A 63,567-nucleotide genomic window follows, 5' to 3' on the forward strand; every position below is an offset into this window, starting at 1 on the left:
GCTCTATTGTTAGATGATAGTTGGAGCTGTATTGATAGATGATAGTTGGAGCTGTATTGATAGATGATAGTTGGAGCTGTATTTTTAGATGATAGTTGGAGCTGTATTGATAGATAATAGTTGGAGCTGTATTGTTAGAAGATAGTTGGAGCTGTATTGTTAGATGATAGTTGGAGCTGTATTGTTAGATGATAGTTGGAGCTGTATTTTTAGAAGATAGTTGGAGCTGTATTGATAGATGATAGTTAGAACTGTGTTGTTAGATGATAGTTAGAGCTGTATTTTTAGATGATAGTTGGAGCTGTACTTTTAGATGATAGTTGGAGCTGTATTGATAGATGATAGTTGGAGATGTATTGATAGATGACAGTTGGAGCTGTATAGATAGTTGATAGTTAGAGCTATATTGTTAGATGATAGTTGGAGCTGTATTGATAGATGATAGTTGGAGCTGTATTGATAGATGCTATTTGGAGCTGTATTGTTAGATGATAGTTGGAGCTGTATTTTTAGATGATAGATGGAGCTGTATTGAAAAATGATAGTTGGAGCTGTATTGATAGATGATATTTGGAGCTGTATTGTTAGATGATAGTTGGAGCTGTATTTTTAGATGATAGTTGGAGCTGTATTGATAGATGATAGTTGGAGCTGTATTGATAGATGATAGTTGGAGCTGTATTGATAGTTGGAGCTGTATAGATAGTTGATAGTTGGAGCTGTATTGTTAGATGATAGTTGGAGCTGTATTGATAGATGATAGTTGGAGCTGTATTTTTAGATGATAGTTGGAGCTGTGTTGATAGATGATAGTTGGAGCTGTATTGATAGATGATAGTTGGAGCTGTATTGATAGATGATATTTGGAGCTGTATTGATAGATTATATTTGGAGCTGTATTGTTAGATGATAGTTGGAGCTGTATTTTTAGATGATAGTTGGAGCTGTATTGAAAAATGATAGTTGGAGCTGTATTGATAGATGATAGTTGGAGCTGTATTGTTAGATGATAGTTGGAGCTGTATTTTTAGATGATTGTTGGAGCTGTATTGATAGATGATAGTTGGAGCTGTATTGTTAGATGATAGTTGGAGCTGTATTGATAGATGATAGTTGGAGCTGTATTTTTAGATGATAGTTGGAGCTGTATTGATAGATGATAGTTGGAGCTGTATTGTTAGATGATAGTTGAAGCTGTATTTTTAGATGATAGTTGGAGCTGTATTGAAAAATGATAGTTGGAGCCGTATTGTTAGATGATAGTTGGAGCTGTATTGTTAGATGATAGTTGGAGCTGTATTTTTAGATGATAGTTGGAGCTGTATTTTCAGATGATAGTTGGAGCTGTACTGTTAGATGATAGTTGGAGCTGTATTGATAGATGATAGTTGCAGCTGTATTTATAGATGATAGTTAGAGCTGTATTGTTAGATGATAGTTAGAGCTGTATTTTTAGATGATAGTTGGAGCTGTAATTTTAGATGATAGTTGGAGCTGCATTGATATATGATAGTCGTAGCTGTATTGATAGATGATAGTTGGAGCTGTATTGATAGATGACAGTTGGAGCTGTATAGATAGTTGATAGTTGGAGCTATATTGTTAGATGATAGTTGGAGCTGTATTGATAGATGATAGTTGGAGCTGTATTGATAGATGCTATTTGGAGCTGTATTGTTAGATGATAGTTGGAGCTGTATTTTTAGATGATAGTTGGAGCTGTATTGAAAAATTATAGTTGGAGCTGTATTGATAGATGATATTTGGAGCTGTATTGTTAGATGATAGTTGGAGCTGTATTTTTAGATGATAGTTGGAGCTGTATTGATAGATGATAGTTGGAGCTGTATTGATAGATGATAGTTGGAGCTGTATTGATAGTTGGAGCTGTATAGATAGTTGATAGTTGGAGCTGTAATATTAGATTATAGTTGGAGCTGTATTGATAGATGATAGTTGGAGCTGTATTTTTAGATGATAGTTGGAGCTGTATTGATAGATGATAGTTGGAGCTGTATTGATAGATGATAGTTGGAGCTGTATTGATAGATGATATTTGGAGCTGTATTGATAGATTATATTTGGAGCTGTATTGTTAGATGATAGTTGGAGCTGTATTTTTAGATGATAGTTGGAGCTGTATTGAAAAATGATAGTTGGAGCTGTATTGATAGATGATAGTTGGAGCTGTATTGTTAGATGATAGTTGGAGCTGTATTTTTAGATGATTGTTGGAGCTGTATTGATAGATGATAGTTGGAGCTGTATTGTTAGATGATAGTTGGAGCTGTATTGATAGATGATAGTTGGAGCTGTAATTTTAGATGATAGTTGGAGCTGCATTGATATATGATAGTCGTAGCTGTATTGATAGATGATAGTTGGAGCTGTATTGATAGATGACAGTTGGAGCTGTATAGATAGTTGATAGTTGGAGCTATATTGTTAGATGATAGTTGGAGCTGTATTGATAGATGATAGTTGGAGCTGTATTGATAGATGCTATTTGGAGCTGTATTGTTAGATGATAGTTGGAGCTGTATTTTTAGATGATAGTTGGAGCTGTATTGAAAAATTATAGTTGGAGCTGTATTGATAGATGATATTTGGAGCTGTATTGTTAGATGATAGTTGGAGCTGTATTTTTAGATGATAGTTGGAGCTGTATTGATAGATGATAGTTGGAGCTGTATTGATAGATGATAGTTGGAGCTGTATTGATAGTTGGAGCTGTATAGATAGTTGATAGTTGGAGCTGTAATATTAGATTATAGTTGGAGCTGTATTGATAGATGATAGTTGGAGCTGTATTTTTAGATGATAGTTGGAGCTGTATTGATAGATGATAGTTGGAGCTGTATTGATAGATGATAGTTGGAGCTGTATTGATAGATGATATTTGGAGCTGTATTGATAGATTATATTTGGAGCTGTATTGTTAGATGATAGTTGGAGCTGTATTTTTAGATGATAGTTGGAGCTGTATTGAAAAATGATAGTTGGAGCTGTATTGATAGATGATAGTTGGAGCTGTATTGTTAGATGATAGTTGGAGCTGTATTTTTAGATGATTGTTGGAGCTGTATTGATAGATGATAGTTGGAGCTGTATTGATAGATGATAGTTGGAGCTGTATTGATAGATGATAGTTGGAGCTGTATTTTTAGATGATAGTTGGAGCTGTATTGATAGATGATAGTTGGAGCTGTATTGTTAGATGATAGTTGAAGCTGTATTTTTAGATGATAGTTGGAGCTGTATTGAAAAATGATAGTTGGAGCCGTATTGTTAGATGATAGTTGGAGCTGTATTGTTAGATGATAGTTGGAGCTGTATTTTTAGATTATAGTTGGAGCTGTATTTTCAGATGATAGTTGGAGCTGTATTGTTAGATGATAGTTGGAGCTGTATTGTTAGATGATAGTTGGAGCTGTATTTTTAGATGATAGTTGGAGCTGTATTGTTAGATGATAGTTGAAGCTGTATTTTTAGATGATAGTTGGAGCTGTATTGAAAAATGATAGTTGGAGCCGTATTGTTAGATGATAGTTGGAGCTGTATTGTTAGATGATAGTTGGAGCTGTATTTTTAGATGATAGTTTGAGCTGTATTTTCAGATGATAGTTGGAGCTGTATTGTTAGATGATAGTTGGAGCTGTATTGATAGATGATAGTTGGAGCTGTATTTATAGATGATAGTTAGAGCTGTATTTTTAGATGATAGTTGGAGCTGTAATTTTAGATGATAGTTGGAGCTGCATTGATATATGATAGTCGTAGCTGTATTTATAGATGACAGTTGCAGCTGTATAGATAGTTGATAGTTGGAGCTATATTGTTAGATGATAGTTGGAGCTTTATTGTTAGATGATAGTTGGAGCTGTATTGATAGATGATTGTTGGAGCTCTGTTGTTAGATGATAGTTGAAGCTGTATTGATAGATGATAGTTGGAGCTGTATTGATAGATGATAGTTGGAGCTGTATTTTTAGATGATAGTTGGAGCTGTATTGATAGATGATAGTTGGAACTGTATTGTTAGAAGATAGTTGGAGCTGTATTTTTAGACGATAGTTGGAGCTGTATTGATAGATGCTAATTGGAGCTGTATTTTTAGATGATAGTTGGAGCTGTATTGTTATATGATAGTTGGAGCTGTATTTTTAGATGATAGTTGGAGCTGTATTGTTAGATGATAGTTGGAGCTGTATTTTTAGATGATAGTTGGAGCTGTATTGATAGATGATAGTTAGAGCTGTGTTGAAAGATGATAGTTAGAGCTGTATTTTTAGATGATAGTTGGAGCTGTATTGAAAAATGATAGTTGGAGATGTATTGATAGATGACAGTTGCAGCTGTATAGATAGTTGATAGTTGGAGCTATATTGTTAGATGATAGTTGGAGCTGTATTGTTAGATGATAGTTGGAGCTGTATTGATAGATGATTGTTGGAGCTCTGTTGTTAGAGAATAGTTGAAGCTGTATTGATAGATGATAGTTGGAGCTGTATTGATAGATGCTAGTTGGAGCTGTATTGATAGATGATAGTTGGAGCTGTATTGTTAGATGATAGTTGAAGCTGTATTTTTAGATCATAGTTGGAGCTGTATTGAAAAATGATAGTTGGAGCTGTATTTTCAGATGATAGTTGGAGCTGTATTATTAGACGATAGTTGGAGCTGTATTTTTAGATGATAGTTGGAGCTGTATTTTCAGATGATAGTTGGAGCTGTATTGTTAGATGATAGTTGGAGCTGTATTTTTAGATGATAGTTGGAGCTGTATTGATAGATGATTGTTGGAGCTCTGTTGTTAGATGATAGTTGAAGCTGTATTGATAGATGATAGTTGGAGCTGTATTGATAGATGATAGTTGGAGCTGTATTTTTAGATGATAGTTGGAGCTGTATTGATAGATAATAGTTGGAGCTGTATTGTTAGAAGATAGTTGGAGCTGTATTGTTAGATGATAGTTGGAGCTGTATTTTTAGATGATAGTTGGAGCTGTATTGTTAGATGATAGTTGGAGCTGTATTGATAGATGATTGTTGGAGCTCTGTTGTTAGATGATAGTTGAAGCTGTATTGATAGATGATAGTTGGAGCTGTATTGATAGATGATAGTTGGAGCTGTATTTTTAGATGATAGTTGGAGCTGTATTGTTAGATGATAGTTGGAGCTGTATTGTTAGGTGATAGTTGGAGCTGTATTGTTAGATGATAGTTGGAGCTGTATTTTTAGATGATAGTTGGAACTGTATATTTAGATGATAGTTGGAGCTGTATTGATAGATGATAGTCGTAGCTGTATTTTTAGATTTCAGTGCAGCCTTTGATGTCATTGATATAAATTGTTATTGAACAAACTCACTTGTTATGGCTTTACATTGCCTGTCATCAACTCAAATCACATTTTATTTGTCACATGCTTCGTGAACAACAGGTGTAGACTCACAGTGAAATAATTACTTACAGGCCCTTCCCAGCAATGCAGAGAGAAAAATAGAAACATAGTAACAGGAGGAATAAAACCACAATGAGTAAGGATAACTTGGCTATATACACGGGGTACCCAGTCCATGTAGAGGGGTACGAGGTAGTTGGGGTAGATAAGTCCATATAGATAGGGATAAAGTGACTGGGCAACAGGATAGATAATAAACAGTAGCAGCAGTGTATGTGAGTCAAAAGAGTTTGTGCAAAAAGGGTCACATTTTCAGCATCCTGAGGGGGAAGAGGATTTGTCATGCCTTCTTCATGACTGTGTTGGTGTGTGTGTGAACCATGTTAATTTCTTAGTGATGTGGACATCGAGGAACTTGAAGCTCTCGACTCACTCCACTAGAGCCCCGTCGATGTGAATGGGGGCGTGCTTGGCCCTCCGTTTCCTGTAGTCCACCATCAGCTCCTTTGTATTGCTGACATTGAGGGAGTGGTTGTTGTCCTGGAACCACACAGCCAGGTCTCTGACCTCCTCCCTATAGGCTGTCTCATCCCCGTCAGTGATCAGGCTGTTGTGACCACTGTTGGACCACTGGTTGCCGAGGTCCTCGGCAAACTTAATGATGGTGTTGGAGTCATACACTCGTGGGTGAACAGGGAGTGCAGGAGAGGACTAAGAGTTTAGTTGACTTTACTTCATATGTTCAGAAAAGCAATGATGGTAATATATTGATTAATATAGTGTTGTTGTTATTCCAGACCAGATGTGTAGCCGCCAGAAACAGTATTGCCATGACATAGACTGACAAGATGAATCCAGATGAAAGCTATGATCCCTTATTGATGTCATTTGTTAAATCCACTTCAATCAGTGTAGATCAGTGGTTTCCAAACTTTTTATAGTCTCGTACCCCGTCAAACATTCAACCTCCAGCTGCGCACCCCCTGTAGCACCAAGGTCAGCGCACTCTCAAATGTCTTTTGCCATCATTGTAAGCCTGCCACACACACTATACGATACTGTTGTGTCTTTACTATCATTAAACTGAAGACTTCGTTTTTATCAAAGATTCTCTGTAATTAGTTACTCGATTAAACTGAATAATCATGTAACTGTAATTAACTAGGAAGTTGGGGCACCAAGGAAAGTATTCAGATTACAAAGTTATCATTTCCTAATATAACCTTTCAGATTTTTTTCATATCTGATCAATAGTCTTCTGATTAATGATTTATTTATTTGACCATAGTCTCATTCCAAAAGTCGTAAATTGTTGGTTATCTGCACAAATCCAGTCTTCACTATGAGTCATCCATACATCAATTGTCTTAAATTATTTATTTATTACTAACTAAGTAATTCACAGAAATGCATAAACAAACAGTAAATATGGTTACATGAAATGATAGAATGTGCCCTAGTGGGCTGAACCGGCATGGCGGCTTGTTAGAAAAAGGGGCAATGGGGGGTCGACTGAGAAGTCACTACAGAGTTAATTATTACAATTAAAATGCTAATCCCTTACACATGAACGCTCACTCATTCGGGAACAATTGCAATAAATATATATATTTACGCTCAGTGTGTCATCTTGATCGTCGGTGAAAAGTATTTATTTTGTAGAATTGTCCGTCTCCCTCCCTCTCTCTTTCTGTCTTGGTTAGAGGGGATAGTTCAAAGTGACATTCGTTATAGAATGGGTGTTTCTGCGGTTGTCGTTCTTCGCGTTCAAAGATGCCAAATTCCTAGCTGCAGACTAGTAATTAGTATCAAAGACTTGTTCTCATTCTGTCGGTATCGATAGTCTAAGAGTTTAACGACGTCGTATGGTTAAAAGATTCAGCAATGGTCTACACCTTTAGCCCTCTCGAAATTGAGGTAAGCTTGGTCTGGTGATAATTTCTCAAAGTTGGGTTTTATTCAGAATGGCAGAAAAGGGGCTGTCCCAGGATGTCTGACCCTAACTGGGCTCAGGGGCAGTCCTCTGATTTAGTTCAAATCAAAAGGGAATTGTATTTTTCTTCATTAAACAGTCCACAATCATATTACACAATTATACAAACAGTATCGTCCTCACTCATTCATCTTATACAACAATTAGATGTAAACCTCATATCTGAGGCTATTATATAAACAGAGTTATGGTAATGCGGCCACACCATCTCTCTTGAGCTTCCCAAGTTGTAACAAACGCACCAGTTCGTAGCTGGATTCTTCACCGATCTTTTAAACTTTTTCTGGAACATGAAATTTGTTCGTACCTCAAGTTCTGTGAGGTGGAAGGATTTCCTGTCCTCTGAAAGTTTACCCTATCTCTAATGTGTGTGGCCATGTGTGGCCATGAGGCAGGGTCTTCTGAGGAATTTACGACCTCTGACCACAGCAGTCTGGTTGTAGAAGCAGAGAGCGGGGGATGGTGCTCGCTGTACTCAAAGAGGGCAACGTCATGACAATACATTTATTAAACATTAGAATGAGTGTGAATTTGTGTCACAACCCGGCTAATGGGAAGTGACAAAGCTCTTATAGGACCAGGGCACAAATAATAATAATCAATAATTTTGCTCTTTCTTTAACCGTCTTACATATAAAACCTTATTTATTCATAGAAAATTGTGAATAACTCGCCACAGGTCAATGAGAAGGGTGTGCTTGAAAGGATGCTCATAACTCTGCAGTGTTGGGTTGTATTGGAGAGAGTCTGTCTTAAATCATTTTCCACTCACAGTCTGTGTCTGTATTTAGTTTTCATGCTAGTGATGGCCGAGAATCCACTCTCACATAGGTACGTGGTTGCAAAGGGCATCTGTGTCTTAACCGTGCGATTTGCCAAGGCAGGATACTCTGAGCGCAGCCCAATCCAGAAATCTGGCAGTGGCTTCTGATTAAATTAAATTTTCACAGAATCGCTTGTTGCAATTTCAATGAGTGGACTGGAGGCAGGGCATGAAAGGGATAACGAATCCAGTTGTTTGTGTCCGTAAGCTTGAGTTCATTTGCACACAAAAAAAATCATACAATGATGGAAAGACCTGTGTGTTGTCCTTGTTAATGCAAGCAGTAAAGCGCTCCAACTTCTTAGTCATAGCCTTAATTTTGTCTTAAATCATTGAATATAGTTGCGAAGAGTCCCTGTAATCCTAGATTCAGATCATTCAGGCGAGAAAAAACATCACCCAGATAGGCCAGTCGTGTGAGAAACTCGTCAACATGCAAGCAGTCAGACACGTGAAAATTATAGTCAGTAAAGAAAACTTTAAGCTCGTCTCTGAATTTAAAAAAACGTGTCAATACTTTGCCCCTTGATAACCGCGCACTTCTGTATGTTGTGAAAGCGTTACATGGTCGCTGTCCATATCATTATAAAATGCAGAAAATACACAAGAGTTCAGGGGCCTTGCTTTAACAAAGTTAACCATTTTCACTATAGTGTCCAAAACGTCTTTCAAGCTGTCAGGCATTCCCTTGTCAGCAAGGGAGACATAGTGGATGCTGCAGTGTACCCAAGTGGCGTTGGGAGCAACCGCTTGCATGCCCGTTAGTCACCACTCCACTAGGTCTCCCTGTTATGGCTTTTGCGCCGTCAGTACAGATATCAACATGAGCAGCAGTTAAGTTTGGCTACAGCGGGACCGTTAGTGGAATTTCAGCGAGGGACGTTGTTATGAATACCTTTTTGCCCGGCAGTCTAGGGGGGGATGGCAACGAGACACGTAACATAACTCATGCAAAGTACAATAGTGAAAAAGTAACAGTGAGAACGAAAAACCACAGACAACTAAATTACCGTCAAACACTCATGGTTTATTTTTAAACACACAGTAAAGGGGGGCAGGAAAAGGGGCTGAGCTGGACCCAAGGAAAGAAACAAATATCCAAAAACACCCCTAAGCTAGACTAGCCTACTTCAGTACAGCTAACTAACTAACCAAAATTACAGCGGGTGGTCCACCCAGTTCTAACTAGTGTTCTTAGACAAAGTATTCCTACGGGTAATGTTTGCCCAAGGGTGACTTGACTTGGTACCCCCTTTTCCCACCAACAAACAAACAGTCATGAAGCACAACAATACAATACTCACATAATAACAGACAAAGTGAAATGTAGTTGCAAAAACCAAAAGAGAGATCTCTGCATACAAATAGAGATGGAGAGATAGACACAGAGAGATGGAAACAGAGAGATCGAGCTCCAGAGAAAACAACTGAATCGGTTTTTAAACCAAGGGAAAGGATGTGATTGGGTAAGAGAAAAGGAGCATGTCACACCCTGGTCAAAGTATTTTGTGTTTATCTTTATTTATTTGGTCAGGCCAGGGTGTGGCATGGGTTTTTGTAGGTGGTGTGTATGTATGGGGATTGTAGCTAGTGGGGTGTTCTAGCTAAGTCTATGGCTGTCTGAAGTGGTTCTCAATCAGAGGCAGGTGTTTATCGTTGTCTCTGATTGGGAACCATATTTAGGCAGCCATATTCTTTGAGTTTGTCGTGGGTGATTGTCCTTAGTGTCCTTAGTGTTAGTTTGCACCAGTTTAGGCTGTTTCGGTTTTCATTACGTTTATTATTTTGTAGTGTTTGTATTTTGATTCGTGTTTTACGTTTGTTTAATAAACATGGATCGCAATCTACACGCCGCATTTTGGTCCGACTCTCCTTCGCATCAAGAAAACCGTTACAGAATCACCCACCACAAAGGGACCAAGCAGCGTGTCAACAGGCAAGAACAGCCCAAAGTGGAGTACAGTATGGACTATACTTCTTGGGAGGAGATAGACAGGTGGGCGGTCGACCCAGGGAGAGTGCCGGAGCCCGCCTGGGATTCGATGGAGCAGTGCGCGGAAGGATATAGGAGAATGGAGTTTGCGAAGCAAGCAAGGCGGCGCGGACGGAGGCCCCATAGTCAGCCCCAAAAATTTCTTGGGGGGGGGCTCAGGGAGAGTGTGGCAGAGTCAGGAGCCAGACCTGAGCCAACTCTCCCTGTTTATCGTGAGGAGCCAAGGAGGAGACCAGAGCCGGTGTTGGAGGTGAGCGAAACAGAGACTGTGAAGGAGTTAATGGGGAAATTGGAGGTGAGCGAAACAGAGACTGTGAAGGAGTTAATGGGGAAATTGGAGGAGAGAGAAATGAGGGAGTTGCTGTGTTGGTGTTTTAAACATGGAATTCGCCCGACGGAGCGTGTCGGGGATTTGATGGCACCTGGGTCAGCGCTCCATACTCGTCCTGAGGTGCGTGTTAGTCGGCTGGTGAAGATGGTGCCAGTCTCACGTACCAGGCCTCCTGTGCACCTCCCTAGCCTTGCACGTCCTGTGCCAGCACCGCTCTCAAGATCTCCAGTACGCCTTCACGGTCTAACCCATCCTGTGCCACCTCCACACCCCAGCCCTCCGGTAGCAGCTCCCCGCACCAGGCTTCCTGTGCGTGTCCTCGGCCCAGTACCACCAGTGCCAGCACCACGCATCAGGCCTACAGTGCGCCTCGCCTGTCCAGCGCTGTCGGAGCCCTCCTCCTCTCCAGCGCTGTCGGAGTCTCCCGCCTGTTTAGCGCTGTTAGAGCCTTCCTTCTCTACAGCGCTGCCGGAGTCTCCCGCCTGTTCAGAGCTGCCAGTTAGCATAGAGCTGCCAGTTAGCATAGAGCTGCCAGTTAGCATAGAGCTGCCAGTTAGCATAGAGCTGCCAGTTAGCATAGAGCTGCCAGTTAGCATAGAGCTGCCAGTTAGCATGGAGCTGCCAGTCTGCAAGGAGCTGCCAGTCTGCAAGGAGCTGCCAGTCTGCAAGGAGCTGCCAGTCTGCAAGGAGCTGCCAGTCTGCAAGGAGCCGCCAGAGCTGCCTGTCTGCAGGATGCCGCCAAAGCTGCCAGTCTGCAAGGAGCCGCCAGAGCTGCCAGTCTGCAAGGAGCCGCCAGAGCCGCCAGTCAGCGTGGAGCAGCCAGGGCCGCCAGTCAGCGTGGAGCAGCCAGGGCCGCCAGTCAGCGTGGAGCAGCCAGGGCCGCCAGTCAGCGTGGAGCAGCCAGGGCCGCCAGTCAGCGTGGAGCAGCCAGGGCCGCCAGTCAGCGTGGAGCAGCCAGGGCCGCCAGTCAGCGTGGAGCAGCCAGGGCCGCCAGTCAGCATGGAGCAGCCAGGGCCGCCAGTCAGCATGGAGCAGCCAGTCAGCATGGAGCAGCCAGTCAGCATGGAGCAGCCAGAGCAGCCAGTCAGCATGGAGCAGCCAGAGCTGCCAGTCAGCATGGAGCAGCCAGTCAGCATGGAGCAGCCAGAGCTGCCAGTCAGCATGGAGCAGCCAGTCAGCATGGAGCAGCCAGAGCTGCCAGTCATCATGGAGCAACCAGTCAGCATGGAGCAGCCAGAGCTGCCAGTCGACCAGACTCTTCCAGATCTGCCAGTCGACCAGACTCTTCCAGATCTGCCAGTCGACCAGACTCTTCCAGATCTGCCAGTCGACCAGACTCTTCCAGATCTGCCAGTCGACCAGACTCTTCCAGATCTGCCAGTTGACCAGACTCTTCCAGATCTGCCAGTCGACCAGACTCTTCCAGATCTGCCAGTCGACCAGACTCTTCCAGATCTGCCAGTCGACCAGACTCTTCCAGATCTGCCAGTCGACCAGACTCTTCCAGATCTGCCAGTCGACCAGGATCTGCCGAAACCGCCAGCCAGCCAGGATCTGGTAGATTCATCAACCTGCCTGAGCTTCCTCTCACTCCTGAGCTTCCTCTCACTCCTGAGCTTCCCCTCAGTTCTGAGCTGCCTCAGTCCCGAGCTGCCCCTCAGTCCCGATCTGCTCCTCAGTCCAGTGGGGTTCTGGGTGAGGACTACTAGGCCATGGTCGGCGGCGAGGGTGGACTATCCAGGGACGCGAGGAGAAGGGACTAAGACATTGATTGAGTGGGGTCCACGTCCCGCGCCGGAGCCGCCACCATGGACAGACGCCCACCCGGACCCTCCCTATTGTTTTGAGGTGCGTTCGGGAGTCCGCACCTTAGGGGGGGGGTTCTGTCACACCCTGGTCAAAGTATTTTGTGTTTATCTTTATTTATTTGGTCAGGCCAGGGTGTGGCATGGGTTTTTGTAGGTGGTGTGTATGTATGGGGATTGTAGCTAGTGGGGTGTTCTAGCTAAGTCTATGGCTGTCTGAAGTGGTTCTCAATCAGAGGCAGGTGTTTATCGTTGTCTCTGATTGGGAACCATATTTAGGCAGCCATATTCTTTGAGTTTGTCGTGGGTGATTGTCCTTAGTGTCCTTAGTGTTAGTTTGCACCAGTTTAGGCTGTTTCGGTTTTCATTACGTTTATTATTTTGTAGTGTTTGTATTTTGATTCGTGTTTTACGTTTGTTTAATAAACATGGATCGCAATCTACACGCCGCATTTTGGTCCGACTCTCCTTCGCATCAAGAAAACCGTTACAGAGCAGGTGTCTTCTGATTAGCGACTGATTGGGGAATGAAGATTGCCACCTGTGAGGGAAGGAAGGAGAGAAAATAAATACACAGGATACTTGTATCCGTAACAGACGTAATGTGATTGGATGTTAATTATTTGACTGGGCTACCTGTATTTGACATTGTGTTGTTATTTCTCTGAACACCAGATGGTTTCATGGTTATTTTTGGCAGTGAAACGAGGCTAGTCAGGTGAGAAAAAAACCTCCCTCAAATGTATAGCCCCGTTGGAAAATTCAAATGGACTGTTTGAAACTGTTTGGACTGTCGTACCCCTGACGACATTGCCCCAGTTTGGGAATACCTGGTTTAGATGAAGGGGAAGAGACTGATTGTTTGAGACATTTGAGACATGGATTTTTGTGCCATTCAGAGGATGAATGGGCAAGACAAAAAATTTAAGTGCCTTTGAACGGGGTATGGTAGTAGTTGCCAGGCGCACTAGTTTGTGTCAAGAAGTGCAACTCTGCTGGGTATTTCACGCTCAACAGTTTCCCGTATGTATCGAGAATGGTCCACCATACAAAGGACATCCAGCCATCTTGACACAATTTTGGGAAGCATTGAAGTCAACATGGGCCAGCATCCCTATGGAATGCTTTGGACACCTTGTAGAGTCTACGCCCCAAAGGATTGAGGCTGTTCTGAGGGTGAAAGGGGAGGGGGTGCAACTCAATATTAGGAAGGTGTTCCTAATGTTTGGTATACTCAGTGTATATTGATTATAAAATATTGATTATTAATGTTGTTGTTGTTTATTCCAGACCAGCTGCGTAGCCGCCTGAGAGAGTATGGCCTCATCACCCCCATCAGCACCGACTCCCATGGTCACTTCCTGTCCCACCTGCTCTCTGCCAATCACAAGCAGCGAGTGAAGAGGGAGGTTGGGGCAGAGGGCTCGGAGCAGGCCAGTGATAGGCTGTTCTTCAACATCACGGTATTCGGCAGGGAGTTCCACCTGAGGCTCCGTCCCAACGACCGCCTGGTGTCTCCTGGGGCCATGGTGGAGTGGCACGACCAGGTTCCTGAACCAGGCAACGCCAGCAGCAGTAGTACAATCACTAGTAATAGTGGTAGCAGAGGTACTATCCGTGTTGGTGGAGAGAATGGGAGTGAGTCGACCAGCGGTGGAACAGAGAGGATTCTCAGGAGGAGGTTGCTGAAAACAGACTGCACCTTTATCGGTGACATCACTGACGTAAAGGGAGCCTCCGTCGCCATTAACAACTGTGATGGACTGGTAAATTCTCGTCAGCCTTTAACGCAAACACACACACACACACACTGCCCCCTCGACACTCTCAACGCTTTAGAGATGATTGGTGACCTAATCATGTGGTGGTCAGTGGTTTTAGATGGTTGGAATTCTGCTGTCTGCTCTATGGCTCTGGTCTATAGCTGAGGGGTTAGTCTTCTCTATATATGGTGGTTTACAGCACATTCTGCTCCAGATATTCCTCATTCTGACAGCTGGAAGAGGCTTTGTCCTGATGTTTGTCATGGATGAGTGGTCCTCCATTACTCTCTGCTAACTTGACGTCCATCTTTCCACACGTAAACTACAGTGCCTTAGGAAAGTATTGACCCCTTGACTTTTTCCAATTTTTAAAAAACATTTTCCTCATAAATCTACACGCAACACCCCATAATGACAAAGCAAAAACAGGTTTTTAGAAATGTTTGCTAATTTATTACAAATAAAAAACAGAAATACCATATTTACATAATTATTTCGACCCATTGCTATAAGATTCGAAATTGAGCTCAGGTGAATCCTTGATGTTTCTACAACTTGATTAGAGTCCACCTGTGGTAAGTTCAATTGATTGGACATGATTTGGAAAGGCACACGCCTGTCTATATAAGTTCCCACAGTTGGCAGTGCATGTCAGAGCAAAAACCAAGCCATGAGGTCGAAGGAATTGTGCCATAAAGCTCAGAGATTTTATTTTGTATAGGCACAGATCTGGGGGACGGTACCAAAACATTTCTGCAGCGTTGAACTTCCTCAAGAACACAGTGGCCTCCATCATTCTTAAATGGGAGAAGTTGGGAACCACCAAGACTCTTCTTAGAGCTGGCCTTCCGGAAAAACTGAGCAATCGGGGAAGAAGGGCCTTGGTCAGGGAGGTGACTAAGAACCCGATGGTCACTCTGACAGAGCTCTGGAGTTCCTCTGTGGAGATGGGAGAACCTTACAGAAGGACAACCATCTCTGCAGCACTCTACCAATTAGACCTTTATGGTAGTGGCCAGATGGAAGCCAATCCTCAGTAAAAGGCACATGACAGCCCGCTTTGAATTTGCCAAAATGCACCTAAAGGACTCTCACACCATGAGAAACAAGATTCTCTGGACTGATGAAACCAAGACTCTACTCTTTGGCCTGAATGCCAAGCATCATGTCTGTAGGAAACCTGGCACAATGTTTTACAGCCGCAGGGACTGGGAGACTAGTCAGTATCGAGGGAAAGATGAACAGAGCAAAGTACAGAGAGATCCTTGATGAAAACCCTCTCCAGAGTGCTCAGGACCTCAGACTGGGATGAAGGTTCACCTTCCAACAGGACAACAACCCTAAGCACACAGCCAAGACAACACAGGAGTGGCTTCGGGACAAGTATCCGAATGTCCTTGAGTGGCCCAGCCAGAGCCTGGACTTGAACCCGATCAAACTTCTCTGGAGAGACCTGAAAATAGCTGTGTAGCGACGCTCCCGATCCAACCTGACAGAGCTTGAGAGGACCTGCAGAGAAGAATGGGACAAACTTCCTAAATGCAGGTGTGCCAAGCTGGTAGCATCATACCCAAGAAGACTCAAGGCTGTAATTGCTGAGGTGGTTAAACAAAGTACTGAGTAGGGTCTGAATACTTATGTAAATATGATATTTAAGGGGTTTTTTTTACTTGCAAAAAAATCTAAACCTGTTTTTGCTTTGCCATTATAGGGCATTGTGTGTAGATTGATGAGGGGGAAAAACTATGTAATCATTTTTGGAATCAAGCTGTAACATAACAAAATGTGGAAAAAGTCAAGGGGACTGAATACTTTCCGATGCACTGTATGAGCAGGCTTTGTGTTCTAGAACTGCTCTTTCCTACACATCAGCTCTATAAAACACAGATTGGCTGGATGACTTCGGGCAGGAAGCTCTGATTGAATGAATGACTTTGGGCCAAGTAAAATCTTTTCCCTGGGTTATTTTCAGCAACCCATGGTACTATGTTTTCCCTGTGTTAGTTTCAGTAACCAATGGTAGTATATTTCCCCTTGTTAATTTCAGTAACCCATGGTACAATATTTTCGCTATTAGTTTTCAGTAACCCATTTTCAGTAACCCATTTTCAGTAACCCATGGTAGTATATTTTCTCTGGGTTAACTTCAGTAACCCATGGTACTTTATTTTCCATGTGTTCATTTCAGTAACACATGGTACAATATTTTCCCTGTTAGTTTTACATGCTGACCAGACCGGACACGTCGCATGTGCGAGCGTTGCAAAATACGTTTCGAAATCCATGTTATTCAATTATTGCACAGAAATAGAACTCCTTTCTATTTCTGACGCAGATCGCGCTGCAAGTCCTGCCTCTCCCATCTCATCATTGGTTTAAAGAAGCAGGTACCCACGTGCCATCTCCTCATTGGTTATACCACGTGGGTGATTGTCAGTAGTTATTACTAATCTCCATGTCAGTAGTTATTACTCATCTCCATGTCAGTAGTCTGTTAGTAGTTAGTACTCATCTCCATGTCAGTAGTCTGTTAGTAGTTATTACTCGTCCCCATGTCAGTTATTACTCATCTCCATGTCAGTAGTCTGTTAGTAGTTATTACTCATCTCCATGTCAGTAGTTATTACTCATCTCCATGTCAGTCGTTTTTTCTCATCTCCATGACAGTAGTCTGTTGGTAGTTATTTCTCATCTCCATGTCAGTAGTTATTACTCATCTCCATGACAGTAGTATGTTAGTAGTTATTTCTCATCTCCATGTCAGTAGTTATTACTCATCTCCATGACAGTAGTCTGTTGGTAGTTATTTCTCATCTCCATGTCAGTAGTTATTACTCATCTCCATGACAGTAGTCTGTTGGTAGTTATTTCTCATCTCCATGTCAGTAGTTATTACTCATCTCCATGTCAGTCTGTTAGTAGTTATTTCTCATCTCCATGTCAGTAGTTAGTAGTTATTACTCATCTCCATGTCAGTAGTCTGTTAGTAGTTATTACTCATCTCCATGTCAGTAGTTATTACTCATCTCCATGTCAGTCTGTTAGTAGTTATTTCTCATCTCCATGTCAGTAGTTAGTAGTTATTACTCATCTCCATGTCAGTAGTCTGTTAGTAGGTATTACTCATCTCCATGTCAGTAGTTATTACTCATCTCCATGTCAGTCTGTTAGTAGTTATTTCTCATATCCATGTCAGTAGTCTGTTAGTAGTTATTACTCATCTCCATGCAAGTAGTCTGTTAGTAGTTATTAGTCATCTCCACGTTAGTAGTTAGTAGTTATTTCTCATCTCCATGTCAATACTGTTAGTAGTTATTACTCATCTCCATGTCAGTAGTTAGTAGTTATTACTCATCCCCATGTCAGTAGTTATTTCTCACCTCCATGTCAGTAGTCTATTAGTAGTTATTACTCATCTCCATGTCAGTAGTTATTACTCATCTCCATGTCAGTAGTCTGTTAGTAGTTATTACTCATCTACATGTCGGTAGTCTGTTAGTAGTTATTACTCATCTCCATGTCAGTAGTCTGTTAGTAGTTATTACTCATCCCCATGTCAGTAGTTATTTCTCATCTCCATGTCAGTAGTCTGTTAGTAGTTATTAGTCATCTCCACGTTAGTAGTTAGTAGTTATTACTCATCTTCACGTTAGTAGTTAGTAGTTATTTCTCATCTCCATGTCAGTAGTATGTTAGTAGTTATTACTCATCTTCATGTCAGTAGTTATTACTCATCTGCATGTCAGTAGTATGTTAGTAGTTATTACTCATCTCCTTGTCAGTAGTCTGTTAGTAGTTATTATTCATCTCCATGTCAGTAGTCTGTTAGTAGTTATTACTCATCCCCATGTCAGTAGTTATTACTCATCTCCATGTCAGTACTCTGTTAGTAGTTATTACTCATCTTCATGTCAGTAGTTATTACTCATCTGCATGTCAGTAGTATGTTAGTAGTTATTACTCATCTCCATGTCAGCAGTCTGTTAGTAGTTATTTCTCATCTCCATGACAGTAGTCTGTTAGTAGTTATTATTCATCTCCATGTCAGTAGTCTGTTAGTAGTTATTACTCATCTCCATGTTAGTAGTTAGTAGTTATTACTCATCTCCATGTCAGTAGTCTGTTAGTAGTTATTACTCATCTCCATGTTAGTAGTTAGTAGTTATTACTCATCCCCATGTCAGTACTCTGTTAGTAGTTATTACTCATCTCCATGCAAGTAGTCTGTTAGTAGTTATTAGTCATCTCCACGTTAGTAGTTAGTAGTTATTACTCATCTCCACGTTAGTAGTTAGTAGTTATTAGTCATCTCCATGTCAGTAGTCTGTTAGTAGTTATTACTCATCCCCATGTCAGTAGTTATTTCTCATCCCCATGTCAGTAGTTATTTCTCATCTCCATGTCAGTAGTCTGTTAGTAGTTATTACTCATCTCCATGTCAGTAGTCTGTTAGTAGTTATTAGTCATCTCCATGTCAGTAGTCTATTAGTAGTTATTTCTCATCTCCATGTCAGTAGTCTGTCAGCAGTTATTACTCATATCCATGTCAGTAGTCTGTCAGTAGTTATTACTCATATCCATGTCAGTAGTCTGTCAGTAGTTATTACTCATCTCCATGTCAGTAGTTATTACTCATCTCCATGTCAGTAGTCTGTTAGTAGTTATTAGTCATCTCCACGTTAGTAGTTAGTAGTTATTACTCATCTCCACGTTAGTAGTTAGTAGTTATTAGTCATCTCCATGTCAGTAGTCTGTTAGTAGTTATTACTCATCTCCATGTCAGTAGTTAGTAGTTATTACTCATCCCCATGTCAGTAGTTATTTCTTATCCCCATGTCAGTAGTTATTTCTCATCTCCATGTCAGTAGTTATTTCTCATCTCCATGTCAGTAGTCTGTTAGTAGTTATTACTCATCTCCATGTCAGTAGTCTGTTAGTAGTTATTACTCATCTCCATGTCAGTAGTCTGTTAGTAGTTATTAGTCATCTCCATGTCAGTAGTTAGTAGTTATTTCTCATCTCCATGACAGTAGTATGTTAGTAGTTATTTCTCATCTCCATGTCAGTAGTCTGTTAGTAGTTATTACTCATCCCCATGTCCGTAGTTATTTCTCATCTCCATGTCAGTAGTCTGTTAGTAGTTATTAGTCATCTCCACGTTAGTAGTCAGTAGTTATTACTCATCTCCACGTTAGTAGTTATTTCTCATCTCCATGTCAGTAGTCTGTTAGTAGTTATTTCTCATCTCCATGTCAGTAGTCTGTTAGTAGACATTACTCATCCCCATGTCAGTAGTTATTACTCATCTCCATGTCAGTACTCTGTTAGTAGTTATTACTCATGTTCATGCCAGTAGTTATTACTCATCTCCATGTCAGTAGTATGTTAGTAGTTATTACTCATCTCCATGTCAGTAGTCTGTTGGTAGATAATTCTCATCTCCATGACAGTAGTTATTTCTCATCTCCATGTCAGTAGTCTGTTAGTAGTTATTTCTCATCTCCATGACAGTAATTATTTCTCATCTCCATGACAGTAGTATGTTAGTAATTATTTCTCATCTCCATGACAGTAGTATGTTAGTAGTTATTTCTCATCTCCATGCCAGTAGTTATTACTCATCTCCATGTCAGTAGTCTGTTAGTAGTTATTATTCATCTCCATGTCAGTAGTCTGTTAGTAGTTATTACTCATCTCCATGTCAGTAGTTAGTAGTTATTACTCATCCCCATGTCAGTAGTTATTTCTCATCTCAATGTCAGTAGTCTGTTAGTAGTTATTACTCATCTTCACGTTAGTAGTGAGTAGTTATTTCTCATCTCCATGTCAGTAGTTATTACTCATCTCCATGTCAGTAGTCTGTTGGTAGTTATTTCTCATCCCCATGTCTGTTGGTAGTTATTTCTCATCTCCATGTCAGTAGTCTGTTGGTAGTTATTTCTCTTCTCCATGTCAGTAGTTATTTCTCATCTCCATGTCAGTAGTTATTTCTCATCTCCATGTCAGTAGTTATTACTCATCTCCATGTCAGTAGTTATTACTCATCTCCATGTCAGTAGTTTTTTCTCATCTCCATGTCAGTAGTTATTACTCATCTCCATGTCAGTAGTCTGTTGGTAGTTATTTCTCATCTCCATGACAGTAGTTATTTCTCATCTCCATGTCAGTAGTCTGTTAGTAGTTATTTCTCATCTCCATGACAGTAGTTATTTCTCATCTCCATGTCAGTAGTCTGTTAGTAGTTATTTCTCATCTCCATGACAGTAGTATGTTAGTAGTTATTTCTCATCTCCATGTCAGTAGTTAGTAGTTATTACTCATCTCCATGTCAGTAGTCTGTTAGTAGTTATTACTCATCTCCATGTCAGTAGTTAGTAGTTATTAGTCATCCCCATGTCAGTAGTTATTTCTCATCTCCATGTCAGTAGTCTGTTAGTAGTTATTATTCATCTCCATGTCAGTAGTTAGTAGTTATTAGTCATCCCCATGTCAGTAGTTATTTCTCATCTCAATGTCAGTAGTCTGTTAGTAGTTATTACTCATCTCCATGTCAGTAGTCTGTTAGTAGTTATTACTCATCTCCATGTCAGTAGTTAGTAGTTATTAGTCATCCCCATGTAGGTAGTTATTTCTCATCTCAATGTCAGTAGTCTGTTAGTAGTTATTACTCATCTTCACGTTAGTAGTTAGTAGTTATTACTCATCTGCATGTCAGTAGTCTGTTAGTAGTTATTACTCATCTCCACGTCAGTAGTCTGTTAGTAGTTATTACTCATCCCCATGTCAGTAGTTATTTCTCATCTCCATGTCAGTAGTCTGTTAGTAGTTATTACTCATCTCCATGTCAGTAGTCTGTTGGTAGTTATTTCTCATCTCCATGTCAGTAGTCTGTTGGTAGTTATTTCTCATCTCCATGTCAGTAGTCTGTTAGTAGTTATTACTCATCTCCATGTCAGTAGTCTGTCAGTAGTTATTTCTCATCTCCATGTCAGTAGTTATTTCTCATCTCCATGTCAGTAGTTATTTCTCATCTCCATGTCAGTAGTTATTACTCATCTCCATGTCAGTAGTTATTACTCATCTCCATGTCAGTAGTTTTTTCTCATCTCCATGTCAGTAGTTATTACTCATCTCCATGTCAGTAGTTATTACTCATCTCCATGTCAGTAGTCTGTTAGTAGTTATTTCTCATCTCCATGACAGTAGTTATTTCTCATCTCCATGTCAGTAGTCTGTTAGTAGTTATTTCTCATCTCCATGACAGTAGTTATTTCTCATCTCCATGTCAGTAGTCTGTTAGTAGTTATTTCTCATCTCCATGACAGTAGTATGTTAGTAGTTATTTCTCATCTCCATGTCAGTAGTTATTACTCATCTCCATGTCAGTAGTCTGTTGGTAGTTATTTCTCATCTCCATGTCAGTAGTTAGTAGTTATTACTCATCTCCATGTCAGTAGTCTGTTAGTAGTTATTACTCATCTCCACGTTAGCAGTTAGTAGTTATTTCTCATCTCCATGTTGGTAGTTATTTCTCATCTCCATGTCTGTTGGTAGTTATTGCTCATCTCCATGTCAGTATTCTGTTGGTAGTTATTTCTCATCTCCATGTCAGTAGTTAGTAGTTATTACTCATCTCCATGTCAGTAGTCTGTTAGTAGTTATTACTCATCTCCACGTTAGCAGTTAGTAGTTATTTCTCATCTCCATGTTAGTAGTTATTACTCATCTCCATGTCAGTAGTCTGTCAGTAGTCATTTCTCACTTCCATGTCAGTAGTCATTTCTCACTTCCATGTCAGTAGTTATTTCTCATCTCCATGTCAGTAGTTATTACTCATCTCCATGTCAGTAGTCTGTTGGTAGTTATTTCTCATCTCCATGTCTGTTGGTAGTTATTTCTCATCTCCATGTCAGTAGTCTGTTGGTAGTTATTTCTCATCTCCATGTCAGTAGTTATTACTCATCTCCATGTCAGTAGTTATTACTCATCTCCATGTCAGTTGTTATTACTCATCTCCATGTCAGTAGTCTGTTGGTAGTTATTTCTCATCTCCATGTCTGTTGGTAGTTATTTCTCATCTCCATGTCAGTAGTCTGTTGGTAGTTATTTCTCATCTCCATGTCAGTAGCCTGTTGGTAGTTATTTCTCATCTCCATGTCAGTAGTCTGTTAGTAGTTATTACTCATCTCCATGTCAGTAGTCTGTCAGTAGTTATTTCTCATCTCCATGTCAGTAGTTATTTCTCATCTCCATGTCAGTAGTTATTTCTCATCTCCATGTCAGTAGTTATTACTCATCTCCATGTCAGTAGTTATTACTCATCTCCATGTCAGTAGTTTTTTCTCATCTCCATGTCAGTAGTTATTACTCATCTCCATGTCAGTAGTTATTACTCATCTCCATGTCAGTAGTCTGTTAGTAGTTATTTCTCATCTCCATGACAGTAGTTATTTCTCATCTCCATGTCAGTAGTCTGTTAGTAGTTATTTCTCATCTCCATGACAGTAGTTATTTCTCATCTCCATGTCAGTAGTCTGTTAGTAGTTATTTCTCATCTCCATGACAGTAGTATGTTAGTAGTTATTTCTCATCTCCATGTCAGTAGTTAGTAGTTATTACTCATCTCCATGTCAGTAGTCTGTTAGTAGTTATTATTCATCTCCATGTCAGTAGTCTGTTAGTAGTTATTACTCATCTCCATGTCAGTAGTTAGTAGTTATTACTCATCCCCATGTCAGTAGTTATTTCTCATCTCAATGTCAGTAGTCTTTAATTAGTTATTACTCATCTTCACGTTAGTAGTTAGTAGTTATTTCTCATCTCCATGTCAGTAGTCTGTTAGTAGTTATTACTCATCTCCACGTCAGTAGTCTGTTAGTAGTTATTACTCATCCCCATGTCAGTAGTTATTTCTCATCTCCATGTCAGTAGTCTGTTAGTAGTTATTACTCATCTCCATGTCAGTAGTTATTTCTCATCTCCATGTCAGTAGTCTGTTAGTAGTTATTTCTCATCTCAATGTCAGTAGTTATTTCTCATCTCCATGTCAGTAGTTATTTCTCATCTCCATGTCAGTAGTTATTTCTCATCTCCATGTCAGTAGTTATTACTCATCTCCATGTCAGTAGTTATTACTCATCTCCATGTCAGTAGTCTGTTGGTAGTTATTTCTCATCTCCATGTCAGTAGTTAGTAGTTATTACTCATCTCCATGTCAGTAGTCTGTTAGTAGTTATTACTCATCTCCACGTTAGCAGTTAGTAGTTATTTCTCATCTCCATGTTGGTAGTTATTTCTCATCTCCATGTCTGTTGGTAGTTATTTCTCATCTCCATGTCAGTAGTCTGTTGGTAGTTATTTCTCATCTCCATGTCAGTAGTTAGTAGTTATTACTCATCTCCATGTCAGTAGTCTGTCAGTAGTTATTTCTCATCTCCATGTCAGTAGTTATTTCTCATCTCCATGTCAGTAGTTATTTCTCATCTCCATGTCAGTAGTTATTACTCATCTCCATGTCAGTAGTTATTACTCATCTCCATGTCAGTAGTCTGTTGGTAGTTATTTCTCATCTCCATGTCAGTAGTTAGTAGTTATTACTCATCTCCATGTCAGTAGTCTGTTAGTAGTTATTACTCATCTCCACGTTAGCAGTTAGTAGTTATTTCTCATCTCCATGTTGGTAGTTATTTCTCATCTCCATGTCTGTTGGTAGTTATTTCTCATCTCCATGTCAGTAGTCTGTTGGTAGTTATTTCTCATCTCCATGTCAGTAGTTAGTAGTTATTACTCATCTCCATGTCAGTAGTCTGTTAGTAGTTATTACTCATCTCCATGTTAGCAGTTAGTAGTTATTTCTCATCTCCATGTTAGTAGTTATTACTCATCTCCATGTCAGTAGTCTGTCAGTAGTCATTTCTCACTTCCATGTCAGTAGTTATTTCTCACTTCCATGTCAGTAGTTATTTCTCATCTCCATGTCAGTAGTTATTACTCATCTCCATGTCAGTAGTCTGTTGGTAGTTATTTCTCATCTCCATGTCTGTTGGTAGTTATTTCTCATCTCCATGTCAGTAGTCTGTTGGTAGTTATTTCTCATCTCCATGTCAGTAGTTATTACTCATCTCCATGTCAGTAGTTATTACTCATCTCCATGTCAGTAGTTATTACTCATCTCCATGTCAGTAGTCTGTTGGTAGTTATTTCTCATCTCCATGTCTGTTGGTAGTTATTTCTCATCTCCATGTCAGTAGTCTGTTGGTAGTTATTTCTCATCTCCATGTCAGTAGTCTGTTAGTAGTTATTACTCATCTCCATGTCAGTAGTCTGTCAGTAGTTATTTCTCATCTCCATGTCAGTAGTTATTTCTCATCTCCATGTCAGTAGTTATTTCTCATCTCCATGTCAGTAGTTATTTCTCATCTCCATGTCAGTAGTTATTTCTCATCTCCATGTCAGTAGTTATTTCTCATCTCCATGTCAGTAGTTATTTCTCATCTCCATGTCAGTAGTTTTTTCTCATCTCCATGTCAGTAGTTATTACTCATCTCCATGTCAGTAGTTATTACTCATCTCCATGTCAGTAGTCTGTTGGTAGTTATTTCTCATCTCCATGACAGTAGTTATTTCTCATCTCCATGTCAGTAGTCTGTTAGTAGTTATTTCTCATCTCCATGACAGTAGTTATTTCTCATCTCCATGTCAGTAGTCTGTTAGTAGTTATTTCTCATCTCCATGACAGTAGTATGTTAGTAGTTATTTCTCACCTCCATGTCAGTAGTTAGTAGTTATTACTCATCTCCATGTCAGTAGTCTGTTAGTAGTTATTATTCATCTCCATGTCAGTAGTCTGTTAGTAGTTATTACTCATCTCCATGTCAGTAGTTAGTAGTTATTACTCATCCCCATGTCAGTAGTTATTTCTCATCTCAATGTCAGTAGTCTGTTAGTAGTTATTACTCATCTTCACGTTAGTAGTTAGTAGTTATTTCTCATCTCCATGTCAGTAGTTTTTTCTCATCTCCACGTTAGTAGTTAGTAGTTATTACTCATCTGCATGTCAGTAGTCTGTTAGTAGTTAATAGTCATCTCCATGTCAGTAGTCTGTTAGTAGTTATTACTCATCTCCACGTCAGTAGTCTGTTAGTAGTTATTACTCATCCCCATGTCAGTAGTTATTTCTCATCTCCATGTCAGTAGTCTGTTAGTAGTTATTACTCATCTCCATGTCAGTAGTTATTTCTCATCTCCATGTCAGTAGTCTGTTAGTAGTTATTTCTCATCTCCATGTCAGTAGTTATTTCTCATCTCCATGTCAGTAGTTATTTCTCATCTCCATGTCAGTAGTTATTTCTCATCTCCATGTCAGTAGTTATTACTCATCTCCATGTCAGTAGTTATTACTCATCTCCATGTCAGTAGTCTGTTGGTAGTTATTTCTCATCTCCATGTCAGTAGTTAGTAGTTATTACTCATCTCCATGTCAGTAGTCTGTTAGTAGTTATTACTCATCTCCACGTTAGCAGTTAGTAGTTATTTCTCATCTCCATGTTAGTAGTTATTACTCATCTCCATATCAGTAGTCTGTCAGTAGTTATTTCTCACTTCCATGTCAGTAGTCTGTTGGTAGTTATTTCTCATCTCCATGTCAGTAGTCTGTTGGTAGTTATTTCTCATCTCCATGTCAGTAGTCTGTTGGTAGTTATTTCTCAACTCCATGTCAGTAGTTAGTAGTTATTACTCATCTCCATGTCAGTAGTCTGTTAGTAGTTATTACTCATACCCATGTCAGTAGTTATTTCTCAACTCCATGTCAGTAGTTATTACTAATCTCATGTCAGTAGTCTGTTAGTAGTTATTTCTCATCTCCATGTCAGTAGTCTGTTGGTAGTTATTTCTCAACTCCATGTCAGTAGTTAGTAGTTATTACTCATCTACATGTCAGTAGTCTGTTAGTAGTTATTACTCATCTCCATGTCAGTAGTTAGTAGTTATTACTCATCTCCATGTCAGTAGTTATTTCTCATCTCCATGTCAGTAGTTATTTCTCATCTCCATGTCAGTAGTTATTTCTCATCTCCATGTCAGTAGTTATTTCTCATCTCCATGTCAGTAGTTATTTCTCATCTCCATGTCAGTAGTTATTTCTCATCTCCATGTCAGTAGTTTTTTCTCATCTCCATGTCAGTAGTTATTACTCATCTCCATGTCAGTAGTTATTACTCATCTCCATGTCAGTAGTCTGTTGGTAGTTATTTCTCATCTCCATGACAGTAGTTATTTCTCATCTCCATGTCAGTAGTCTGTTAGTAGTTATTTCTCATCTCCATGACAGTAGTTATTTCTCATCTCCATGTCAGTAGTCTGTTAGTAGTTATTTCTCATCTCCATGACAGTAGTATGTTAGTAGTTATTTCTCACCTCCATGTCAGTAGTTAGTAGTTATTACTCATCTCCATGTCAGTAGTCTGTTAGTAGTTATTATTCATCTCCATGTCAGTAGTCTGTTAGTAGTTATTACTCATCTCCATGTCAGTAGTTAGTAGTTATTACTCATCCCCATGTCAGTAGTTATTTCTCATCTCAATGTCAGTAGTCTGTTAGTAGTTATTACTCATCTTCACGTTAGTAGATAGTAGTTATTTCTCATCTCCATGTCAGTAGTTTTTTCTCATCTCCACGTTAGTAGTTAGTAGTTATTACTCATCTGCATGTCAGTAGTCTGTTAGTAGTTAATAGTCATCTCCATGTCAGTAGTCTGTTAGTAGTTATTACTCATCTCCACGTCAGTAGTCTGTTAGTAGTTATTACTCATCCCCATGTCAGTAGTTATTTCTCATCTCCATGTCAGTAGTCTGTTAGTAGTTATTACTCATCTCCATGTCAGTAGTTATTTCTCATCTCCATGTCAGTAGTCTGTTAGTAGTTATTTCTCATCTCCATGTCAGTAGTTATTTCTCATCTCCATGTCAGTAGTTATTTCTCATCTCCATGTCAGTAGTTATTTCTCATCTCCATGTCAGTAGTTATTACTCATCTCCATGTCAGTAGTTATTACTCATCTCCATGTCAGTAGTCTGTTGGTAGTTATTTCTCATCTCCATGTCAGTAGTTAGTAGTTATTACTCATCTCCATGTCAGTAGTCTGTTAGTAGTTATTACTCATCTCCACGTTAGCAGTTAGTAGTTATTTCTCATCTCCATGTTAGTAGTTATTACTCATCTCCATATCAGTAGTCTGTCAGTAGTTATTTCTCACTTCCATGTCAGTAGTCTGTTGGTAGTTATTTCTCATCTCCATGTCAGTAGTCTGTTGGTAGTTATTTCTCATCTCCATGTCAGTAGTCTGTTGGTAGTTATTTCTCAACTCCATGTCAGTAGTTAGTAGTTATTACTCATCTCCATGTCAGTAGTCTGTTAGTAGTTATTACTCATACCCATGTCAGTAGTTATTTCTCAACTCCATGTCAGTAGTTATTACTAATCTCATGTCAGTAGTCTGTTAGTAGTTATTTCTCATCTCCATGTCAGTAGTCTGTTGGTAGTTATTTCTCAACTCCATGTCAGTAGTTAGTAGTTATTACTCATCTACATGTCAGTAGTCTGTTAGTAGTTATTACTCATCTCCATGTCAGTAGTTAGTAGTTATTACTCATCTCCATGTCAGTAGTTATTACTAATCTCATGTCAGTAGTCTGTTAATAGTTATTTCTCATCTCCATGTCAGTAGTTAGTAGTTATTACTCATCTCCATGTCAGTAGTCTGTTAGTAGTTATTACTCATCTCCACGTTAGCAGTTAGTAGTTATTTCTCATCTCCATGTTAGTAGTTATTACTCATCTCCATGTCAGTAGTCTGTTGGTAGTTATTTCTCATCTCCATGTCAGTAGTCTGTTGGTAGTTATTTCTCATCTCCATGTCAGTAGTCTGTTGGTAGTTATTTCTCATCTCCATGTCAGTAGTCTGTTAGTAGTTATTACTCATCTCCAGGTTAGTAGTTAGTAGTTATTACTCATCTCCATATCAGTAGTCTGTTAGTAGTTATTATTAATCTCCATGTCAGTAGTCTGTTAGTAGTTATTACTCATCTCCACGTTAGTAGTTATTACTCATCTCCACGTTAGTAGTTAGTAGTTATTACTCATCTCCATGTCAGTAGTTATTTCTCATCTCCATGTCAGTAGTCTGTTAGTTGTTATTATTCATCTCCATGTCAGTAGTCTGTTAGTAGTTATTACTCATCTCCAGGTTAGTAGTTAGTAGTTATTACTCATCTCCATGTCAGTAGTCTGTTAGTAGTTATTATTAATCTCCATGTCAGTAGTCTGTTAGTAGTTATTATTAATCTCCATGTCAGTAGTCTGTTAGTAGTTATTACTCATCTCCACGTTAGTAGTTAGTAGTTAGTAGTTATTACTCATCTCCATGTCAGTAGTTATTTCTCATCCCCATGTCAGTAGTTATTTCTCATCCCCATGTCAGTAGTTATTTCTCATCCCCATGTCAGTAGTCTGTTAGTAGTTATTACTCATCTACATGTCAGTAGTCTGTCAGCAGTTATTACTCATATCCATGTCAGTAGTCTGTCAGTAGTTATTACTCATATCCATGTCAGTAGTCTGTCAGTAGTTATTACTCATCCCCATGTCAGTAGTTATTTCTCATCTCCTTGTCAGTAGTTATTACGCATCTCCATGTCAGTAGTTATTACTCATCTCCATGTCAGTAGTCTGTTAGTAGTTATTTCTCATCTCCATGTCAGTAGTCTGTTAGTAGTTATTTCTCATCTCCATGACAGTAGTATGTTAGTAGTTATTTCTCATCTCCATGTCAGTAGTTAGTAGTTATTACTCATCTCCATGTCAGTAGTTAGTAGTTATTACTCATCTCCATGTCAGTAGTCTGTTAGTAGTTATTACTCATCTCCATGTCAGTAGTTAGTAGTTATTACTCATCCCCATGTCTGTTAGTAGTTATTACTCATCTCCATGTCAGTAGTCTGTTAGTAGTTGTTACTCATCTTCACGTTAGTAGTTAGTAGTTATTTCTCATCTCCATGTCAGTAGTTTTTTCTCATCTCCACGTTAGTAGTTAGTAGTTATTACTCATCTGCATGTCAGTAGTCTGTTAGTAGTTATTACTCATCTCCACGTCAGTAGTCTGTTAGTAGTTATTACTCATCCCCATGTCAGTAAATCAAATCAAATCAAATCAAATGTATTTATATAGCCCTTCGTACATCAGCTGATATCTCAAAGTGCTGTACAGAAACCCAGCCTAAAACTCCAAACAGCAAGCAATGCAGGTGTAGAAGCACGGTGGCTAGGAAAAACTCCCTAGAAAGGCCAAAACCTAGGAAGAAACCTAGAGAGGAACCAGGCTATGTGGGGTGGCCAGTCCTCTTCTGGCTGTGCCGGGTGGAGATTATAACAGAACATGGTCAAGATGTTCAAATGTTCATAAATGACCAGCATGGTCGAATAATATTAAGGCAGAACAGTTGAAACTGGAGCAGCAGCACAGCCAGGTGGACTGGGGACAGCAAGGAGTCATCATGTCAGGTATTCCTGGGGCATGGTCCTAGGGCGAGTCCTCCGAGAGAGAGAAAGAAAGAGAGAATTAGAGAGAGCATATGTGGGATGGCCAGTCCTCTTCTGGCTGTGCCGGGTGGAGATTATAACAGAACATGGCCAAGATGCTCAACTGTTCATAAATGACCAGCATGGTCAAATAATATTAAGGCAGAACAGTTGAAACTGGAGCAGCAGCACAGCCAGGTGGACTGGGGACAGCAAGGAGTCATGTCAGGTAGTCCTGGGGCATGGTCCTAGGGCTCAGGTCCTCCGAGAGAGAGAAAGAGAGAAGGAGAGAATTAGAGAACGCACACCTAGATTCACACAGGACACCGAATAGGACAGGAGAAGTACTCCAGATATAACAAACTGACCCTAGCCCCCCGACACATAAACTACTACTGCAGCATAAATACTGGAGGCTGAGACAGGAGGGGTCAGGAGACACTGTGGCCCAGTAGTTATTTCTCATCTCCATGTCAGTAGTCTGTTAGTAGTTATTTCTCATCTCCATGTCAGTAGTTATTTCTCATCTCCATGTCAGTAGTTATTTCTCATCTCCATGTCAGTAGTTATTTCTCATCTCCATGTCAATAGTTATTTCTCATCTCCATGTCAGTAGTTATTTCTCATCTCCATGTCAGTAGTTATTACTCATCTCCATGTCAGTAGTTATTACTCATCTCCATGTCAGTAGTCTGTTGGTAGTTATTTCTCATCTCCATGTCTGTTGGTAGTTATTTCTCATCTCCATGTCAGTAGTCTGTTGGTAGTTATTTCTCATCTCCATGTCAGTAGTCTGTTAGTAGTTATTACTCATCTCCACGTTAGCAGTTAGTAGTTATTTCTCATCTCCATGTTAGTAGTTATTACTCATCTCCATGTCAGTAGTCGGTTGGTAGTTATTTCTCATCTCCATGTCAGTAGTCTGTTGGTAGTTATTTCTCATCTCCATGTCAGTAGTCTGTTAGTAGTTATTACTCATCTCCATGTCAATAGTCTGTCAGTAGTTATTTCTCATCTCCATGTCAGTAGTTATTTCTCATCTCCATGTCAGTAGTTATTTCTCATCTCCATGTCAGTAGTTATTACTCATCTCCATGTCAGTAGTTATTACTCATCTCCATGTCAGTAGTTTTTTCTCATCTCCATGTCAGTAGTTATTACTCATCTCCATGTCAGTAGTTATTACTCATCTCCATGTCAGTAGTCTGTTGGTAGTTATTTCTCATCTCCATGTCAGTAGTTATTTCTCATCTCCATGTCAGTAGTTATTTCTCATCTCCATGTCAGTAGTTATTACTCATCTCCATGTCAGTAGTTATTACTCATCTCCATGTCAGTAGTTTTTTCTCATCTCCATGTCAGTAGTTATTACTCATCTCCATGTCAGTAGTTATTACTCATCTCCATGTCAGTAGTCTGTTAGTAGTTATTTCTCATCTCCATGACAGTAGTTATTTCTCATCTCCATGTCAGTAGTCTGTTAGTAGTTATTTCTCATCTCCATGACAGTAGTATGTTAGTAGTTATTTCTCATCTCCATGTCAGTAGTTAGTAGTTATTACTCATCTCCATGTCAGTAGTCTGTTAGTAGTTATTATTAATCTCCATGTCAGTAGTCTGTTAGTAGTTATTACTCATCTCCATGTCAGTAGTTAGTAGTTATTACTCATCCCCATGTCAGTAGTTATTTCTCATCTCAATGTCAGTAGTCTGTTAGTAGTTATTACTCATCTTCACGTTAGTAGTTAGTAGTTATTTCTCATCTCCATGTCAGTAGTTTTTTCTCATCTCCACGTTAGTAGTTAGTAGTTATTACTCATCTGCATGTCAGTAGTCTGTTAGTAGTTATTAGTCATCTCCATGTCAGTAGTCTGTTAGTAGTTATTACTCATCTCCACGTCAGTAGTCTGTTAGTAGTTATTACTCATCCCCATGTCAGTAGTTATTTCTCATCTCCATGTCAGTAGTCTGTTAGTAGTTATTACTCATCTCCATGTCAGTAGTTATTTCTCATCTCCATGTCAGTAGTCTGTTAGTAGTTATTTCTCATCTCCATGTCAGTAGTTATTTCTCATCTCCATGTCAGTAGTTATTTCTCATCTCCATGTCAGTAGTCTGTTAGTAGTTATTTCTCATCTCCATGTCAGTAGTTATTTCTCATCTCCATGTCAGTAGTTATTTCTCATCTCCATGTCAGTAGTTATTACTCATCTCCATGTCAGTAGTCTGTTGGTAGTTATTTCTCATCTCCATGTCAGTAGTTAGTATTTATTACTCATCTCCATGTCAGTAGTCTGTTAGTAGTTATTACTCATCTCCACGTTAGCAGTTAGTAGTTATTTCTCATCTCCATGTCAGTAGTTATTACGCATCTCCATGTCAGTAGTTATTACTCATCTCCATGTCAGTAGTCTGTTAGTAGTTATTTCTCATCTCTATGACAGTAGTTATTTCTCATCTCCACGTCAGTAGTCTGTTAGTAGTTATTTCTCATCTCCATGACAGTAGTATGTTAGTAGTTATTTCTCATCTCCATGTCAGTAGTTAGTAGTTATTACTCATCTCCATGTCAGTAGTCTGTTAGTAGTTATTATTCATCTCCATGTCAGTAGTCTGTTAGTAGTTATTACTCATCTCCATGTCAGTAGTTAGTAGTTATTACTCATCCCCATGTCTGTTAGTAGTTATTACTCATCTCCATGTCAGTAGTTAGTAGTTATTACTCATCTTCACGTTAGTAGTTAGTAGTTATTTCTCATCTCCATGTCAGTAGTTTTTTCTCATCTCCACGTTAGTAGTTAGTAGTTATTACTCATCTGCATGTCAGTAGTCTGTTAGTAGTTATTACTCATCTCCACGTCAGTAGTCTGTTAGTAGTTATTACTCATCCCCATGTCAGTAAATCAAATCAAATCAAATCAAATGTATTTATATAGCCCTTCGTACATCAGCTGATATCTCAAAGTGCTGTACAGAAACCCAGCCTAAAACCCCAAACAGCAAGCAATGCAGGTGTAGAAGCACGGTGGCTAGGAAAAACTCCCTAGAAAGGCCAAAACCTAGGAAGAAACCTAGAGAGGAACCAGGCTATGTGGGGTGGCCAGTCCTCTTCTGGCTGTGCCGGGTGGAGATTATAACAGAACATGGTCAAGATGTTCAAATGTTCATAAATGACCAGCATGGTCGAAAAATAATAAGGCAGAACAGTTGAAACTGGAGCAGCAGCATAGTCAGGTGGACTGGGGACAGCAAGGAGTCATCATGTCAGGAATTCCTGGGGCATGGTCCTAGGGCGAGTCCTCCGAGAGAGAGAAAGAAAGAGAGAATTAGAGAGAGCATATGTGGGATGGCCAGTCCTCTTCTGGCTGTGCCGGGTGGAGATTATAACAGAACATGGCCAAGATGCTCAACTGTTCATAAATGACCAGCATGGTCAAATAATATTAAGGCAGAACAGTTGAAACTGGAGCAGCAGCACAGCCAGGTGGACTGGGGACAGCAAGGAGTCATGTCAGGTAGTCCTGGGGCATGGTCCTAGGGCTCAGGTCCTCCGAGAGAGAGAAAGAGAGAAGGAGAGAATTAGAGAACGCACACCTAGATTCACACAGGACACCGAATAGGACAGGAGAAGTACTCCAGATATAACAAACTGACCCTAGCCCCCCGACACATAAACTACTACTGCAGCATAAATACTGGAGGCTGAGACAGGAGGGGTCAGGAGACACTGTGGCCCAGTAGTTATTTCTCATCTCCATGTCAGTAGTCTGTTAGTAGTTATTACTCATCTCCATGTCAGTAGTCTGTCAGTAGTTATTTCTCATCTCCATGTCAGTAGTTATTTCTCATCTCCATGTCAGTAGTTATTTCTCATCTCCATGTCAATAGTTATTTCTCATCTCCATGTCAGTAGTTATTACTCATCTCCATGTCAGTAGTTATTACTCATCTCCATGTCAGTAGTTATTACTCATCTCCATGTCAGTAGTCTGTTGGTAGTTATTTCTCATCTCCATGTCTGTTGGTAGTTATTTCTCATCTCCATGTCAGTAGTCTGTTGGTAGGTATTTCTCATCTCCATGTCAGTAGTTAGTAGTTATTACTCATCTCCATGTCAGTAGTCTGTTAGTAGTTATTACTCATCTCCACGTTAGCAGTTAGTAGTTATTTCTCATCTCCATGTTAGTAGTTATTACTCATCTCCATGTCAGTAGTCTGTTGGTAGTTATTTCTCATCTCCATGTCAGTAGTCGGTTGGTAGTTATTTCTCATCTCCATGTCAGTAGTCTGTTGGTAGTTATTTCTCATCTCCATGTCAGTAGTCTGTTGGTAGTTATTTCTCATCTCCATGTCAGTAGTCTGTCAGTAGTTATTTCTCATCTCCATGTCAGTAGTTATTTCTCATCTCCATGTCAGTAGTTATTTCTCATCTCCATGTCAGTAGTTATTTCTCATCTCCATGTCAGTAGTTATTTCTCATCTCCATGTCAGTAGTTATTTCTCATCTCCATGTCAGTAGTTATTACTCATCTCCATGTCAGTAGTTATTACTCATCTCCATGTCAGTAGTTTTTTCTCATCTCCATGTCAGTAGTTATTACTCATCTCCATGTCAGTAGTTATTACTCATCTCCATGTCAGTAGTCTGTTGGTAGTTATTTCTCATCTCCATGACAGTAGTTATTTCTCATCTCCATGTCAGTAGTCTGTTAGTAGTTATTTCTCATCTCCATGACAGTAGTTATTTCTCATCTCCATGTCAGTAGTCTGTTAGTAGTTATTTCTCATCTCCATGACAGTAGTATGTTAGTAGTTATTTCTCATCTCCATGTCAGTAGTTAGTAGTTATTACTCATCTCCATGTCAGTAGTCTGTTAGTAGTTATTATTCATCTCCATGTCAGTAGTCTGTTAGTAGTTATTACTCATCTCCATGTCAGTAGTTAGTAGTTATTACTCATCCCCATGTCAGTAGTTATTTCTCATCTCAATGTCAGTAGTCTGTTAGTAGTTATTACTCATCTTCACGTTAGTAGTTAGTAGTTATTTCTCATCTCCATGTCAGTAGTCTGTTAGTAGTTATTAGGCATCTCCATGTCAGTAGTCTGTTAGTAGTTATTACTCATCTCCACGTCAGTAGTCTGTTAGTAGTTATTACTCATCCCCATGTCAGTAGTTATTTCTCATCTCCATGTCAGTAGTCTGTTAGTAGTTATTACTCATCTCCATGTCAGTAGTTATTTCTCATCTCCATGTCAGTAGTCTGTTAGTAGTTATTTCTCATCTCCATGTCAGTAGTTATTTCTCATCTCCATGTCAGTAGTTATTTCTCATCTCCATGTCAGTAGTTATTACTCATCTCCATGTCAGTAGTCTGTTGGTAGTTATTTCTCATCTCCATGTCAGTAGTTAGTAGTTATTACTCATCTCCATGTCAGTAGTCTGTTAGTAGTTATTACTCATCTCCACGTTAGCAGTTAGTAGTTATTACTCATCTCCATGTCAGTAGTCTGTTAGTAGTTATTTCTCAATTCCATGTCAGTAGTCTGTTGGTAGTTATTTCTCATCTCCATGTCAGTAGTCTGTTGGTAGTTATTTCTCATCTTCATGTCAGTAGTCTGTTGGTAGTTATTTCTCATCTCCATGTCAGTAGTCTGTTGGTAGTTATTTCTCATCTCCATGTCAGTAGTCTGTTGGTAGTTATTTCTCAACTCCATGTCAGTAGTTAGTAGTTATTACTCATCTCCATGTCAGTAGTCTGTTAGTAGTTATTACTCATCCCCATGTCAGTAGTTATTTCTCATCTCCATGTTAGTAGTTATTACTCATCTCCATATCAGTAGTCTGTCAGTAGTTATTTCTCACTTCCATGTCAGTAGTCTGTTGGTAGTTATTTCTCATCTCCATGTCAGTAGTCTGTTGGTAGTTATTTCTCATCTCCATGTCAGTAGTCTGTTGGTAGTTATTTCTCAACTCCATGTCAGTAGTTAGTAGTTATTACTCATCTCCATGTCAGTAGTCTGTTAGTAGTTATTACTCATCCCCATGTCAGTAGTTATTTCTCAACTCCATGTCAGTAGTTATTACTAATCTCATGTCAGTAGTCTGTTAGTAGTTATTTCTCATCTCCATGTCAGTAGTCTGTTGGTAGTTATTTCTCAACTCCATGTCAGTAATTAGTAGTTATTACTCATCTACATGTCAGTAGTCTGTTAGTAGTTATTACTCATCTCCATGTTAGTAGTTATTACTAATCTCATGTCAGTAGTCTGTTAATAGTTATTTCTCATCTCCATGTCAGTAGTTAGTAGTTATTACTCATCTCCATGTCAGTAGTCTGTTAGTAGTTATTACTCATTTCCACGTTAGCAGTTAGTAGTTATTTCTCATCTCCATGTTAGTAGTTATTACTCATCTCCATGTCAGTAGTCTGTTAGTAGTTATTACTCATCTCCACGTTAGCAGTTAGTAGTTATTTCTCATCTCCATGTTAGTTGTTATTACTCATTTCCATGTCAGTAGTCTGTTGGTAGTTATTTCTCATCTCCATGTCAGTAGTCTGTTGGTAGTTATTTCTCATCTCCATGTCAGTAGTCTGTTGGTAGTTATTTCTCATCTCCATGTCAGTAGTCTGTTAGTTGTTATTATTCATCTCCATGTCAGTAGTCTGTTAGTAGTTATTACTCATCTCCAGGTTAGTAGTTAGTAGTTATTACTCATCTCCATGTCAGTAGTCTGTTGGTAGTTATTTCTCATCTCCATGTCAGTAGTCTGTTAGTTGTTATTATTCATCTCCATGTCAGTAGTCTGTTAGTAGTTATTACTCATCTCCAGGTTAGTAGTTAGTCGTTATTACTCATCTCCATATCAGTAGTCTGTTAGTAGTTATTATTAATCTCCATGTCAGTAGTCTGTTAGTATTATTACTCATCTCCACGTTAGTAGTTATTACTCATCTCCACGTTAGTAGTTAGTAGTTATTACTCATCTCCATGTCAGTAGTTATTACTCATATCCATGTCAGTAGTCTGTTAGTAGTTATTATTAATCTCCATGTCAGTAGTCTGTTAGTAGTTATTATTAATCTCCATGTCAGTAGTCTGTTAGTAGTTATTACTCATCTCCACGTTAGTAGTTATTACTCATCTCCACGTTAGTAGTTAGTAGTTATTACTCATCTCCATGTCAGTAGTTATTTCTCATCCCCATGTCAGTAGTTATTTCTCATCCCCATGTCAGTAGTTATTTCTCATCTCCATGCCAGTAGTCTGTTAGTAGTTATTACTCATCTACATGTCAGTAGTCTGTCAGCAGTTATTACTCATATCCATGTCAGTAGTCTGTCAGTAGTTATTACTCATATCCATGTCAGTAGTCTGTCAGTAGTTATTACTCATCCCCATGTCAGTAGTTATTACGCATCTCCATGTCAGTAGTTATTACGCATCTCCATGTCAGTAGTTATTACTCATCTCCATGTCAGTAGTCTGTTAGTAGTTATTTCTCATCTCCATGTCAGTAGTCTGTTAGTAGTTATTTCTCATCTCCATGACAGTAGTATGTTAGTAGTTATTTCTCATCTCCATGTCAGTAGTTAGTAGTTATTACTCATCTCCATGTCAGTAGTTAGTAGTTATTACTCATCTCCATGTCAGTAGTCTGTTAGTAGTTATTATTCATCTCCATGTCAGTAGTCTGTTAGTAGTTATTACTCATCTCCATGTCAGTAGTTAGTAGTTATTTCTCATCTCCATGTCAGTAGTTTTTTCTCATCTCCACGTTAGTAGTTAGTAGTTATTACTCATCTGCATGTCAGTAGTCTGTTAGTAGTTATTACTCATCTCCACGTCAGTAGTCTGTTAGTAGTTATTACTCATCCCCATGTCAGTAAATCAAATCAAATCAAATCAAATTTATTTATATAGCCCTTCGTACATCAGCTGATATCTCAAAGTGCTGTACAGAAACCCAGCCTAAAACCCCAAACAGCAAGCAATGCAGGTGTAGAAGCACGGTGGCTAGGAAAAACTCCCTAGAAAGGCCAAAACCTAGGAAGAAACCTAGAGAGGAACCAGGCTATGTGGGGTGGCCAGTCCTCTTCTGGCTGTGCCGGGTGGAGATTATAACAGAACATGGTCAAGATGTTCAAATGTTCATAAATGACCAGCATGGTCGAATAATAATAAGGCAGAACAGTTGAAACTGGAGCAGCAGCATAGTCAGGTGGACTGGGGACAGCAAGGAGTCATCATGTCAGGTATTCCTGGGGCATGGTCCTAGGGCGAGTCCTCCGAGAGAGAGAAAGAAAGAGAGAATTAGAGAGAGCATATGTGGGATGGCCAGTCCTCTTCTGGCTGTGCCGGGTGGAGATTATAACAGAACATGGCCAAGATGCTCAACTGTTCATAAATGACCAGCATGGTCAAATAATATTAAGGCAGAACAGTTGAAACTGGAGCAGCAGCACAGCCAGGTGGACTGGGGACAGCAAGGAGTCATGTCAGGTAGTCCTGGGGCATGGTCCTAGGGCTCAGGTCCTCCGAGAGAGAGAAAGAGAGAAGGAGAGAATTAGAGAACGCACACCTAGATTCACACAGGACACCGAATAGGACAGGAGAAGTACTCCAGATATAACAAACTGACCCTAGCCCCCCGACACATAAACTACTACTGCAGCATAAATACTGGAGGCTGAGACAGGAGGGTCAGGAGACACTGTGGCCCAGTAGTTATTTCTCATCTCCATGTCAGTAGTCTGTTAGTAGTTATTACTCATCTCCATGTCAGTAGTCTGTCAGTAGTTATTTCTCATCTCCATGTCAGTAGTTATTTCTCATCTCCATGTCAGTAGTTATTTCTCATCTCCATGTCAGTAGTTATTTCTCATCTCCATGTCAGTAGTTATTACTCATCTCCATGTCAGTAGTTATTACTCATCTCCATGTCAGTAGTTATTACTCATCTCCATGTCAGTAGTTATTACTCATCTCCATGTCAGTAGTCTGTTGGTAGTTATTTCTCATCTCCATGTCTGTTGGTAGTTATTTCTCATCTCCATGTCAGTAGTCTGTTGGTAGTTATTTCTCATCTCCATGTCAGTAGTTAGTAGTTATTACTCATCTCCATGTCAGTAGTCTGTTAGTAGTTATTACTCATCTCCACGTTAGCAGTTAGTAGTTATTTCTCATCTCCATGTTAGTAGTTATTACTCATCTCCATGTCAGTAGTCTGTTGGTAGTTATTTCTCATCTCCATGTCAGTAGTCTGTTGGTAGTTATTTCTCATCTCCATGTCAGTAGTCTGTTGGTAGTTATTTCTCATCTCCATGTCAGTAGTCTGTTGGTAGTTATTTCTCAACTCCATGTCAGTAGTTAGTAGTTATTACTCATCTCCATGTCAGTAGTCTGTTAGTAGTTATTACTCATCCCCATGTCAGTAGTTATTTCTCATCTCCATGTCAGTAGTTATTACTCATCTCCATGACAGTAGTCTGTTAGTAGTTATTACTCATCTCCATGTCAGTAGTCTGTTAGTAGTTATTACTCATCTCCATGTTAGTAGTTATTACTAATCTCATGTCAGTAGTCTGTTAGTATTTATTTCTCATCTCCATGTCAGTAGTCTGTTGGTAGTTATTTATCAACTCCATGTCAGTAGTTAGTAGTTATTACTCATCTCCATGTCAGTAGTCTGTTAGTAGTTATTTCTCATCTCCATGTTAGTAGTTATTACTAATCTCATGTCAGTAGTCTGTTAGTAGTTATTTCTCATCTCCATGTCAGTAGTTATTACTCATCTCCACGTTAGTAGTTCGTAGTTATTACTCATCTCCACCTTAGTAGTTATTTCTCATCTCCATGTCGGTAGTCTATTAGTAGTTATTACTCATCTCCGTGTCAGTAGTTATTACTCATCTCCATGTCAGTAGTTAGTAGTTATTACTCATCTCCACGTTAGTAGTTAGTAGTTATTACTCATCTCCACGTTAGTAGTTATTTCTCATCTCCATGTCAGTAGTCTGTCAGTAGTTATTTCTCATCTCCATGTCAGTAGTTATTTCTCATCTCCATGTCAGTAGTTATTTCTCATCTCCATGTCAGTAGTTATTACTCATTTCCATGTCAGTAGTTATTACTCATCTCCATGTCAGTAGTTATTACTCATCTCCATGTCAGTAGTCTGTTGGTAGTTATTTCTCATCTCCATGTCTGTTGGTAGTTATTTCTCATCTCCATGTCAGTAGTCTGTTGGTAGTTATTTCTCATCTCCATGTCAGTAGTTAGTAGTTATTACTCATCTCCATGTCAGTAGTCTGTTAGTAGTTATTACTCATCTCCACGTTAGCAGTTAGTAGTTATTTCTCATCTCCATGTTAGTAGTTATTACTCATCTCCATGTCAGTAGTCTGTTGGTAGTTATTTCTCATCTCCATGTCAGTAGTCTGTTGGTAGTTATTTCTCAACTCCATGTCAGTAGTTAATAGTTATTACTCATCTCCATGTCAGTAGTCTGTTAGTAGTTATTACTCATCCCCATGTCAGTAGTTATTTCTCATCTCCATGTCAGTAGTTATTACTCATCTCCATGACAGTAGTCTGTTAGTAGTTATTACTCATCTACATGACAGTAGTCTGTTAGTAGTTATTAATCATCTACATGTCAGTAGTCTGTTAGTAGTTATTACTCATCTCCATGTTAGTAGTTATTACTAATCTCATGTCAGTAGTCTGTTAGTATTTATTTCTCATCTCCATGTCAGTAGTCTGTTGGTAGTTATTTCTCAACTCCATGTCAGTAGTTAGTAGTTATTACTCATCTCCATGTCAGTAGTCTGTTAGTAGTTATTACTCATCTCCATGTTAGTAGTTATTACTAATCTCATGTCAGTAGTCTGTTAGTAGTTATTTCTCATCTCCATGTCAGTAGTTATTACTCATCTCCACGTTAGTAGTTCGTAGTTATTACTCATCTCCACCTTAGTAGTTATTTCTCATCTCCATGTCGGTAGTCTATTAGTAGTTTATACTCATCTCCGTGTCAGTAGTTATTACTCATCTCCATGTCAGTAGTTAGTAGTTATTACTCATCTCCACGTTAGTAGTTAGTAGTTATTACTCATCTCCACGTTTCTAGTTATTTCTCATCTCCATGTCAGTAGTCTGTTAGTAGTTATTACTCATCTCCATGTCAGTAGTCTGTTAGTAGTTATTACTCATCTCCATGTCAGTAGTCTGTTAGTAGTTATTACTCATCTCCATGTCAGTAGTCTGTTAGCAGTTATTACTCATCTCCATGTCAGTAGTCTGTTAGCAGTTATTACTCATCTCCATGTTGGTAGTTATTTCTCATCTCCATATCAGTAGTTAGTAGTTATTACTCATCTCCATGACAGTAGTCTGTTAGTAGTTATTACTCATCTCCACGTTAGTAGTTATTTCTCATCTCCATGTCAGTAGTTAGTAGTTCTTTCTCATCTCCATGTCAGTAGTTATTATTCATCTCCATGTCAGTAGTTATTACTCATCTCTGTGTCAGTAGTTATTACTCATCTCCTTGTCAGTAGTCTGTTAGTAGTTATTACTCATCTCCATGTCAGTAGTATGTTAGTAGTTATTACTCATCTCCATGTCAGTAGTCTGTCAGTAGTTATTACTCATCTCAGTGTCAGTAGTTAGTAGTTATTTCTCATCTACCACTGACATCCTGCCTACTTCTATCTACAGAGAACTGTAGTTCTACTACCTATTGACTCCTACGGACCTCCTGCCTACTACTACTACCTACTGACTCCTGCCTACTACTGACTCCTGCCTACTACTACTGCCTACTACTACTGCCTCCTGACTCCTGCCTACTACTACTGCCTCCTGACTCCTGCCTACTACTACTTCCTACTACTACTACTGCATACTACTACTACTACCTACTGACTCCTACTGACCTCCTGCCTACTACTACTACCTACTGACCTCCTACCTACTACTACCTACTGACTCCGACGGACCTCCTGCCTACTGACTCCTACTGACCTCCTACCTACTGACTCCTACTGACCTCCTACCTACTACTACTTCTACCTTTTGACCTCCTGACTACTACTATCACCTACTGTCTCCTCCTGACCTCCTGCCTACTACTACTACTACTACTACCACCTACTGTCTCCTCCTGACCTCCTGCCTACTACTACTGACTCCTACTCATGGTCTCAAAATATTTCCAGAATATTCCCTTCAGGATAGTTCTGCCAGTTATTGTATTTCATTAACAGAGTGAGGTAGAGAGTTTAGAGAGCCGCCTGTAGTTCAGGAGAGAAGACATGATATCTGCTGAGCTCTTGTGTGAAGAGAGATTGATTGGCCAACATATTTTCCTTTGCTCCTGTGATATGCTCGCCAAGCTACAACTCCTATGGAGGAGCCCTCTAATATGGTCAGTTTTCTAAGTACGTTTGTGAAATATTTTCTTGATCTAATTTTATTTTCCCGCCCAGAAATACAGATATACATTTTATATCCGCCGACAGGTGACTTTCACTTCTACCTCTTTTTAGTTTTTTCAAATCTGAAGACGTTTGCCGTTGTAGTTTTTCTTTAAAGTTCCTTTTTAAGGGTGGATAAAAATGGCAAGTAATGATGACGAAGGTTTGCACACATTTCTAAACTAAATACACCTTTAAACAACACACCCGATGAAAGGTGGCAGTGTCCTGTCTGAATCCAGGCTTTTTGAAAGTGGCAGGATTTTTTTTTTTTAATAAAGCAAGTTCTGAAGTGGAGACTGGAGAGGTCGTCTCAGAGAACGGGACCGCTTCAGTCCAGCAGGCTGTTTGTTTTGGCAGGGAGGTGCGGTCTGCTTGACCGACACCTCTCCCCCTCAGACCCACCCTCTACAACCAGTCCTATACCTCAGACCCAGTCCTATACCACCAATACCTCGCAACACCACAGTACATCACAGTCCCACCAATACCTCCCAACACCACAGTACATCACAGTCCCACCAATACCTCCCAACACCACAGTACATCACAGTTCCCATCACAGGTCACAGCATATGCATTGTATGTGCTGAGAAAAATACTATGTAGGCCCTGTCAGTATTTGTCATCAAATAGAGAAAGTAAGATGTCCACATAGACATTTTTGGAAAAATGTCCTCTGGTCTGATGAAACAAAAATAGAACTGTTTGGCCATAATGACCATCGTTATGTTTGGAGGAAAAAGGTGGGGCTTGCAAGCCGAAGAACACCATCCCAACTGGGAAGCACAGGGGTGGCAGCATCATGTTGTGGGGGTGCTTTGCTGTAGGAGGGACTGGTGGACTTCACAAAATAGATTGCGTCATGAGGAAGGACAATTATGTGGATATTTTGAAGCAACATCTCAAGACATCAGTCAGGAAGTAAATGCTTGGTCTTAAATGGGTCTTCCAAATGGACAATGACCCCAAGTATACTTCCAAGTTGTGACAAAATGGCTTAAGGACAACAAAGTCAAGGTATTGGAGTGGACATCACAAAGCCCTGACCTCAATCATATAGAACATTTGTGGGCAGAACTGAAAAATGTGTGTGCGAGCAAGGAGCCCTACAAACCTGACTTGCACCAGCTCTGTCAGGAGGAATGGGCCAAAATTCCCCCAACTTGTTGTGGGAAGCTTGTGCAAAGCTACCCGAAATATTTGACCCAAGTTAAACAATTTAAAGGCAATGCTACCAAATACTAATTGAGTGTATGTAAACTTCTGACCAACTGGGAATGTGATGAAATAAATAAAAGCTGAAATAAATCATTCTCTTTACTATTATTCTAACATTTCACATTCTTAAAGTAAAGTGGTGATCCCAACTGACCTAAGACAGGGAATTTGAACTAGAATTAAATGTCAGGAATTGTGAAAAACTGAGTTTAAATGTATTTGGGTAAGGTGCATGTCAACTTCTGACTTCAACTGTATATATTTTTTATTTATTTAACAGGTAGGCTAGTTGAGAACAAGTTCTCATTAACAACTGTGACCTGGCCAAGATAAAGCAAAGCAGTGCAAAACAAACAACAACACAGAGTTACACATGGAATAAACAAACGTACAGTCAATAATAAAATTGAAAAAGTCTATATACATTGTGTGCAAATGAGGTAGGATAATGGAGGTAAGGCAATAAATAGACTATAGTGGCGAAATAATTACAATATAGCAATTAAACACTGGAGTGATAGATGTGCAGTGCAAGTAGAGATGCTGGGGTGCAATGGAGCTAAATAAAATAAATAACAGCATGGGGATGAGGTAGTTGGATGGGCAATTTACAGATGGGCTATGTACAGGTGCAGTGATCTGTGAGCTGCTCTGACAGCTAGTGCTTAAAGAGGGAGATATGAGTCTCCAGCTTCAGTGATTTTTGCAGTTTGTTCCAGTAATTGGCAGCAGAGACCTGGAAGGAAAGGCGGCTAAAGGACAAATTGGCTTTGGGGGTGACCAGTGAAATACCTGCAGGAGCGCGTGCTACGGGTGGGTGCTGCTATGGTGACCAGTGAGCTGAGATAAGGCGGAGCTTTACCTAGCAAAGACTTCTAGATGTTCTGGAGCCAGTGGGTTTGGCGATATAGTATCTGTAACATATTTTGGTAATTTGTCTGCATCTTAACTTCTTAAAGTGGCAATCAGCAGTAGAAACAATTACAAAGTGTTTCCCTGCTCCTCTTTCAGTAAAAGCTGAGGGATGGGGCTGGAGACATGTAACCACTCTCAAATTCATAGACAGAGCTATAGATACAAGGACTGACCATCCATGATATCAAAATTGTAATCCTGTTTCTATGATCTGTTTCCACTGTCATGGTACAGTTCACTTTGGATAAAGGCGTCTATATTATTAAATTCTACTTTGATTCTGCCAACTAGCTGTCCAATGTAGTTACCATTCCTTTCCAAGGATAGCAGCCAAAGTTAATTGAAGTCACTACTCTAGCAACATGGACACAGGTTTAGTGCATGTTGAAAGTAGTTTTATCTTCAAAGCAAGTTTATCTGGTTACGCTTGAACCTGTTGTTATACATAAGGTGCAGTCATTAGGTCTATGTCTTGAAAATAATGACATCAGGCTAGATTTACTAAGTGAACTGGTTTTATTCAAACTCAAACCCTATGTGAATGCCTTTGCTTCTGGGTATGCACACTTTATGGAAGAGACGACACACGCAGGGATGACATGCCGTACTCCTCGTCTAATTCTCCCTTGTGCCCACAGGGTGAACTGGCAATAAACTGCCAGCCTGTATGCTCTGCAAACAAATTCATAAGAAAAGTTAGTCTAATACCGAAACTAAATCACAATGTATTTATAATGAGCATGCCCCATTATTGATTAGAATGAGATTTCATGAATCATGATGCTGCCATTATCTGACAGCCTGAATTGAGGGGCTCCTGAGTGGCGCAGCGGTCAAAGGCACTGCATCTGTGCTAGAGGCGTCACTACAGACCCTGGTACGATTCCAGGCTGTATCACAACCGACTGTGATTAGGAGTCCCATAGGGCGGTGCACAATTGGACCAGCGTTGTTAGGATTTGGCCAGGGTAGGCCGTCATTGAAAATAAGAATTTGTTCTTAACTGACTTGCCTAGTTAAATAAAGATAAGAAATAACAAAAATCTGACAGCATCCCCACTAACACCAGTTTGTGTTTGGCTACGCTGAACCTCTAGCTGAGGTGTTTCAGGCAGCATGTCTGTGTTGTTACTGCTACTAGGACTCTTTGATCTGGGGCAACGATCGGCTTGAACATGAACGGCTTCAGTAGGTTTATTGGCTCCCTAACTAATATTATTTAATTCTCTGTAAACTCATTCTCAGACTCGGAGCTACTCTGTAAATTCAGCTATTTTTGGGAGTTCCAAAATTAGCATTAGAGCTGTTTGAAAAGACTGCCTGAAATGTCAGCCTGTTTTGGTAGAATGGAGTTTTGGCCTGCCTGGTGAAATCCCCAGGAGGTAAATTAGTTAATAGACCAATAAGAAATAGTTCTAAATGTCTCTACCAATAACAAGTTTTCACTTTTCCCTTCCCGACTCAGACCACTCCCTGGGCAGCTCGCGGCTGGGTTTCCCTTTGTAGTCTGTAATAGTTTTCGAGCCCTGCCACAACCGACGAGCGTCAGTGCCGGTGTAGTAGGATGCAATCTTAATCCTGTATTGCCGCTTTGCCTGTTTGATGGTTCGTCTGAGGGCGTTAAGGGATTTCTTATGTGTCCGGATTATTGTCCTGCTCCAACCTTTATCTCGATGTGGATGTTGCCTGTAATCCATGGCTTCTGGTTGGGTGGTATACTCCTCAATGCCATTGGATGAATCCCGGAACATATTCAAGTATGTGCTAGCAAAACAGGCCTGTAGCATAGACATCATCTGACCATTTCCGTATTGAGTGAGTCACTGGTACTTCCTGCTTCTGTTTTTGCTTGCAAGCAAAATGATTGCATGTTGGCCAATAGAACCGATGGTAGTGGAGGTTTACTCACCTACGAATTCTCAGAAGACAGCCTGACCTCCGCCCCCTTTTTCTCCGTCTTTTCTACATGCAAATGACGGGGATCTGGCCCGTTCCCGAGAAAGCAGTATATCCTTTGCGTCGGACTTGTTAAAGAAAAAATCTTTGTCCAGTTCGAGGTGAGTAATCGCTGTTCTGATGTCCAGAAGTTATTTTCGGTCATAAGAAACAGTAGCAGAAACATTATGTACAAAATAAGTAAAAAAGTAAATAAATAAATGAACAAAATAGCACAGTTGGTTAGGAGCCCTTTAAACGGCAGCCATCCCTTCCGGCGCCATCTGGCAGTCCGATGGACGCATTTGGGTTTGGTGGAAATCAGGAGAACGCTACCTGCCCCAATGCATAGTGCCAGCTGCAATGTTTGGTGGAGGAGGAATAATGGTCTGGGGCTGTTTTTCATGGTTTGGGCTAGGCCCCTTAGTTCCAGTGGAGGGAAATCTTAGCGCTACAGCATACAATGACATTCTAGACGATTCTGTGTTTCCAACTTTTTGGCCACAGTTTGGGGAAGGCCCTTTCCTGTTTCAGCATGGCAATGCCCCCATACACAAAGCGAGGTCCATACAGAAATGGTTTGTCGAGATCCGTGTGGAAGAACTTGACTGGCCTGCACAGAACCCTGACCTCAACCCCATCTAACACTTTTGGGATGAATTGGAACTCCAACTGCGAGCCAGGCCTAATCACCCAACACCAGTGCTAATCACCCCTCACTAACGCTCTTGTGGCTGAATGGAAGCAAGTCCCCGCAGCAATGTTCCAACAACTAGTGGAAAGCCTTCCCAGAAGAGTGGAGGCTATTATGGCAGCAAAGGGGGGAACAGCTCCTTGTTAATGCCCATGATTTTGGAATGGGATGTTGGATGAGCAGGTGTCCACATACTTATGGTCATGTAGTGTACGTACATGAAAGCAGGGAAAAGTGACATTGCATCAGGATAGATAATAATAAGGTATTTGAGGTAGATATGTACATGAAGGCAGGGTAAATACATGAAGGCAGGGTAAAGTGACTATGCGTCAGGATAGATAATAATAAGGTATTTGAGGTAGATATGTACAGTGGGGCAAAAAAGTATTTAGTTATCCACCAATTGTGCAAGTTCTCCCACTTAAAAAGATGAGAGAGGCCTGTAATTTTCATCATAGGTACACTTCAACTATGACAGACAAAATGAGAAAAAAAATCCAGAAAATCACATTGTAACAACGAACCGTAACAAAGAGATATAACATGCTACTTAAATATGATTACAACGATTACCAGCTGCCTCTAATTGGGAATCATACCAAACACCAACATAGAAAAACTAAACTAGAACCCACCATAGAAAATAATAACTAGAAAACCCCCCAGTCATGCCCTGACTTACTCTACCATAGAAAATAAGGGCTCTCTATGGTCAGGACGTGACAATGAATTTGTACTATAATAATTTAACAATGTGCATGTTATTGCCTTGGATTGAATTAGAACAAATCATGATGTAAATAAATGTAAGCTTGGAGACTTAACTTTTTTAAATGGTTGTTTTTGAGGTGGGACTGCAATTGTGGTTGCCTAGCACTTTCAAGAGCGTTGGGTCAGTAAAAGGTCGCTGCTTCAAATCCCTGAGCTGGCAAGGTGGAAAAATCTGCCGTTCTTCACTTAAGCAATGCAGTTAACCCCCAACAACAACAACTGCTCCCCGAGCGCCGATGACATTGACATTGATTAAGGCAGCCTCCCGCACCTCTCTGAATCAAAGGGATTGTGTTAAATGCGTTCAACTTTTCAGTTGAATGCATTCAGTTGTGCAAATGACTAGGTATCCCTTTCATTTCCATTCCCATTTTGCATCACTTCTGAAGAATCACCCATTTGGCCATATATAGATTTTCCCGCTCTCTCTTCAGGCTGGTATGATCCGGACAGACTCAGATGAGTACTTCATTGAGCCATTGGAGAGAGGGACTCAGGAACATGAGGACCAGGGCAGAGTCCATGTTGTCTACAGGAGATCTGCTGTTCTACAGGCCCCCTCTGACATCTCACTGGACTACCAACTGGAAGGTAAGCTGTGTGTATGCTTGTGTGTGATATATATATATATATATATATATATACTACCATTCAAAAGTTTGGGTTCACTTAGCAATTTTCATGTTTTTGAAAGAAAAGCAAATGTTTTGTCCATTAAAATAACATCAAATTGATCAGAAATACAGTGTAGACATTGTTAATGTTGTAAATGACTATTGTAGCTGGAAACGGCTGATTTTTTTCAAATGTAATATCTACATAGGCGTACAGAGGCCCATTATCAGCAACCATCTCTCCTGTGTTCCAATGGCGTGTTGTATTAACTTATCCAAGTTTATAATTTTAAAATTTGAATTAATCATTAGAAAACCCTTTTGCAATTATGTTTGCACAGCTGAAAACTGTTTTCCTGATTAAGGAAGCAATACAACTGGCCTTCTTTAGACCAGTTGAGTATCTGGAGCAACAGCATTTGTGGGTTCAATTACAGGCTCAAAATGGCCAGAAACAAAGTACTTTCATCTGAAACTCGTCAATCTATTCTTGTTCTGAGAAATGAAGGCTATTACATGTGAGAAATTGCCAAGAAACTGAAGATCTCGTACAACGTTGTGTACTATTCCCTTCACAGAACAGCGCAAACTCGTTCTATCCAGAATAGAAAAAGGAGTGGGAGGCCCCGGTGCACAACTGAGAAAGAGGACAAGTACATTAGTGTCTAGTTTGAGAAACAGACGCCTCACAAGTCCGCAACTGGCAGCTTCATTAAATAGTACCCGCAAAACACCAGTCTCAATGTCAACAGTGAAAAGGCAACTCCGGGATGCTGGCCTTCTAGGCAGAGTTGCAAAGAAAAAAACATACCTCAGACTGGCCAATAAAAAGAAAATATTAAGATGGGGAAAATAACACACTTGACAGAGATGGCTTTTTTCTCTCGCATGGAATAGCCTTCATTTCTCAGAACAAGAATAGACTGACGGGTTTCAGAAGTAGTTCTTTGTTTCTGGCCTTTTTGAGCCTGTAATCGAACCCAGAAATGCTGATGTTCCTGATACTCATCTATTCTAAAAAAAAGGGCCAGTTTTATTGCTTCTTTAAGGACAACAGTTTTCAGCTGTGCTAACATAATTGCAAAAGGGTTTTCTAATGATCAATTAGCCTCGGATTAGCTAACACAACGTGCCATTGGAACACAGGAGTGATGGTTGCTGATAATGGGCCTCTGTACATCTATGTAGTTATTCCATAAAAAATCTGCCGTTTCCAGCTACAATAGTCATTTACAACATTAACAATGTCTACACTGTATTTCTGATCACTTTGATGTTATTTTAATGGACAAAAAATGTGCTTTTCTTTCAAAAACAAGGACATTTCTAAGTGACCCCAAACCTTTGAACGGTAGTGCGTGTATGTACAGTATATTGTATAATTTAGCAGACACTTTTAACCAAAGTGACTTACATTCTTGCCCCATCATTTTTTACGTGTGGATGGTGCCGGGAATTGAACCGGTAATTGAACCCACTATCCTGGCATATCAGGTGTGTGGTGTGTGGTGTGTGTTTGTTTGTGTAAAACTACAGATTAATAGTTAATGAAGCACCCAGAGTAGTCTGCATCACTCACCTGACATCTGCTGATGTTATAATGAGTCTGTTAGAGGTATGGTAGAAGTCTGTCATGTAGGTGGTTGTGAGTGGTTAGCCAGCCTACTATTCCATGTAGGTTCTCGTGAGTGGTTAGCCAGCCTACTGTTCCATGTAGATGGTCGTGAGTGGTTAGCCAGCCTACTGTTCCATGTAGATGGATGTGAGTGGTTAGCCAGCCTACTACTCCATGTAGATGGATGTGAGTGGTTAGCCAGCCTACTACTTCATGTAGATGGATGTGAGTGGTTAGCCAGCCTACTGTTCCATGTAGATGGATGTGAATGGTTAGCCAGCCTACTACTCCATGTAGATGGATGTGAGTGGTTAGCCAGCCTACTACTCCATGTAGATGGATGTGAGTGGTTAGCCAGCCTACTGTTCCATGTAGATGAATGTGAAAGGTTAGCCAGCCTACTATTCCATGTAGATGGATGAGTGGTTAGTGAGTGTTTAGTCAGATTACTAATCAAATCAAACTTTATTTGTCACATGCGCCGACTTTGCGTAGACTTTACCGTGAAATGCTTACTTACAAGCCCTTAATCAACAGTGCAGTTAAAAAAATAAAAAGTTAAAAAGACTAAAATAAAAAGTAATAATATAAACTAACACAATAAGAATAACAATAATGAGGCTATATACAGGGGGCACTGGTACCGAGTCAGTGTGCGGGGGTACAGGTTAGTTGAGGTAATTTTGCACACCAATATCAAAAAAAAAAATCACATTTATTTATATAGCCCTTCGTACATCAGCTGATATCTCAAAGTGCTGTACAGAAACCCAGCCTAAAACCCCAAACAGCAAGCAATGCAGGTGTAGAAGCACGGTGGCTAGGAAAAACTCCCTAGAAAGGCCAAAACCTAGGAAGAAACCTAGAGAGGAACCAGGCTATGTGGGTGGCCAGTCCTCTTCTGGCTGTGCCGGGTGGAGATTATAACAAAACATGGTCAAGATGTTCAAATGTTCATAAATGACCAGCATGGTCGAATAATAATAAGGCAGAACAGTTGAAACTGGAGCAGCAGCACAGTCAGGTGGACTGGGGACAGCAAGGAGTCATCATGTCAGGTATTCCTGGGGCATGGTCCTAGGGCTCAGGTCCTCCGAGAGAGAGAAAGAAAGAGAGAATTAGAGAGAGCATATGTGGGGTGGCCAGTCCTCTTCTGGCTGTGCCGGGTGGAGATTATAACAAAACATGGTCAAGATGTTCAAATGTTCATAAATGATCCAGCATGGTCAAATAATATTAAGGCAGAACAGTTGAAACTGGAGCAGCAGCACAGCCAGGTGGACTGGGGACAGCAAGGAGTCATCATGTCAGGTAGTCCTGGGGCATGGTCCTAGGGCTCAGGTCCTCCGAGAGAGAGAAAGAGAGAAGGAGAGAATTAGAGAACGCACACCTAGATTCACACAGGACACCGAATAGGACAGGAGAAGTACTCCAGATATAACAAACTGACCCTAGCGCCCCGACACATAAACTACTACTGCAGCATAAATACTGGAGGCTGAGACAGGAGGGGTCAGGAGACACTGTCTCTACCTGTACATGACCATCTGATCATTTATCACTCCAGTGTTAATCTGCAAAATTGTAATTATTCACCTACCTCCTCATGCCTTTTGCACACAATGTATATAGACTCCTTTTTTCTACTGTATTATTGACTTGTTAATTGTTTACTCCATGTGTAACTCTGTGTTGTCTGTTCACACTGCTATGCTTTATCTTGGCCAGGTCGCAGTTGTAAATGAGAACTTGTTCTCAACTAGCCTACCTGGTTAAATAAAGGTGAAAAAAAATAAAAAAAATAGGTGGGGGTGAAGTGACTATGCATAGATACTAAACAGCGAGTAGCAGCAGTGTACAAAAGGGAGGGGAGGGGTGTCAATGTAAATTGTCTGGCGGCAATTTAATTAATTGTTCAGTAGTCTTATGGCTTGGGGGGGTCTCCTGAGGGGAAAAGGTTTTGTCATGCCCTCTTCACGACTGTCTTGGTATGTTTGGACCATGATATTTCATTGGTGGTGTGGACACCAAGGAACTTGAAACTCTCGAACCGCTCCACTACAGCTCCGTCAATGTTAATGGGGGCCTGTTCGGCTCACCTTTTCCTGTAGTCCACGATCAGCTCCTTTGTCTTGCTCACATTGAGGGAGAGGTTGTTGTCCTGGCACCACACTGCCAGTTCTCTGACCTCCTGAGGCCGTGTCATCGTTGTTGGTGATCAGGCCTACCACTGTTGTGTTGTCAGCAAACTTATTGATGGTGTTGGAGTCGTGTTTGGCCACGCAGTCATGGGTGAACAGAATACAGGAGGGGACTATGTACCTACCCCTGAGGGGCCCCCGTGTTAAGGATCAGCGTGGCAGACGTGTTGTTGCCCACTCTTACCACCTGGGGTCTGCCCGTCAGGAAGTCCAGGATACAGTTGCAGAGGGAAGTGTTTAGTCCCAGAGTCCCTAGCTTAGTGATGAGATTCGTGGGCACTATGGTGTTGAACACAGAGCTATAGTCAAAAAACAGCATTCTCACATTGGTGTTCCTTTTGTCTAGGTGAGAAAAGGCAGTGTGGAGTGCGATTGAGATTGCGTTATCTGTGTATCTGTCTGGGCGGTATGCGAATTGGAGTGTGTGTCCGGGGCATCCGGAAGGATGCTGTCGACGTGAGCCATGACCAGCCTTTCAAAGCACTTCATGGCTACCGACGTGAGTGCCACGGGGCGGTAAACATATAAGCAGGTGACCTTCGCTTCCTTAGGCACAGGGACTATGGTGGTCTGCTTGAAACATGTAGGTATTACAGACTCAGTCAGGGAGAGGTTGAAAATGTCAGTGAAGACACTTGCCAGTTGGTCAGCGCATGATTTGAGTACACGTCCTGGTAATCCATCTGGCCCAGCGGCTTTGTGAATGTTGACCTGTTTAAAGGTTTTGTTCACATCGGCTAACGAGAATGTTATCACACATACATCCAGAACAGCTGGTGCTCTCGTGAATGCTTCAGTGTTGCTTGCCTCAAAGTGAGCATAAAAGGCATTTAGTTCATCTGGTATGCTCGCGTCAATGTGCAGCTCACATCTGGGTTTCCCTTTGTAGTCCGTAATAGTTTTCAAAGCCCTGTCACATCCGACGAGTGTCAGAGCCAGTGTAGTAGGATTCAATCTTAATCGTGTATTGATGCTTTGCTTGTTTGATGGTTCGTCTGAGTGCATAATGGGATTTCTTATAAGCGTCCGGATTAGTCTCTCACTCCTTGAAAGCGGCAAATCTAGCCTTTAGCTCGATGCAGATGTTGCTTGTAATCCATGGCTTCTGGTTGGGATATGTACAGTACGTACAGTCACTGTGGGGACGACGTTGTCAATGCACTTATTGATGAAGTCGATGACTGAGGTGGTGTACTCTTCAATGCCATGTATGAATCCCGGAACATATTCCAGTCTGTGCTAGCAAAACAGTCCTGTAGTGTAGCATCCGCGTCATCTGACCACTTCTGTATTGAGCGAGTCACTGGTACTTCCTGCTTTAGTTTTTGCTTGTAAGCAGGAATAGAATTATGGTCAGATTTGTCAAATGGAGGGCGGGGGAGAGCTTTGTATGCATCTCTGTGTGTGGAATAAAGGTGGTCTAGGATTTTTTTTTTCTCTGGTTGCATATGTGACATGCTGGTAAAATTTCGTAAAACAGATTTAAGTGTGGCTGCATTAAAGTCCTCGGCCACTAGGAGCGCCGCTTCTTGGTGAGCATTTTCTTGTTTGCTTATGGCCTTATAGAGTTGGTTGAGAGCGGTCTTAGTGCCAGCATAGTTTTGTGGTGGTAAATAGACGGCTATGAATATTATAGATGAGAACTCTCTTGGTCGATAGTGTGGTCTACAGCTTATCATAATTCCATGTAGATTGGTGTAAGTGGTTTGCCAGTCTACTATTCCATGTAGGTGGGTTAGTAGTTAACCAGCCTACTATTCTATGTAGGTGGGTTAGTGGTTAGCCAGCCTACTATTCTATGTAGGTGGGTTAGTGGTTAAATCAAATCAAATCAAATCAAATGTATTTATATAGCCCTTCGTACATCAGCTGATATCTCAAAGTGCTGTACAGAAACCCAGCCTAAAACCCCAAACAGCAAGCAATGCAGGTGTAGAAGCAGCCTCCTATTCCATGTAGGTGGGTGTGAGTGGTTAATCAGCCTACTATTCCATGGATGTGAGTGGTTAACCAGCCTACTATTCCATGTAGATTGGTGTGAGTGGTTAACCAGCCTACTATTCCATGTAGATTGGTGTGAGTGGTTAGCCAGCCTACTATTCCATGTAGATGGATATGAGTGGTTAACCAGCCTACTATTCCATGGATGTGAGTGGTTAACCAGCCTACTATTCCATGTAGATTGGTGTGAGTGGTTAACCAGCATACTATTCCATGTAGATTGGTGTGAGTGGTTAGCCAGCCTACTATTCCATGTAGATGGATGTGAGTGGTTAACCAGCCTACTATTCCATGTAGATTGGTGTGAGTGGTTAACCAGCCTACTATTCCATGTAGATTGGTGTGAGTGGTTAGCCAGCCTACTATTCCATGTAGATGGATGTGAGTGGTTAACCAGCCTACTATTCCATGGATGTGAGTGGTTAACCAGCCTACTATTCCATGTAGATTGGTGTGAGTGGTTAACCAGCATACTATTCCATGTAGATTGGTGTGAGTGGTTAGCCAGCCTACTATTCCATGTAGATGGATATGAGTGGTTAACCAGCCTACTATTCCATGGATGTGAGTGGTTAACCAGCCTACTATTCCATGTAGATTGGTGTGAGTGGTTAACCAGCATACTATTCCATGTAGATTGGTGTGAGTGGTTAGCCAGCCTACTATTCCATGTAGATGGATGTGAGTGGTTAACCAGCCTACTATTCCATGTAGATTGGTGTGAGTGGTTAACCAGCCTACTATTCCATGTAGATTGGTGTGAGTGGTTAGCCAGCCTACTATTCCATGTAGATGGATGTGAGTGGTTAACCAGCCTACTATTCCATGGATGTGAGTGGTTAACCAGCCTACTATTCCATGTAGATTGGTGTGAGTGGTTAACCAGCATACTATTCCATGTAGATTGGTGTGAGTGGTTAGCCAGCCTACTATTCCATGTAGATGGATGTGAGTGGTTAACCAGCCTACTATTCCATGTAGATTGGTGTGAGTGGTTAACCAGCCTACTATTCCATGTAGATTGGTGTGAGTGGTTAACCAGCCTACTATTCCATGTAGATTGGTGTGAGTGGTTAGCCAGCCTACTATTCCATGTAGATGGATGTGAGTGGTTAACCAGCCTACTATTCCATGTAGATTGGTGTGAGTGGTTAACCAGCCTACTATTCCATGTAGATTGGTGTGAGTGGTTAGCCAGCCTACTATTCCATGTAGATGGATGTCAGTGGTTAACCAGCCTACTATTCCATGAATGTGAGTGGTTAACCAGCCTACTATTCCATGGATGTGAGTGGTTAACCAGTCTACTATTCCATGTAGATTGGTGTGAGTGGTTAACCAGTCTACTATTCCATGTAGATTGGTGTGAGTGGTTAACCAGCCTACTATTCCATGTAGATGGATGTGAGTGGTTAACCAGCCTACTATTCCATGGATGTGAGTGGTTAACCAGCCTACTATTCCATGTAGATTGGTGTGAGTGGTTAACCAGCCTACTATTCCATGTAGATGGATGTGAGTGGTTAGCCAGCCTACTATTCCATGTAGATGGATGTCAGTGGTTAACCAGCCTACTCTTCCATGGATGTGAGTGGTTAACCAGTCTACTATTCCATGTAGATGGATGTGAGTGGTTAACCAGTCTACTATTCCATGGATGTGAGTGGTTAACCAGCCTACTATTCCATGGATGTGAGTGGTTAACCAGCCTACTATTCCATGGATGTGAGTGGTTAGCCAGCCTACTTTCCTATGTAGGTGGATGTGAGTGGTTAGCCAGCCTACTATTCTATGTAGATTGGTGTTAGTGGTTAGGTATCCTACTATTCCATGTAGATTGGTGTGAGTGGTTTCATGATGTTGGGGTAGGTTGATGATAAATACATAAATACCACCCCCCCCCCACCCCCTGTTTCTCTCTCTACTCTATAGAGTTGACTCTTGAAAAGCCCTTTGTTAAAATAGAGATTCTGGGAACATCAAAAGGTGGGAAACGGAACCATATTTCGGTAATCCAACCATTAAAAATATGCGCTTGTACTTAAAAAAAAATGTTTGCCCCCTTTTTCATGGTATCCAATTATTAGTAGCTACTATCTTGTCTCATCGCTACAACTCCCGTACGGGCTCGGGAGAGATGAAGGTCGAAAGTCATGCATCCTCCAATACACAACCCAACCAAGCCGCACTGCTTCTTAACACAGCGCGCATCCAACCTGGAAGCCAGCCGTACCAATGTGTCGGCGAAAACACCATGCACCTGGCAACCTTGGTTAGCGTGCACTGCGCCTGGCCCGCCACAGGAGTCGCTGGAGTCAAGGATATCCCTACCGGCCAACCCCTCCCTAACGACGCTAGGCCAATTGTGCGTCGCCAGGGCGCACCCAGAGTCCCAGAGTCTCCCGGGAGGCCCTTGCTTTTGTACTTAATGAATATGATGTCAGATCAGTTGGCGTCTGAGACATTATTACTGATGATAGGACGACATTATTGGTATCTTGTAAAGTCTACACATTCTAGTTATCAGATTCACATGGAATTGTTGTGCAATTTAAATGTTTAAATATGAAACTATTTGTGAAAAGATTAAATGTAATTTTAGCTTCTAAATGAGATTGGTTTTCATGAGTGAACTATGCTCATCTTAGTGGCCCTGCCCATGTGAACAGACACTGGTTGTAAACTATAAAACACGGCCCTCTCTCCCAACCCTATATAAGCCCCTTTACGAAAATGTAACACCCTGTTCCAAGGGCGTGAGGATTTGCGGTCCCCACGTTAAAAAGGACAAGGTCACCTACAGAACTAAGCCAACATCAGCGTGGGTGAACGACAAGAACCAAAATAATTTAGCATCGAATTTCAACGTGAAGATGACGATCCACACGCCAAAAATATGAATTTCGACTACCAGACAGAATTTGCATGACCTAAAAGTATGGCAACTTGGTATGAACATTGAACTCTTATTCACTAAAAAGTGATACCTCCTAGCCGTTGCGTTAGCGCAGCCACTTTAGACGTGGGCTAGGAGAGGACGGACAGAGTATCTGTTCTACCACACGACGACATTACTACCAAGTGTCCGTTCTACCACCAGAATTCTTTAAAGGACAACCCGGCCTTCCATCTACGACCAACTGATCAAAGCGCAGCTCAGAGTAAATATTTATTGCATTTTCCTTTTCCAAATGGGCGGTTATTTAGAACGATAGAGTAGCTGCCTACGGCCCGATAGAGACACAATCTTTTTTTGTTCCTCAGTCTTCCCGCTCTTTCATTCAAAACCCAACCCCCTTTCTTTGTGTAACCAGCCGTCATATCTGTTCCGTCCGCCAGGGACGTTTTCTTTATGACATAATTTGTAATCAATGTGTGATCCATTCTGTGTAGATGTAATTCTGTGTGATTATTTAGTAAATAAATAATTAAACCAAATTTTGTATTGCTGATTCAACTTGTTAGCCAGGGTTCGTGAAGATAACCAAGGATTTACAACTTTCAAATGAGACTAAATAAGGTGACAATTAAATATTGACTGCTATTGAGGTAAAATATTACCAGGTCTTTAAGAGTTTATTCGGAAGATAACAGCTCTATAAACATTATTTTGTGGTGCCCCGACTTTCTAGTTAATTACATTAGCTTAATCAGGTAATATTATTTACAGAGAAATTATTTTATAGAATAGCATGTCATATCACTTAATCCGACATAGCCAAAGACACGACAGTGATTAGGTATCCTACAATTCCATGTTGATGGTTGTGAGTGGTTAGCCAGCCTACTTTTCCATGTAGGCAGGTGTGAGTGGGTTGCTAGACTACCGTTCCATGTAGATGGTTGTCAGTGTTTTGACGGCCTACTATTCCATCTGGTGGGTGTGAGTGGTTAGCGAGTCTACTTTTCCATTTTATTTTTTTTCACCTTTATTTAACCAGGTAGGCTAGTTGAGAACAAGTTCTCATTTGCAACGGTGACCTGGCCAAGATAAAGCAAAGCTGTTCGACACATAAAACAGCACAGAGTTACACATGGAATAAACAAACATACAATCAATAATACAGTAGAAGAATCTATATACAGCATGTGCAAATGAGGTAGGATAAGAGAGGTAAGGCAATAAATAGGCCATGGTGGCAAAGTAATTACAATATAGCAATTAAACACTGGAATGGTAGGCTGTGCAGAAGCTGAATGTGCAAGTTGAGATACTGGGGTGCAACGGAGCAAGATAAATAAATAAATAAATACAGTATGGGGATGAGGTAGATTGGATGGCCTATTTACAGATGAGCTGTACACCTGTGTACAGGTGCAGTGATCTGTCAGCTGCTCTGACAGCTGGTGCTTAAAGCTAGTGAGAGAGGTAAGAGTCTCCAGCGTCAGAGATTTTTGCAGTTCGTTCCAGTCATTGGCAGCAGAGAACTGGAAGGAGAGGTGGCCAAAGGAATAATTGTAACACCCTGATCCAAGGACGTGAGGATTTGCGGTTATGGGTGCTATGGGTGGGTGCTGCTATGTTGACCAGTGAGCTGAGATAAGGCGGGGCTTTACCTAGCAGAGACTTGTAGATGACCTGGAGCCAGTGGGTTTGGTGACAACGAGATCATACAGGTCGCAGTGGTGGGTAGTATATGGGGCTTTGGTGACAAAACAGATGGCACTGTGATAGACTGCATCCAATTTGCTGAGTAGAGTGTTGGAGACTATTTTGTAGATGACATCGCCGAAGTCGAGGATCGGTAAGATAGTCCGTTTTACGAGGGAATGTTTGGAGGCATGAGTGAAGGAGGCTTAGTTGCGAAATAGGAAGCTGATTCTAGATTTAATTTTGGATTGGAGATGCTTAATGTGAGTCTGGAAGGAGAGTTTACAGTCTAACCAGACACCTAGGTATTTGTAGTTGTCCACATAAGTCAGAACCGTCCAGAGTAGTGATGCTAGACGGGCGGACAGGTGCGGGCAGCGATCAGTTGAAGAGCATGCATTTAGTTTTACTTGTATTTAAGAGCAATTGGAGCCCACGGAAGGAGAGATTTATGGCATTGAAGCTCATCTGGAGGTTAGTTAACAGTGTCCAACGAAGGGACAGAAGTATACAGAATGGTGTCGTCTGCGTAGAGGTTGGATCAGAGAAACACCAGCAGTGAGAGCGACATCATTGATACTAATTCCATGTTGATGGGTGTGGGTTAGTGAGTGGTTAGTCAGTTTACACTTCCTTGTTGATGGGTGTGGGTTAGTGAGTGGTTAGTCAGTTTACACTTCCATGTTGATGGGTGTGGGTTAGTGAGTGGTTAGTCAGTTTACACTTCCATGTTGATGGGTGTGGGTTAGTGAGTGGTTAGTCAGTTTACACTTCCATGTTGATGGGTGTGGGTTAGTGATTCGTTAGCCAGCCTACTATTCCATGTAGATGGAATACTACCAAACATCATATTGTCACAACAGCTATCGATCCCCACTCTGTTCCCTCGTCTCAGTGCTCCTTACTGCCAACAACATATTTACACAACAGCTAGGGATCACCACTCTGTTTCCTCGTCCCAGGACTCAATACTCCCATCAATATATTGTCACAACAGCTAGGGATCACCACTCTGTTTCCTCGTCCCTGGACTCAATACTCCCATCAATATATTGTCACAACAGCTAGGGATCACCACTCTGTTTCCTTGTCCCAGGACTCAATACTCCCATCAATATATTGTCACAACAGCTAGGGATCACCACTCTGTTTCCTCGTCCCAGGACTCAATACTCCCATCAATATATTGTCACAACAGCTAGGGATCACCACTCTGTTTCCTCGTCCCTGGACTCAATACTCCCATCAATATATTGTCACAACAGCTAGGGATCACCACTCTGTTTCCTCGTCCCAGGACTCAATACTCCCATCAATCTATTTACACAACAGCTAGGGATCACCACTCTCAAATCAAATCAAATCAAATCAAATCAAATTTTATTTGTCACATACACATGGTTAGCAGATGTTAATGCGAGTGTAGCGAAATGCTTGTGCTTCTAGTTCCGACAATGCAGTAATAACAAGTAATCTAACTAACAATTCCAAAACTACTGTCTTGTACACAGTGTAAGGGGATAAAGAATATGTACATAAGGATATATGAATGAGTGATGGTACAGAGCAGCATAGGCAAGATACAGTAGATTGTATCGAGTACAGTATATACATATGAGATGAGTATGTAAACAAAGTGGCATAGTTAAAGTGGCTAGTGATACATGTATTACATAAGGATACCGTCGATGATATAGAGTACAGTATATACGTATGCGTATGAGATGAATAATGTAGGGTAAGTAACATTTATATAAGGTAGCATTGTTTAAAGTGGCTAGTGATATATTTACATCATTTCCCATCAATTCCCATTATTAAAGTGGCTGGAGTTGAGTCAGTGTCAGTGTGTTGGCAGCAGCCACTCAGTGTTAGTGGTGGCTGTTTAACAGTCTGATGGCCTTGAGATAGAAGCTGTTTTTCAGTCTCTCGGTCCCAGCTTTGATGCACCTGTACTGACCTCGCCTTCTGGATGATAGCGGGGTGAACAGGCAGTGGCTCGGGTGGTTGATGTCCTTGATGATCTTTATGGCCTTCCTGTGACATCGGGTGGTGTAGGTGTCCTGGAGGGCAGGTAGTTTGCCCCCGGTGATGCGTTGTGCAGACCTCACTACCCTCTGGAGAGCCTTACGGTTGAGGGCGGTGCAGTTGCCATACCAGGCGGTGATACAGCCCGCCAGGATGCTCTCGATTGTGCATCTGTAGAAGTTTGTGAGTGCTTTTGGTGACAAGCCGAATTTCTTCAGCCTCCTGAGGTTGAAGAGGCGCTGCTGCGCCTTCTTCACGATGCTGTCTGTGTGAGTGGACCAATTCAGTTTGTCTGTGATGTGTATGCCGAGGAACTTAAAACTTGCTACCCTCTCCACTACTGTTCCATCGATGTGGATAGGGGGGTGTTCCCTCTGCTGTTTCCTGAAGTCCACAATCATCTCCTTAGTTTTGTTGACGTTGAGTGTGAGGTTGTTTTCCTGACACCACACTCCGAGGGCCCTCACCTCCTCCCTGTAGGCCGTCTCATCGTTGTTGGTAATCAAGCCTACCACTGTTGTGTCGTCCGCAAACTTGATGATTGAGTTGGAGGCGTGCGTGGCCACGCAGTCGTGGGTGAACAGGGAGTACAGGAGAGGGCTCAGAACGCAACCTTGTGGGGCCCCAGTGTTGAGGATCAGCGGGGAGGAGATGTTGTTGCCTACCCTCACCACCTGGGGGCGGCCCGTCAGGAAGTCCAGTACCCAGTTGCACAGGGCGGGGTCGAGACCCAGGGTCTCGAGCTTGATGACGAGCTTGGAGGGTACTATGGTGTTGAATGCCGAGCTGTAGTCGATGAACAGCATTCTCACATAGGTATTCCTCTTGTCCAGATGGGTTAGGGCAGTGTGCAGTGTGGTTGAGATTGCATCGTCTGTGGACCTATTTGGGCGGTAAGCAAATTGGAGTGGGTCTAGGGTGTCAGGTAGGGTGGAGGTGATATGGTCCTTGACTAGTCTCTCAAAGCACTTCATGATGACGGATGTGAGTGCTACGGGGCGGTAGTCATTTAGCTCAGTTACCTTAGCTTTCTTGGGAACAGGAACAATGGTGGCCCTCTTGAAGCATGTGGGAACAGCAGACTGGTATAGGGATTGATTGAATATGTCCGTAAACACACCGGCCAGCTGGTCTGCGCATGCTCTGAGGGCGCGGCTGGGGATGCCATCTGGGCCTGCAGCCTTGCGAGGGTTAACACGTTTAAATGTCTTACTCACCTCGGCTGCAGTGAAGGAGAGACCGCATGTTTTCGTTGCAGGCCGTGTCAGTGGCACTGTATTGTCCTCAAAGCGGGCAAAAAAGTTATTTAGTCTGCCTGGGAGCAAGACATCCTGGTCCGTGACTGGGCTGGGTTTCTTCCTGTAGTCCGTGATTGACTGTAGACCCTGCCACATGCCTCTTGTGTCTGAGCCGTTGAATTGAGATTCTACTTTGTCTCTGTACTGGCGCTTAGCTTGTTTGATAGCCTTGCGGAGGGAATAGCTGCACTGTTTGTATTCGGTCATGTTACCAGACACCTTGCCCTGATTAAAAGCAGTGGTTCGCGCTTTCAGTTTCACACGAATGCTGCCATCAATCCACGGTTTCTGGTTAGGGAATGTTTTAATCGTTGCTATGGGAACGACATCTTCAACGCACGTTCTAATGAACTCGCACACCGAATCAGTGTATTCGTCAATGTTGTTATCTGACGCAATACGAAACATCTCCCAGTCCACGTGATGGAAGCAGTCTTGGAGTGTGGAGTCAGCTTGGTCGGACCAGCGTTGGACAGACCTCAGCGTGGGAGCCTCTTGTTTTAGTTTCTGTCTGTAGGCAGGGATCAACAAAATGGAGTCGTGGTCAGCTTTTCCGAAAGGGGGGCGGGGCAGGGCCTTATATGCGTCGCGGAAGTTAGAGTAACAATGGTCCAAGGTCTTTCCTCCCCTGGTTGCGCAATCGATATGCTGATAAAATTTGGGGAGTCTTGTTTTCAGATTAGCCTTGTTAAAATCCCCAGCTACAATGAATGCAGCCTCCGGATAAATTGTTTCCAGTTTGCAGAGAGTTAAATAAAGTTCGTTCAGAGCCATCGATGTGTCTGCTTGGGGGGGGATATATACGGCTGTGATTATAATCGAAGAGAATTCTCTTGGTAGATAATGCGGTCTACATTTGATTGTGAGGAATTCTAAATCAGGTGAACAGAAGGATTTGAGTTCCTGTATGTTTCTTTCATCGCACCATGTCACGTTAGTCATAAGGCATACGCCCCCGCCCCTCTTTTTACCAGAAAGATGTTTTTTCCTGTCTGCGCGATGCGTGGAGAAACCTGTTGGCTGCACCGCTTCGGATTGCGTCTCTCCAGTAAGCCACGTTTCCGTGAAGCAAAGAACGTTACAGTCTCTGATGTCCCTCTGGAATGCTACCCTTGCTCGGATTTCATCAACCTTGTTGTCAAGAGACTGGACATTGGCAAGAAGAATGCTAGGGAGTGGTGTGCGCTGTGCCCGTCTCCGGAGTCTGACCAGAAGACCGCCTCGTTTCCCTCTCTTTCGGAGTCGTTTTTTTTTTGGGTCGCTGCTTAGGATCCACTCCGTTGTCCTGTTTGTAAGGCAGAACACAGGATCCGCGTCGCGAAAAACATATTCTTGGTCGTACTGATGGTGAGTTGATGCTGATCTTATATTCAGTAGTTCTTCTCGACTGTATGTAATGAAACCTAAGATGACCTGGGGTACTAATGTAAGAAATAACACGTAAAAAAACAAAAAACTGCATAGTTTCCTAGGAACGCGAAGCGAGGCGGCCATCTCTGTCGGCGCCAGGGC

At 41.0% G+C, this 63,567-nt stretch overlaps 1 protein-coding gene across 1 annotated transcript; it reads left to right on the top strand.

Moving 5' to 3' along the window:
* Positions 1–13,639: 13,639 nt before the first annotated feature.
* LOC139395904 (A disintegrin and metalloproteinase with thrombospondin motifs 3-like) lies at positions 13,640–52,636 on the top strand (the record flags this gene model as incomplete). Its single annotated transcript, XM_071143215.1, has 3 exons — positions 13,640–14,115; positions 48,142–48,298; positions 52,484–52,636. Coding segments are annotated over 3 exons (786 nt in total), but the record flags the coding sequence as incomplete, so codon positions are not given.
* Between the last annotated feature and the right edge of the window lie 10,931 nt (positions 52,637–63,567).

The sequence above is a fragment of the Oncorhynchus clarkii genome, unplaced genomic scaffold (genome assembly GCF_045791955.1).
Source record: "Oncorhynchus clarkii lewisi isolate Uvic-CL-2024 unplaced genomic scaffold, UVic_Ocla_1.0 unplaced_contig_5576_pilon_pilon, whole genome shotgun sequence".
Classification (NCBI taxonomy): domain Eukaryota; kingdom Metazoa; phylum Chordata; class Actinopteri; order Salmoniformes; family Salmonidae; genus Oncorhynchus; species Oncorhynchus clarkii.